The sequence below is a fragment of the Papaver somniferum genome, chromosome 5 (assembly GCF_003573695.1).
Source record: "Papaver somniferum cultivar HN1 chromosome 5, ASM357369v1, whole genome shotgun sequence".
Lineage (NCBI taxonomy): Eukaryota > Viridiplantae > Streptophyta > Magnoliopsida > Ranunculales > Papaveraceae > Papaver > Papaver somniferum.
This window is the reverse complement of record NC_039362.1, coordinates 90,456,115-90,528,203: the sequence shown is the minus strand read 5'-3', so window position 1 is coordinate 90,528,203 and position 72,089 is coordinate 90,456,115. Positions and strand designations below refer to the sequence as shown.

At 35.9% G+C, this 72,089-nt stretch overlaps 2 protein-coding genes and 1 pseudogene across 2 annotated transcripts; 2 read left to right on the top strand and 1 right to left on the bottom strand.

Annotated features, from left to right (window-relative positions):
- The first annotated feature begins 26,849 nt into the window (after positions 1-26,849).
- On the top strand, positions 26,850-27,401 carry LOC113279295. The gene has a single exon (XM_026527994.1). The coding sequence runs from the start codon at positions 26,850-26,852 to the stop codon at positions 27,399-27,401; it is 552 nt and encodes a 183-aa protein (XP_026383779.1).
- A 96-nt stretch (positions 27,402-27,497) lies between these two features.
- On the top strand, positions 27,498-43,178 carry LOC113279294 (annotated as a pseudogene).
- A 196-nt stretch (positions 43,179-43,374) lies between these two features.
- LOC113279293 lies at positions 43,375-50,829 on the bottom strand. Its single transcript, XM_026527993.1, has 4 exons — positions 49,823-50,829; positions 48,899-49,594; positions 48,614-48,788; positions 43,375-43,605 (listed from the first exon to the last, which is right to left on the bottom strand). Exons 1-4 carry the CDS (start codon positions 50,827-50,829, stop codon positions 43,375-43,377), a joined length of 2,109 nt encoding a protein of 702 aa, XP_026383778.1.
- Between the last annotated feature and the right edge of the window lie 21,260 nt (positions 50,830-72,089).

Below are 72,089 nucleotides of genomic sequence, written 5' to 3'. Positions count from 1 at the left end.
CAGTTCCTCTTAAAAATGAAGTTTTTCTCCTTTGCATAAACATTTCATTTATCTCTTCTATCATGTCCTCTTCAAGTCTTTCAAGCAAAGAAAGTGATGTTTGGACTATTCTATTTCCATCTAAGAAGATATGGTTTGATTCTTCTGATAATGCGATGAGCCCTGACATTCACGGCTCTTCTCTGGACGGGAACATCTCTGTTTTTCATTTTGATAAGATCTCTTTAACCATGAATCTCATTTTGGAACAAGTTCGTGCCCTAAAAAGTGAACTTGAAACCTCTTCCAAGAAACTTGAAGAAAAGATGGATCATCTGGAGTCTAGAATTGATCTGATCGAAGATGAGCTTGATGAATACAGAGAATATGAGAAGAGTATTCAAAGTAAGTGAAATGCTTTATAGGATTTTTTTTTGTCTAGTAAATCTTCTATTTTCTTGTTTTGTTTAGAAGAATAACTAGAGTTTGGAATAGCCATTATTGTGACTACACATAACTATGTCCAACGTTTTCATCTTCATGTGTTAGATTTATTGGATTAAATTCTAAAATTGTTTGGAAGATGATTTTTGCAGTATTAATCTTTATGATTTTATATATTGCAATTTGTTATGGGATATGTGTGTTTGCGTCCATGAACTGTGATTGTCCCATACCTTGTCGAAAGTTAAGTCCTTTATATGTCAATATGCATGTGTTGATAAATGAATGAATGAAATTTTGACAAATATAAAAGTTAAGCCTATTATGTCAATTATTGATGGAAGATGGGTTAAAATCTTTTATTTTCAAGGATTATGTCTATTGTATGTCATTGTGCAAATGGTGATGGAAAATGGAATGAATCCTTGCTTATTCCACAGTATAAGGTCGATCTCCGATCCACAATTTTTGTATACATACTGTGTTGTTCCATAAGGTGTCTTATGTTGAGCACTATCGACTGAGTTATTCTTAGCTTAGTTGTTGCTCCGTGAGGTACTTTATGTCGAGCATGTTCAACTAAATTAATCATTCTCGTTTGGTTATTTAGTTGTTTCTCCGTAAGTTCTCTTATGTCGAGCATGACCAATTAAATTGATTACGTTTTGTGGTTAATTTGGTTGTGTATTCCGATTAGATTAATTATGGGTTATCTTGTGATTAATCTAATTGTTTATTTTTTAGTCTCCATAAGTTCACTTATGTTGAGCATTTCCAATTAAATTAATCATGGGTTCTCTTGTGGTTAATTTAATTGAGTATTTTGGATTCAAATTCACACTTGTATGTGATTTGTTATGTCCAAAGAAATCCTTCTTTTATTTTGAAATTAAGGTCGCTCTTGTTGTTCCTTCGGGAATGACATATTATGGGGGAGAGTTCTTAATTGCCAAATCTTTGTGGGGAGTGCGACTCTGGAATACTATAGGGGTTATCTTGTATCTTTATAAAATCCTTGATGAATGCATTTAGCTTCGGCTATATGATTGCATCTAAATAAGATGATATGTGCTTTCTTTTGGTCATGAAATGTCTCTTTCGGAAATTTCATTAGGATCCCGTTTTCGTACCTTTGCCAATTTTATTGACAAAAAGGGGGAGAATTAATATGTAGTTCACACTACAAATACATATGGTTTTCGGATCATTATGTAAGGGGGAGTGGTTTCCATGTGAGATGGAGTATTGACTAAGGGGGAGTGATACATATCACCATAGTATTGTTATTGAAGTTGTGATGCAATTGAACTTTGATACTATATAATGATACTATGACACTGTACAATGATTGAGAATTATTGTTTTCTCGTTGCTATAGCTACGGATTTTCAACAACGATGATGCTCAACTTACAACCTTTGGGATCATTGGAGTACTTGGAAGTGACGAAGATTTCGAGTAATGTTGAAGATTAGGCATGTGGAATAGGAGATACAAAAGTTAATTCATTTATTTTTGTATTCCATATGTATTGATAGTTTTTTCACTAAAATTGACAAAGGGGGAGATTGTTAAAGAATTGCTCGGTCGAACTCGCATGTGTTGCTATCTCACGCATGTTTGTCAATGTTAGTGATCAAAAGTATAAGTCTTGATTTCTAGTCTACTATAGCTGAGTCTAGGACTAGGATAGAAAGTGTAGTTGAGCTCAAGAACTCCATGACAATCATCATACAAGACGAAGGACTACTCAAGGAACTGGTGGATCTTCATCGACTAAAAATTATGTGGAGACTTGAACTTATCTATCACTCAAAAGTCTATCTACTCTATCTCCTATTTTGAGACAAAAGTCGTTTTGCTATATAGACTTTGATTATACACATTTGCTATTTCGAGCCGAGTTTATCTCGCCTATCTATTTTTCGAAATATGTGTTGGTAAGCTTTTGCTTTCGCCAAGTTCATCTTTACCTAGTGACAAAAGTCATGACACGTTTCAATCACTTTGAAAATTGCTTACTTTGACGAAATTTCCTCTAAGAATGTTTCAATGGTTGAAATGAGAGTTTAGATTAAATAACCAATGTTGGATATAAGCATTGTGTGGCAACACATATATGTATAAGTCATTTTTCCTTGAACCGAAGTTTGTGAACTTTGTTGATCAAGAGAACCGGAACAAGAGCCGTGAACTCAGTCCGCGAACTCAGTCCGCGAACTGGCGGAAGTTCTCGACCCGAGAAAATCTGCTGGAGTTTGAGAACTCCTTCCGGGAACTTAAGTTCGTGCACTAAGTCTGCGAGCTTAAGCTGGTTATATCTAAAGACGATTGTTTATGAACTTATTTATATTAACTAAGGAATGCTAAATGCAAACCGTGGCTATATAATTCATGAACCGATTCGAGTGAATCAAATCGTTTTTGCTTCGATTGTATCTTGTGTAGTTACATAAGATTTCCTTGCAATTGAACAACTCTCTAACTAGTTCATTTGAGTCATTTGATATGGTGAAGAAGAACATGGTTGATATGAAAGTGCTCATATGGCTAACCATTTGGTTAACTATTGTTGAACCAACAAATATTCATGTTTGGGCACGGTTACATAAACCCAAAATAGTACATTTCATTTGTGTGTAACAAGCTAAGTTTTCGATCCAACGGTTGAAAGATATTAGCTTGAATCTAATCAGGTTTTCATCTAACGGTGAATATTGAATGCTTTTTTACCAAGCTAACATTGATTGCAAACCCTGATTTGAAAGACTATATAAGGGAGAACTCTAGCAACTGGGAAACGTAATCCCCACACCTTCTGTGTGATACTAGTTGTATTAGCTAGAGTCGATTCTCCTTTAACCTTAGGTTTCTTCTTGAAAACCAGGTTAACGACTTAAAGACTTCATTGGGATTGTGAAGCCAGACCGATACTACTTTCTCGTGGTTGTGTGATCTGATCTTGCTGATTCTATCATTTTGAGTACAATCGTAAAGATTGGCTTCATATTTATATCTCCGATAGGCAAGATAGAAAAGTAATCACAAACATCTTCGTCTCATTGTTTGTGATTCCACAATATCTTCTTTCGCCGCGTCGATTAAGATTATTGTGAGGTGATTGATAATACTAAGTTGTTCTTCGGGAATATAAGTCTGGGTTATCAATTGGATCATGTTCACCTTGATTTATCAAAAGACGGAACAAAACTTGTAGGTATTTTTGTGGGAGACAGATTTATATATTCTGTAGATTTTTCTGTGTGATACAGATTTTCTTATTAAAGTCTTCGACTTTGGGTCGTAGCAACTCTTAGTTGTGGGTGAGATCAGCTAAGGGAATCAAGCGCGTAGTATCATGCTGGGATCAGAGACGTAAGGAGCGCAACTGTACCTTGAATCAGTGTGAGATTGATTGGGTTTCAACTACAGTCCAGACCGAAGTTAGTTTGTAGTAGGCTAGTGTTTGTAGCGGCTTAATACAGTGTGGTGTTCAATCTGGACTAGGCCCCGAGGTTATTCCGCATTTGCGGTTCCTCGTTAACAAAATTCTGGTGTCTGTGTTATTTCTATTCCGCATTATATTTTGTTATATAATTGAAATATCACAGGTTGTGCGTTTGAATCAATCAATTGGAAATCCGACCATTGGTTATTGATTGAAATTGATTGATCCTTGAACATTGGTCTTTGGTACCGTTCAAGTGATTTCTCTTGTATTCAATTAGACTCGAAGATTTCTATTTTCTAGAGTAAGAATTGAATCGAGAAAGAGAGATATAACTCTTTGATATACTTTATTAAGATTGAGTCTAGTTGATTCTCTTGAAAGTATATTGGAGTTTGTCCATACAGATTGTTAAGCGAAATATTGGGTGTGGTTGTTGTACCCCCGCTTTTTCACAGTGTCATAGTATTATTACACACCATCGAAGTTCAATTGTATCACAACTTTGACAATAATGCTATGGTGATATGTATCACCCCCCAGTCAATATTTCATCTCACAATGAAAACCACTCCCCCTTACATAATGATCCGTAAACCATATATATGTAGTGTGAACTACAAAATAATTCTCCCCTTTTTTGTCAATATAAATTGGAAAAGGTACGGAAACTAGCAGGATCATAATGAAATTCTCAAAGAGATTATTCATGACTAAAATATCACATATCAACTTGGTTTCGATAATTTCACATAGTCGAAACTTAGTGTATTCATCTAGGAGTTTATAAAGATACAAGATAAGTCCAACAATATTCCACAGCCGCACTCCCCACAAAGATTTAGCAATTAAGCACAAGTTCAATTAAGAACTCTCACACATAAAATGTCATTCCCGAGAGAACAACAAGAGCGACCTTACGTTTGCAAGAAAACAAGGATTTCTTTGAACATTATGATACTAAACAAAAACAAATTACTAATACTAGAAACAAATGTGGAATTGAAACAACACTTCACTGAAAATCCAAGCTTTAATTGCCCAAAGACATTGATAGATCCAGGGGCAAGGAAAAAGATAGAAATATAATGAACCAAAACAACACCAATAGACTGCCGTAAGTGTTTAGTACAACATGAACCCACAACAATATATTCTGCTTCACATGTTGAAAGGGATTGTGATCTTTGTTTCTTTCTATGCCAAGCCACAAGATTCAATCCTACATAGTAGAAACCCCCATATGTACTCTTTCTGGCTTTCACACATCCTGCCCAATCAACATATGAATAGGCAGTAAGATCAGTGTTCAAAAGTATAAGATAGACCATACCTGATAGTATGTTGCAAGATTAGATTCCTTTGGATTAGTCTGAAACCTAGCACAACAACCAACACTAAAATCAATATCAGGTCTAGTAGCTGTGAGATACAAAAGACTTCCAATGATATATTGATAAAGTTTTTGATCTACATTGTCTCCTTTCTCATCTCGATGTGGTTTACCAGTGGTGGGCATAGGAGTCAGCTTTGGAGTCGACTTATCAAGACCGAACCTTGTAACCAGGTCCTTAGCATATTTTTCTTGAGATAAGTAAATTCCATCCTTTTGTTGTTGAATTTGTAATCTTAAAAAGAATTTTAATTCACCAACATTGCTCATTTCAAATTCCTTTCCAAGAGAGACTTGAAAATCTTTAGCAAGTTTCTCGGAAGATGATCCATATATGATATCATCTACATAAACTTGAGTAATGATCATATCTTTCCCACTCCATTTGGTAAACATTGTTTTATCAGCTCCACCTCTCAAAAAACCTTTCCTAAGAAGAGAAGTAGTTAGTTTTTCGAACCAGGCACGAGGTGCTTGTTTTAATCCATATAATGTGTTTTGAGCTTAAGGCCATGATCTGGAAAGTCTGGACTTTCAAATCCTTTAGGTTGAGCATCATAGATCTCTTCCTTTAAATTTCCGTTTAAGAATGCGAATTTTAGGTCCATTTGAAATAGCATATGCTAATAACAAATGAATGGACTCAAGGCGTGCCACATGAGCAAAGGTTTCGTCAAAGTCGATACCTTCAATCTGTGAATATCCCTGAGCGACAACTCTGGCTTTGTTTCTGACAATGATGCCAAATTCGTCTGACTTGTTCTTGAATATCCATTTGGTACCAACAATATTGATATTGGGAGGACAAGGTACAAGCTCCCATACATCTTGTCTTTGAAATTGATTTAACTCTTCATGCATTGCATTCACCCAAAAGAGATCTCTAAGAGCCTCAGCAATATTTTTCGGCTCTGCTTGCGATATGTAACAACCAAAATTACAAATATTTTGAAGTTGTCCTCTCGTCTTGATGTAGAATATTTTCCTCCAAAAATACTGTTAGTATCATGATCCCTTTGAACCCAGAGACATCGTGGAGGAGCACGTTCTTGTTCAACAGGAATATCCTGACTAGGGATTTTCTCCTCGTCACTAGAATCGTCAGGATCAACAACTATTTGGAACAATTTAAACTGATTCTCGGATTTCTTTGACTTTCTCAATTGTCTCTATTGGAGGCAGTTCAACATGAGAGCCATCATGAAGAAAATTGCTCAAATCATTGATAGGATTCTGGGAATACCTATATGTAATAATCGCAATTGCATGGTGTCTAACTAGTAGACAGAGTCAAGTACGGGTCGAACCCCCAGGGAACGGTGGAAATACCGTAACCAATATCTCTAATAAACTAACCAGGAACAATATTTTTGGATTTTTGTAATTGAAAACACAATAATAAAGTTAAACTAATAAAATAGATTCAATAGGAAAGACGATAACCAGGGTTTTATCGTATCCACCACTATTTCTCTTCAATTACTGAAATGAAACATAACTTATGAATAATTATTTATCGTATGTTCTATCGACATCACCTATTATATGTATTAGAGTCGCAAATATCACTGGGACACCTAAGCATAACACATCAAAAGACTAAATCCAAGTATGCACCATCAAATTAAATTATACGAAACTAAATATAGGTTCACAAATAATACCTGGCTATTCTAAGCATACCCCATCAAAGGAATTAACCCAAGTATGAAATATCAGATAATGAGACAAATATATTTGTTATCCTAACAATTATGCACAAAGGTTCTACAAAACCGGTGAAGCGACAACTCATTTCATCATTAAATCAATATATAAAATCATGGACTTAATTTATTCAAATCACAATAGTCTTTTGCTAAATATTTGAGAAAGCCATAAAAAAATCAAAAAGAATCACTAGCAAATCAAAAAGGAAACGAAATCACAAGAATGGCAAACCCTTCTTTTCACCTTTTCGCCTCCTCTTCTTTCTGGTTTTCGGCTCTTTAGTCGCGACCTCCCCTTTCCTCACGTCCATGGTTTTAAAAATCGTACGAGTCACGATTTGACTCGAACGATTCGCTTCAAATTGTTTCATTTCGCTTCAGATCGTACGATTCGCTTCAAATTGTTTCATTTCGCTTCAGATCGTTACTATGAAACACATCTTCCTAAAATCGTGTAAGATGCTATTTTTGATACGATTCTTGACTTTGACTGAGAATTTTGCCCAGTCAGTTTCTACAAATTTCGATAACCTCGCCCACAAAAGCCAAACTCTAACTATTGTGCTATGTCCTGTTTTTGTGAAATATACAAGTTTATAATATATTTGTATATTTCTCACTATACACGTTTACATCTCCATTATATATTTCATTTTATTTATTCATATCAATTTCTGTGTTTAATTTATTAAGCAAATATAATGATTCAACAATCGACCATGAATCTTCGATCACGATTCAATATACGATTCGATTCTTAAAATATGAAAAACGATTTACGTTATGATTTAGGATTTCACAACCTTGCTCTAGTCTCTGTTTTGTCTTTATCCCGGAGAAATCCAACTAAGACCTAGCGGGTTGCTTAGGCCCAGTCCAATAACAGAATGCAACTTCTAAATTTCAACTCCTTTCCAAACTCCGGTCAGAGCATCAACCGAGCGTATAACAACTGCCAAATACGCCCCATGCACATCCATTGAACCCACGGCTAACCAATTCAGCCAACAACAACCACCAACTCCGTTTCACCGCCAGCTTCCAAATTCAAAGCTATTTCCATTCTTTCAGACAAACTCAATCATCCACAACACCTTCTAGTTCAGTAACCCAACTGAGCATCACCTCCTGACTGGATCGACCGCAAAAGTCCCATACAAAGCCAGCCAACCAGAACAACCAACACAATACCTTTCTTCTCCTTGTTGCTCTGATCCATCACCAACTGCACAGCATAAAACCCATCTAAACATCACCTGCAATTGCGAGATTCTCAGCTGTCTTTGAACCAGCACCAAACCTCCACGACTCCAAACATCTCCTTGTTTCGCTGCCATCTCAGCCAACCCATCTCTTACAGCCATGAATCGATGGCAGCACATACCCATCTTCACTAATTAGCCAAGGCACCTTCCTCCTTGATTCCACCAATTTTCTCGGCCTCAAAACCCACTGCAGTCGCTGCAAAAATCACAACAAACAAGACTCCACAGTACAGCTCCATAACCCATAGCTTTGCCGCCAATTTCACCACCAATTTGAGAATTCTACCACAGCAACCCCAATGTAATCACCATGTTAACATACCCCAATCCGTTGTTGTTGTTGATTACTTCTCAATCGGGAGTTGTCATTCAACAACACCATGACATCCTTCAACTCACCGTTTCCCAGAATCACCACCATTCATTAATCTGTCACAACACCAGTTCGAGCTCGAAACCAAATTAAGTGAGCACCCACTTCTCAATTCTCTGACCATCATAGTTCTTCTCACAGGCGTAATTCTTCTCACAGGAAATTCTACAGACAGTTTGTAGGCAGTTTTAGGTGCGTGGGAGGGTGCTTCTGTGCTTAATTCGAACTCCTCTGAGCTTCCTTGACCTGCAAATCCCAGGTTCATACACACCCAATGTGCCCTATTTCCATTCGAACTCTCAATCATTCACAATCTCAGTTGTACATCACCACAACACCACCAGCAAAGTGAGTAATAAGCGCTGTTTTCTCGGCACAAAATCAGTTCAAAAACCTTACCGGACTCAGCCAATGTCCCATCCAATCTACTGATGGTATTAGAGAGAACTATCACTGCCATATGCAATTCACGACCAACATCTGTACACAGCCATCAAAACCAATTGTTTCCATTACATTTCTCAGCACCGGACAGACCACTCACGGCGACGACTTATCCAGCTCAAGCTTGGTCACGGCAACAACCTCCATCCATGAATAACAGATGGAAGCTACGTCTTCAAAATCTCTCCTAAGTCCATGTGTTCAATCACATGACCAACACCACCATCTCTTCTTCGTCTTCTAATGATTACAGAACCAACTTAGCCATTTCATTGGAACTTGGAAGGCTGTTTTTAGGCATACAAAATATTTTAAAGGCATACAAAATAGTTTTCCCATCCTAGGTGATCTTATAAGGGGTGTCTATTGGGTGGTTCAATTACCTATATACCTTGAACCTAAAATCAAAAAATAAACTATCCTAAACATCTTTTCTTCTTCCTCCAGCCAAACCACCTTCCTTTTCTCTCAGATTTTTTTTTCATCACCGTAATTAGTTATCGATTCGTGAAAATTCGATCATCGGTTAAATTGAACTACATAATGGATCGTACAAAGAAAAAAAGCAAACGTCAGGTGTTCTAAATCCTCTTCCAATCCATGAATTAAAGAAGAAGAACCAATTGAAGATGAAGGTGTAAAAACTATAATTGAACCAGAAATTGAATCGGAAATTCAACCATTTGAAGCTCCAAATACTGAAATAAGGATAAGAAGGTATTCCCTACAAACCCAATCTTTTATTTGTTGTTTTTCATGGATTGAATGGGTTAAATTGCTAAAAACTTAGGGTTTTTGACGGTTACAGTAGCGGGTTCGGCTGATAATTGAGTTGAGTTTTGAGTCGAACTGTTCTTGAAATTTCACCCTGAAAGTGTCTATGAACAGTTCGGCTTAACCGTAAATGTCAATTTTTAGCCGAACCCCAAAATGTTTATTAAATACGTCCCAGAACAGTGTCAGTTTCGGCTAATACCTTGCAAACCTTCCCGGCCGAACCTGAGAAGTGAAATTTACCCCAGGTGGTTGTCAGGTTCGGCTGTCTCGATTAGATCACTTTCAAGCCGAACCTCTCTCTGTAAACACTTCAAAAATATTGATTTGCAGGCTCTAGGTTCGACTAGCTCGTGTTGTTGAGTTATCAGCCGAACCTTCTCTTTGCACACTCAAGTTTTTCGATCTTGTTTTGGCCATAACTTTTTCGTCCGATGTCGGAATGACCTCATTCTTTTTGCGTTGTGTTTGTCTTTTCATTCTATTGAAGTTGAAGATAAGATCTCATTGATTTTAATGAGTTTAATATGAACCTTGGTATTCTCCATCATTAGACTTCACTTTCTTAACACTTTTAGTAATTTCCACTTTTTGTTTGGTTCATCCTATGAAAAGGCTGCACAATAGAAAACATATGTAATAAAAATCCTAACCCCTAAATGTGTATGAATTTAAGTGTTTCATGGAAAATCAGTATCATGTTCGGCTGATGTGATTTTTTGAATATGAGTCGAACTTGGGAAAATATATAGTTCGGCTGATACGATATTTAGAGTGAAAACCAAACCTAACTCTCAGGAATAGGTTCGACTTGTTATTAGACTTTAATATAAGCCGAACTAGGATCTTGCAAATAGGTTGGAAGTTGGAAAATGAAGGTTCGGCATATAACGTTAACAAATTCAGCTAGCCGAACTGTTCATCAATTTAGTGGGTTCGGCTTATATTTTCAAGCCGAACATAGTCCTGGTTCGCTGAACCATGATAAAAAAATACATTTTTTTGATGATTTCAAGCTACAAAAGTGATATTAAACATAAAATAGAAGTGTACATGTGTGTTAGAAGCATTGGGTTCCTCATCTATGTATTCATCATCTGGATTTGCCTCATAAAAATCATCATCTTGAGTTTGAGTTTGTGTAAAATCATTCTCATAATCTAAGAAATCAGTCATTTCTGGATCATTGTTATAGTTGATATGTATTTTCCTAGGTTTTTTAGATGAAGAATGACCCTCCTCATCCTCCATTGAATCAATAAAATTTTTTTCTCACTTTCTCCTTTTCCTTCTCTCCTTCTCAATAAAAACTTATTTTTTTCCCCAAATTTTTTCATCTACCCAAAACTTTATCATTCTGAATTATCTTAATCACTAAACAAAAATTTTAATCACTAATCTAGATTACTAACACTAATACAGAAAGGGCAGATTTTCCATTATAAAAAAATTTGGTTAAGGGGGTTTCTGATTTTGTTATTTGACATCCTTTTTTTTGTCTTTATTCAGTATGCCTAGAAAGATTTAGGTATGCCTAAAAACAACCTTCTTTCATTGAGTGACCACTTCCATTTAAATTTTAAACCCAATTGCGAACCTCATGGAGCTAAAACCAATTTAAAGCCCAACTTGTGTGTTGCTATCGAATCCTAACATTCATCTACCGTACCCATGTGAACCATGGCATTACCACTTCTGCTACTTGCACCCCCTTTGTGCAGCATGCATCTCAATTTCATGTTTCGTCACATGCAGCTCAATTCCATGTTTCGTCCTGTGGCCGTGAAATGACATCCATGCTGCTGATATATAGAAATACCAGGCCATACACATTTTATCGTTTTGGTCGCAAACACCATTTAAGCTGTAACTTAGCCGTTTATTCTCCAGACGGTTGAATTCACTTGTACTTTCTATGAAAGTAGTCAAATGGTGTTATTAGCTAAAAATTCCTAGCTAATATAAATATGGGCATAAAATGTAGCACTTACGTGCTTATCAATCATCAATGATGACATTTGCTGATTCCATCATAACTTGGGTTCTGAGATTAAATACTCGAAAACCACGAGAGTCCGATGCATAACCAAGAAAGATACCTTCATCGCTTTTAGAATTAAATTTCCCTTTTGGCTCTCGATCTTTCAGAATGTAGCACTTACTTCCAAACACTCTGAGATAATGTAAGTTGGGCTTCTTACCGTACCACAACTCATAAGAAGTATATAGGGTCTTAGACCGTGGATAGACACGGTTGATCAAGTAGCATGATGTAAAAACAATTTCTCTCCAAAACTTTAACGATAAGTTTTTGTTATGGAGCATTACCCTTGCCATTTCCTGAATATTCCTATTCTTCCTTTCTGCAACTCCATTTGCTTGTGGAGTAATGAGTGGTGAGTATTGTTGAATAATCTCCAGTATGTCACAAAATTCAAACACCTTAGTGTCTTTGAATTCAGTTCCACGATCGCTTAACTTCAATTTAGGTTTGGGTGACCCTATTTTGTCTTATTAATGACCCCCAATTCCTTTTGAGTGGCCCCTCAAATGCTCAGTTATTTTATTTCATTTACCCATCAAATTACAAAAGGCTAAAACAAGCAATCTAAAGTGTAACTCTCCCTCCATATCCATAACTCTAATATAACTCCAAATTCGTGTCTTGGATTTATTATGTTATTGAGACAGGGAGATCCACTCTTCCCGTATATCTTCATCCTCTGTGCTGAGATCTTATCTTCCAATTTGGCAAGACTAGAATCCCAAGGCAAAGTGAAAGGCTTAAAAATCTCAAGGAAGGCGCCTCCAATTCTGCACTTAATGTATGTTGATGATCTACTCTTCTCCTGCTCAGCGGATCAAGTGACTTGCAACCATTTAAATGCAGTTTTGAACTCCTACTCCAACTCAGCTGGTCAAAAAATCAACACCCAAAAGTCGACCATCATTCACCACCCAAAAACAACAACACAACAACATGAATGGTTATCCAACACCTTCAATATTAAAACCACTGACAATCCACCAAAATATTTGACAGTGTTTTTTAAGAAAGGAAGAAACTCAGCACAACTGCATACTCAACTACTCGAAAGGATGGAAGGAAAAGCGAAAGGATGGATGTCCATGTGCCTCAACCAAACTGGTAGAAGACTACTCATCAACACATCCCTAATGCCGACGGAAAACCACATTATGCATTCACAGCTTCTCCCAATCCATGTACACCAAAAAATCAACAGGATTGCAAGAAATTTCTTTTGGGGGCATGTCAATGACACAAGAAAACATACATTCGGATGGGATAAGGCTAACACTCCAATTGAGAATGGTGGACTAGGCATAAGGGAGTCGAAGAAACACAACTATGCTCTGCTTCGGAAGAGAGTCTGGCAACTCCATACCTCACCAACAACGATGTGAAATGTTTTGTACACATCTAAATATCTCCCCAACAGGGCCGTCTTCCCGACTATTCCAAACCCCCAGACTCAGCCAGCACGGCATGGAAAAACATTTGCAAAGTGGCAGTTTTCATACAGGAAAATTACTCTATGCAAATTGGGGATGGAAGAACCACAAGAATCAATGACAAATGGATACCAGGACAACGGAATCCCTCTGCTACAGGTAATGCAGGAAATATTTGGGTTAGTACACTTATTGAGCCTCATGCCTTCCATTGGAATGTCAATTTACTCATGCAACTTTTTCCACCAACCATTGCTAACTCGATCAGAAGCATACACATACCCAATCCATCGATCCCAGATGAACCGGTTTGGCCACATTCAAAATCAGGGCGCTACACTGTCAAAAGTGGCTATGCCATTTTACTCAACATCCAATACTCAAACATTGATCCAATTCTGGTTGATCAGTGCAAGAAAATTCGGAAAGCAGACTGCCCACCAAAAATTAAACTATTCATCTGGAAAGTAGGACACAATGGTATTTCAACTTTCGAAACACTCCATGTTCGAAACATCACAAACACCAATTTGTGCCCAATCTGCAACACCACCACAGAATCCACCCAACATGCTTGTTTGAATGCCAAAGGGCGAAAGAAACCTGGAAAATTATGTGCCAGCATTTGAGAAATAGTAATGGACATAACCCATACAATAATCATCAATTACCACCACACCCAGTTCCAATGGTCATAAGCAGCATAAACCGCAACCATCAAAATGGCAACATAAATCAGCAAAACAGTGCAAGGAATTCGCGTTATGCTTTGAAGGGTTACCAGTTTCTGGCACCAAAAACCTTTGCAGATTTTGTGCAACTAGCAGAACAAATCAAGGATTTCACACTATGTTGTCATACAATCCGGATGATCTGGCTGGCAAGGAATGAAACTGTCTATAAGAGAAAACACCATACGACACAACAAATTTTCCAAATAGCTTTGGTGTTGGATCAAGAATACAAATGGGCACACAAGCACAACTTTCATACTCAAGGCCAACATCAGAATCATCAAAGAGGACAAAACAACCCAAATAACAGAACAACAGTTTGGGTAAAATGGAATCCACGGCCAACAAATTGGACAAAAATAAACACAAACGGTGCAAGCAGAGGCCAACCATGTGGAGGACAGGAAATGGCGGGTGCAGGATGGATCTGCAGGAACTCACATGGCTCAACAATCACGGCAATGGCGGCACCAATTAGAAGTACAACGACAATAGTGGCAGAGACATGGGAAATGCTATTGGCTGTTAAAACATCGGTCAGCAAGGTTGGAATCACATCCAATTTGAGACAGATTCAACCGCGCTAGAAAGATTAATCAAGCATGGCGACACACAATCTCCGTGGATCATTCGAAAAATGATTAAGAAAATCAATCAACATCTGAAGCAGATACCTGAATACACAATCACACACATATATAAGGAATCGAACCAAACGGCAGATGGATTGGCCAACTATGCAAGCGACAAACAACTACAATTAGGAGGTAACACAAACACTTTCATTTGGGACAATTCTTGCCCAACCTTCCTAAATTTAATTGTACTGAATGATTCATCGGGGCAACTGTACCCAGAGAAGTTCCTTGTCAATATTAATAAAAGTTACTTCTCTCTCTCAAAAAAAAAAAAAATTATTGGTCATAGTAATTAGCGATTATAGCTTGTATAGATCAAACTGTGCCATGACATTCGGGAATCTGGACCCTATTATTTGTTAATTGATAAGTTAAACAGACTTTGTCCATAGTTTAAAGACTAGTTTGTTCCGATATCCCAAATTTACAATCCTTCATATAGAATCCCATCATCAAATGTGAATTTGATAATGTCAGAAAAATAATTCATCACAGTGTATCATGTGAATCGCAAATTTATAGTCACATTTTCCCCAGGTGTGGCATGGACTACATTTTCATCAAATTTCGGATATTTAACTTCGTTAGCGTGCACAGTACATCTGACTTGATAGATAATGAAACGTGACAACAAAGCATTCTCATACAGTAAGTAAATTCAGTTTTCACAGGCATGTGCAAGTGATAAACTACGTACTTGTTCAGGATAACCACACACCAACAGCTCATGTATTAATTTAACATTAAATTCAAAGGAAGGCAATAAAGATTCTCTAGCACCTACGCTTGTTTACTTCACTAACTGGTTCCCAAGACTTAACAGTACTCAAGTGGATGGAACTTAAGGCACCGCAGAGTGGTAGATGGTGATTAAGTTAAATAGTAGTTAAGGCGCTATGATGTCATAGATCTTGAAGCTATTCAGTTCATCACAGAAGAAAGAAAGAAACTCGCTAGGTCTAGAAGCAAGATACAACCATGTTGACTCTATCCAAATGGTATTCACACTCAAGTGCATGTGATGAGACGGCATTTGGAAACCATTTTTTTTCGACGCAGAAAACCATGGTAAACCACTAACCAGTACCATTCTTGTGTTGTTAACGGGGCGGAACTACAGCGGAGCATGGGCTGGCTTAAGCGACCCCGAAACAAAATGGGGAAATGATGTATTGTGGATGTCCCATATCGATATCGAAGCACCATTTGTAGTCCATCCTAAAATTACTTTGAATATGTCAAGTATGCCCTTGGTGCTAGTATAAATTAGAAGAGATAAGGCTAAAGGAAGAAGTTTTAGGGTTTTAGAATATTGTGTGAAGAATGAGAGTTTCTCTTCTTTCAAACTTAATTGTTATCTTTAGGGGGAATTAGATCATCTAACTCTAGAGTATCAACTAGATGCCTCTCATAGTCTTATAGTTTCCAATTTAATTGGGTAGAAATTGTAAGTTATTTGAGAAGAATCTCCATTATTAGGTTCTTCCTTTATTCAAAGGGTAGAAGAAATTAAATTGGTTGATTATTTATCCTTTTCAAGTTATCAATTTCAATTTATTTCAATTATAAGCTTCCGCTTTTCATCATTTGGTATCAGAGCTTTGGTTTGATTCTCAAGGGGAAAAGGTGTGATTGGTGAAGATATTTGTTCTTGAGGTGAACACTACTAATCTCTTTCTCAAGTATTTTGGGTTGATTTTTATGTTCTTTGATAGTATTTTCAAATTGGATTTTCCAATCATATATTGATTTCACTATGGTTTACAAAAGAGAAGTTAATTTGGGTAGGATTCATTCAAAGGATGTGTTAATGAATATTGTACATGAAGTGTTTGATGATATGTATCTAAGAATGGGAGAAATTTGTGAAGAATATTATTGGAAACTTGTAAGTCTCCATAACCAAGAAAGTATTCTACCTAATGATTGTGATGATGTAAGTGAACTAGATGTATCAATTTTGGTTGGTGGATATGAGGATAAACAAAGTGCCCACAAGGTGTTTGATGAAATGTCTCCACCAAAATTTGATAGTTATTTGAGTCATGGGGAAAGTGAAATAGTGGGTGATCTTCCAATCTATCAAGATGGCATGAATGTGGATCAAATATTTGATTATTTTACTATCATGGACCAAGTGCTATCATGTAAGAATCAAGAGAAAGAAGAATACAATCCTTTGTGTTCAATTTTTGATGAGGTATTTAATGGTAATGAAGTAAAAGATTTTGGTGTACCAAGGTATGATATTGAATTGGAAAATGCTATATTAGATGCATCTCGAGAACAATTTCAAGTATGTGAACCGACAATTACCGGAAGCAAGCCTTCACTCAAGCTACAACAAAATGGAAAGTCAATATATATTAATCCAATTTGGGCTTTCGTTAAAGACAAGTTCCATGGATTTCGTTACCGTGCAAGGTTGAGAGAAATGCTTGGTGTTTCTTTACTACTTGGAGATGCTTTTAACCATGACCTCAAAATGCTACATTTGGTGAGTAACTATAATGGAAGGTATAGAGGTAGAATTGTCTTCAACCAAGGAAGAAATTCAAGCACTAATGGAGAATATGCTTTGAAGAATTCGTGGACGAATTTGTTCAAACAAGGGGAGGATGATGTATTTACAAACGAAGAAATACTTGGTGTGTCATTACTACTTGGGGATGCTCTCTACTATGACCACAAAGTTCTACATTTGGTGAGTAAATACAATGGAAGGTGTAGATGTAGAATTGTCTTCGAAAAAAGAAGAAGTTCAAGCACTAATGGAGAATATGCTTTGGAGAATTCGTGGACGAATTTATGCAAACAAGGGGAGGATGATGTATTTACAAATGAAGAAATACTTGGTGTGTCTTCACTACTTGGGGATGCTCTCAACGATAACCACAAAGTGCTACATTTGGTGAGTAACTACAATGGAAGGTGGAGAGGTACAATTGTCTTCAAGCAAGGAAGAAGTTCAAGCACAAATGGAGAATACGCTTTGAAGAATTTGAGGACGAATTTGTTTAAAGAAGGGGAGGATGATGTATTGTGGGTGTCCCATATCGATATCGAAGCACCATTTATAGTCCATCCTAGAATTACTTTGAATATGCCAAGTATGCCCTTGGTGCTAGTATAAATTAGAAGAGATAAGGCTAAAGGAAGAAGTTTTAGGGTTTTAGAATATTGTGTGAAGAATGAGAGTTTCTCTTCTTTCAAACCTAATTGTTATCTATAGGGGGAATTAGATCATCTAATTCTAGAGTATCAACTAGATGCCTCTCGTAGTCTTGTAGTTTCCAATTTAATTGGGTAGAAATTGTAAGTTATTTGAGAAGAATCTCCATTATTAGGTTCTTCCTTTATTCAAAGGGTAGAAGAAATTAAATTGGTTGATTATTTATCCTTTTCAAGTTATCAATTTCAATTTATTTCAATTATAAGCTTCCGCTTTTCATCAGGAAATTAGGCTAAGATCAAAATATATATTATTCTTCTTATCAGGTTTAAGATATCTTTCAGTTCTGTGATATCCAAAATTATCGCTACATAACACGTTATGGATCTTATTTTTTCAGGGTATAATTGGTAAGAAAACTTAAATATAACATATCTAAAAAAAACCGTCCCTTGGAATTTTACAAGTTTTATCTCGTTGGAAAGTTTTTAGAGAGATCTACACAACGAGTACAAACACCAATATCAAATTTTAGTTTTTCATGAAAAAGTTGGAGGTTATCATCATTTTAGGTAAAAAATTCGAAAACTGACTTCAAAATCGTTATGCAGCCTTAAAAAAAGATGCATCACAAAATATGCATACACCACAAAAGAGGCATACCACATTATGCAACCATATTATTGTTCATGCATCTATTATTTTGGTTATGCAGCCACTAAAACGTTGTATATGTCTGAATCCAACAGAAAAAACAGACGCATAACGAATTGTGCAACCATTTTCTCGACTGCATAACAAGTTATGCATCTATAACAAGTTATGTAGCCATTGTTTTGGTTGATTTTAGTGCATACAGAAAAAATTGATGCATAAGCATTATGCAACCATATTTTCGGACGCATATCAGGTTATGCATTCATTTTCTCGATGCATAAAAGATTATGCAACAATTTTCTATTTCAAATCTGAAAAAAAGATGTCGGATAATGCATTGTACGTGCATCCATTTTCTCGACTGCATAATAGGTTATGCAAACGTTTTCTTGATTGCATGACAGAATATGCAGTCATAGCAACATCATTTTCTTTTCTTCGTTTTCTTCTCCTTGAACTCCTCTTGGCCATAACAACATCATCTTCTTGTTACTTACCATCTTCCCTGTAACTCAAATCAAAAATTCAGGACACCATGCATACATGCATACACCCATCACCATCATTACCTTTCTTCAAACCTAACCTTAATTTCTCACAAACCCTAGTTCTCCAGATCATAATTATTGTATCAAACAAGTAGGGTTTATTCCCAATAACCTCGGGAAAACCAAATCGAAACGCAACAAAATCATAATAACTTCACGCAAAAAAATGGAATTAGACTTAGAAAATCATTAATTCAACTTTATTCATTCAAAATTGAAATAACATCACAAATTTAAAACCTAAAAGTAGAATCACTTTGAATCTTCTTCCAAAAATCTTATCAATTAACAACAACAACATGATTATTCTCGATTAGTTTCACCATGTTTTCTCGGCAAAAAAAGGTAATCATAAGAAAGAGAAGACGAAGGAAAAAAGGAAGTCATAAAGAAAAAAAACGATTTTAACTCAAGTCCAGTTAAATCTGTGGTGAAGCCAGCCCATATATTTATAGGTATGCATTTTGTTTCTTGAAGCCCCTCCTAGATTCAAATCCCAGTTCCTCTGCTGGTTGTAAATAGCATGAAAGAAGATTATCTCTCGTCAAAAAGACATTTATCAAGTGTATCTTTAGGCATATATAAGGCTGAGTCTACTGGAGAAGAAGAGTGGGACGATTGAGACAGAAAACTGTGGTTTAAAGTCTCGTCCTGTCTCTCTCTGCTTGAAAATTGGGAACGTTGGAGAGGGTTTAGACATAGACAAGGATTTAATCCTCGCTAGAAAAAGTAAAAAAGAGAGAATCTAATCCTCTCATTAATTTTTTATTAAAAATATTTTAATGAAATATATTATTAGCCAATTTTGGGCCACTTTAAATAAAATCCAAACACCACTCGAGATTGTTTTTGAATATATTATTAGCCAATCCTCCTTCACGGGAGATTGTTTTTGAAATATAAAGATATATCTAAATTTTATGTGAGCCCTAATAATAAAATCTGATTTTAGTTAATCTCCACCTAGGATAATATCCAAACACCATTGGAGATGCTCTTATTGATGATAAAGTAATCTGAATCATATACGATGAATCAGCTATGCAATCAAGCAATGGATAATAAATCTTCACTCGTATTACATTTAATATGTTTTTCTATATTGTGTGATCGGGGAGATTACTTTGAAAAAATCAAAGAATGATCATGTAGAAATAAACATTGATCTAGGCATCAGGCTAATTTCATGATGGGTACTTTGTTATTGTTAATCTCTTCTTCCCGTAAATTTAAATCGTGCAGCACAAGGCTTCTAAAAGATCAACGACAGGATAAAATTAGACTTAAAGCCCGACCATTAAGAAAAATTAAGAATTAGAAAAACCTTGTGTAATGTTTAAATTGTATGCAATTTTAATGCTTTTGCAATTTTAATGTTTAAATTGTTTTTGAGATTTATGCTCCTCCCTTTATCATATTTGTAAATATCTTTTCTTTTAATACATATCCTTTTTCCTCAAAAAAAAAGAAATGCTGATGACCAACTTGGGAATCCCTGCAAACATGGAACATGAGCCATGATCTATGCTCCGCAATATCTACTAGTTAGTTATGAATAATATGGAAACAATGGAAGGAACAAGATGCTAGTTATGTAAACCAAGATCAGACGATGTTAGACTGGGTCTTATGGCTCTTCCCAAACCATTCCCAAATGTCTTTACATGTTAGCTTGGGAAGAGCCTAGGCCCTGCGGTAATTCCTAAAATAAGTAGACGACCGCTAATGGTTAGTCGATCCTAGCAAAAATAACGGTTAGTCATCGATCGTTCTTCACAAAACGGATTCTCATCAACCGTTTTCGTTGGAACGAATATTCATTAGCCGTTTTGTATGTCTTCACCAGTCAACATGAATTGAACCAGATAACTATTACCCGTTTCACTATTTCTTCTTAAAAGACACAAAGAACTCGACCACTGTTCAGTTCATGCTTCTGTTTTCATGGTTTAAGAATTAATGTGTGGTGATTTTTTTTTTATTTTGAAAATTATTAATTTGTGATGAATAGCTCATACCCTGTTAGGCAGAATCTAGTGGAGGAAGGAACGGGGTAGTTCAATAGTGTCGCCAGGTCAGGTAGGAGGAAGGTCTGAGTGTAGTGGTGAAGGATATGTATTAGGTTATCCTATTTTTCTAAAGATATTTAATAGAAAAATAGTTTTAAACCCTTGAAATATATATATGTATATCATGTGGGTATGCTTGATTGCATAGATGATTAGTCGTATATGATTCAGATTACTTTATCATCAATAAGAGCATCTCCAATAGTGTTTGGATATTATCCTAGGTAGAGATTAACTAAAATCAGATTTTATTATTAGGGCCCACATAAAATTTAGATACATTTTTATATTTCAAAAACAATCTCCCATGGAGTATGGATATGTATTAGGTCATCCTATTTTTCTAAAGATATTTAACAGAAAAACAGTTTTAAACCCTTGAAATATATATATTATGTCGGTATGGATGAGAGTCTCTGAAAATAGATACTCTCATCCAAACTCAAATTGTCAAATCAAAAAAAATAAATTAACCATCCAACTATCATTGGAGATTTTTTTTTTAAAAAGAGTCTCTAAAATTCTTGGTGGCGTCAGTTTTTTTAGAGACCCAAACTCCATAGGAGATGCTCTAAGTTTTGCCAATTAGACATATTAGAATTACTATGTATCAGTTAGCAAATTACACGGAAGGCCCACTATAATTTAGAGACAATTAAATATAATTTCCTTTTTTTGATTTAAATGAAATTGAAACGTAACACAAAATCTAATTTAATGAAATAAGATAACCATTTGTTAAAACGGACCAATCACATTAATTTGTTAGGTGCACAGTGTGCACAAAATTGGGCTCATACATGTGACTCTGTCTCATTTTTCCTCGTTTCTTTTGCCTTCACCATTTCTTCACAAAACCATTAACACATCTTTTCCACATCATAAAATATTTTCGATGATAAGAACAAGTCTTATGGTGGAATCCAACCTATTCCAAGTGTGGAAAAACTGTGGAATGTCAAGTCTAATAACTTCCAAGTTGGTGTTTTCCACACTTTTTCCAAGCCATGTTTTATGGTATCGTGAAATGATGGGTGGAATCCAGGAAAACGATAATCAGATTAGCGTCCAACGCTATTCAGAATAGCCTCCTAAACAACGAAATACGCTAATCAAAATAACGTTGAATGTTGTTTTAAATCGCGTTCATCGTCTACTTATTTAGTTAATGATTTTGGTTCATACTTTTCTAAAAATTGAAATAAATATACAACTAAAGAAATTCATATTTTGGTTCATATTTTCTAAATATACAACTTAAAGAAAAAAAAATTAAGAAATTCAAAATAAAATTATAGACCTGGAATTAAATATTTAAATTAAACTAATTTGAACCAACAACATAAAAACATGATCCGTTTTTCATTTCATAAATTAAAATTACATGGATTGAAATAACTAAAATTTAGAATTAAATTACATTTAAATAATTAGAATTAAGTTAAACAATATTTGAACCAATAAACTTATAAAGCATGATTTAAATCAATCTAAGAGCAATTTTCATTCTCAAGCTTCATCATCGGTATGATCGCGGGATTTATGATCCCTGAAGGTTCTTAAGAATTCGGTAGACTTGATCATGTGTGAATTCTCTTCTCTTAAGTTCAAAATATAGAGTTTTGGCGTGCGCCCTCCTACAAAATAAATAAATATAATCTCTCATATTTAGATGATCAATGATTTAAAATATTACGTAATTTAAAATAAGAGGTCTCATTGAATAATACTTACAACTTCTTCTAACGTCCATCCTCCCATAAGCATATTTTTATAAATTGTGTTTCCTTTTTCATTGTTGCAAACCTATTTTGTATATGATGCCTTGTTCATCCGTTTTCATTTCCAAAATCTTGTACGCACAAAGGCTTGAAACACCCTCTTCTAGAAGTTGTTGATTGTATCATGTCCAACAATTGGATGAAGGCTAACTCTCGACCAAGATCTTGTGATTGCCAAATCTTCATTTGTATTGTATGCCATACTTGCAATGAATTGAAAGAAGGTTTGAATTAAAAAAAAATGGAAGAGATAAAAGAACAAAGAAAATTTTGAGATTTTGGGATGGTTTGGTTTGAGCTGAAGAAGCCAATTTATAGAAAAGATTTAAAAAACTAGTCGTTGAAACGCTATTTTGATTATCGTTTTTTTATTATTCATTGATCAAAAGGAGTCATTGGAAATTAAATGGATGAGAAGAAAATGCTATTCAAAATAACATCAAACGCTAATCAGAATGGCGCTCAACGCTATTCTGAATAGCGTTTTCGCCTAAACTTATAGAAAAGCTACTTGAGTTTTCCAAATCTATACTTGTTTTTTTTCTAGTGTTTCTCATTTTTTTCCTCTTCAACAAATAATTTTTTGGATTCATCTCAAAATTGAAATCAAATCGAAAGAAAGATATAATGAATTCATCTCAAAATTAAAAGAAAGATAAATGATATTAAAACATGATTGATTCAAATACTTCAACCACTTCAAACTAAAAAAAAAACATAATTGAAACTACATAATTCAATAACGACGAACATTAGGATTACTAGGATAGCAAAAGTTTACACCAAGTGTTCTAGGAGGATAACCATGTTTTTCCAAAATCATATTTTTCTTATCCAATATAAATTGCTTCTTCCCTTCCGGCAAGGTCTCAACCTCCACATCCAATAATTCGAGTTAGTGTTTCTCCAAATCCAAATGCACGTATTTCTTGTTTGTCTCTGCAAGAGTTTGTAAATATTATTCTTGTGTATCCAATCTTGCCAACTTCCTTGCATTCTCGTCACTAAAATGTTTCAATATACGGTCAATCCCATCGTTGATAGCCGATATCTCAGAAGCTTACCTTTGTTGAGGTTTTTTCCCCGGTGGTCGACGAAGGCCCTCCTCTTCAAACCATCTTGGGTTGCTCCTTGCCGGAACACTACTTGAGGCATCACCACTAGGATCTTCTGATTCCGATTCTTGATGTTCGGTAGGATCAATTTCTTCGGGATCGAATCCGGGAACATGCTCTTTGAAAATTCGGTACACCTCTTCATTTTTAAAAGGTTTTCCGCTATGAGTACTACTATATTATAATCTAGCATTTCTCTTCTACAAAAAAAAAAAACAAAAACAAAAATTGAAGTTAGAAATCCAACAATATTCTATATTGATATACATGTAATTTATAAGAAATTTTACACTTGCGATATCCTCAATTCAGCATCCGCTTGCATTGTTTCCGTGCATATTTCTTAAGATACCAACAAAAACTTTGACATCTTTTTTCAAGGTACCAAATCTATTTTGCAATTTATGAACAGTGTTGTCATTCTTATTTCCGAAACTGCTTACATAAACTTTGAATACCCTCTCCCAAAACTGGTTGGATTTTTGATCAACTCCGGCAGCACCATCAAGTGTAATGCTTATCCAAGCTTTGGAGATGGCAACATCTTCAGTTGTTAAATATTTTCCCATAGTGAAAAAAAAAATTTGAATTGAAAGAAGGTATGCAATGAAATTTTTGAGAAGATGGTGAAAAAAATCTTGAGATTGAGAGGTTTTGTGATGGTTTGGTTTGAGCTGAAGAAGCCAATATATATCGAAAATTCGAAAAACTAGCCGTTGAAACGCTATTTTGATTAGTGTTTTTTTTTTATCCGTTGATTAGAAGGATCCGTTGGAAATAAAATGGCTTAGAAAGAAACGCTATTCTGAATAGCGTTTAACGGTATTCTGAATATCGTTTAGTGTTATTCTTAATAACGTTTTCCTCAAAACTCATACAGAAAAAGAGATAAGTCTTTCAGTTCCATACTTAAAAAAAAAATTCTAGTCTTTTTCTCTTTTAAAAATAATAAAAACCATAACCATAAAAATCCAAAGGAAATAATAATATTTCATAAATTTAAAGTTTAGAAATCATTGTATTGCAACCAAGTTACAAACATATAGAAAGTTCATTCGAAATCTTAGTAGAATAAAAAATGATTAAAGCTATTCTTGTGGGTAAACATCGTTTGGATCGGTTTCACCATCCAGTCCGTCAAGATTATCTGTCGGAGAGGAGATTCCGGCGGCATTTCACCATCTCTGAGACCTAGTCCATGTCGTGTCCAAATGTGTTTTACTAGATCTTCGCGAGTTGGAGATATGCCTCATCATTCCCGCACGATACATGAAAATCAGGGATACATATTATACGCCAAGAAATAACCCATGTTGTAGTTGTGGTCATTGATGCGGTAATTACAAGGAACTTCTAAACCATTAATCATCTTATCAAAAAGTAGTGACTGAGCCAAAATGTCAAGTCGTTCTTCGACCCTGGCATTCCAAAGAAACCATGAAAAAACCACCGATCATATGATTCCACGACTTCTAAGATCATGGTGTTTTTTTTTTCATGTCCTCGAAACGTATGTGTTCATGCTGTTGAACAATTCTTCCATGGAAAATTCATACAATCAACACTCCCAAGCATCCCAGGAAATCCTCTAGCCGCATTTCCTGCCAATAATATTTCGGTGTCTTCTCTTGTAGGAAGTCGCATATACCTTGGTCCAAAGTTCCGAACAATTACCCTAGTAAACCTCTTCACATACATATAGACGGTCGGCGATCCCATACAGACATAATCAGTTATGCTATCAACGACTATACCTTTACAAAAATATTTTATCACGACATACATCTTCATATGGGGATGTTGGCCAAGTTTTTTGGTGCAATCAACTTGAAAATCAAAAGCAGGATCCGCAACAACAATCTCACTTAGAATACGTAAGAAAAGAGGCCGATACATACCCAAATGTTGATGGAACTTCTTAGGGCCCCAAGTACTATTAGGTCCAAATTAGTCATGCATCATTTTGCATCTCCATCCTCTCAGAGCCTTTCCGCCATTTGTCGTGTTAATACTTCTTGAGACACCGGTTGGAAGAGCCTATGCATTCTTTGAGTCGTATATGTACACCATAATTGCTCTCTCATTGCTATCATCGTCAATGTTAAGATCGATACTACACGTCATTAGTACATACCTCTGTAGCGGACTGTCATCGTCCATTTTGTACATGTAAACAAAATTCAAACAAAAGTCAAGAGCAATGTCTTCCAAATAAGAGCTTGGTCAACACCAGGGCCAGATGGTTTTCAAGCAGGTTTTTACCAGCAAAATTGGGAAGTGGTGGGAGGAGATGTGATAAAAATGGTGAAGGAATTTTTCAAGAATGGTAAACTACTAAAAGAGCTCAATCATACTTTTCAAACCCTCATACCAAAAAACAATTGTGTTCAAAACCCTTATGACTTCAGGCCAATAAGCCTATGCAACATATCTTACAAAATTATATCCAAGATCATGACAAACAGATTGAAACCCATGCTACACAAAATTATCTCCCCTTGGCAAGCAGCATATGTCCCTGGAAGAAATATTATTGACAACACTGTCATTGCTCATGAAATAGTTCATTACATGAAAACCACAAAAAATAGCAATGGAGCTGTTGCAATAAAGCTGGATATGTCAAAGGCTTTTGACAGAATGGAGTGGAATTTCATCATCAACATCTTCAGAAAACTAGGCTTCTCTGAGAAATGGTGTCAACTGGTCAATCAATGCATATCTACCACAAAAATATCAATTCTTCTCAATGGTTCTCCAATTGAAACTATTCATCCCACAAGAGGATTAAGACAGGGTGATAGCCTATCTCCCTATACCTTTATCACTTGCATGGAAGGTCTAAGTAGAATGATTCAAGCTTCAGTGGATAGAAAAAACATTATTCCAATATATCCTGCTAAAGGAAGTCCTCCAATATCTCACTTGTTCTTTGCAGATGACTGCATTCTGTTTTCCTCTGCCAAAATGAGCTCCATAAACAATATTAAGGACATCATCAACAAGTTCTGCAAAGCCTCTGGTCAAATGGTGAATCTCAGTAAATCAAGAATACACTTTAATAGAAGGATTGAGGAGGGAAAAAAGCAACAAATTTGCAATACTATGAATATGAATGTTATGCCCTTGGAAGAAAAATATTTGGGAATAAATCTGTTCATAGAAAGAAAGAAATCCAACTCTTTCAAAAGCATAAAGGAGAAAATGCAGAGAAGACTGATTCAGTGGCAGGCTGACATCACTAATCAAGCTGGAAGAAACACACAAATCCAAGCTGTTACAAACTCTATGGCTCAATTTCAGATGAGCTGCTTCATATTACCCAAGAAGAATATAAATGATCTTGAAGCAATGCAGAGAAGATATTTGTGGAATAGAAAATAAGGAAAAGGAGGATTCTTAAAGTCTTGGGAGAGTGTGAATATACCTAAAAGATGGGGAGGGCTGGGTTTTAAGAATTTGCAAGCTTTCAATGAAGCAATGGTTACTAAACTGGCTTGGAGGATGATTCAAGAAAAGAACAAGAAATTGGTGGAAGTTCTTAAAGAAAAACATTTTGAAAATGAAGATATTCTTCAAGAAGAGGTTTCAATTAAAGGGAATGATATCTGGAGAAGTATAAGCACTGGAATCAAATGGGTGAAACAATTTCATATTTGGCAGATTGGGAATGGGAAGATAGTTTATGCTTTCAAAGATAATTGGATTGAAGGATACACTGTAGCTCAAGTGCAACAAAATTTCTCTAACTATGAGGAATATCCTTACTATATGAAAGTCAATGAGTTAATTGATAGTCATACTCAGAGCTGGAATTTGAATCTTCTTCAACATTACTTTACTCAAGATCAGATAGAGAAAATCAGTCACATAAAACCTTCAATGCAGCAAGAAGATGAAATGGTTTGGTCTCTAACTAGAAATGGCGAATTTACAGTTAACTCCACATACAAGGCAATTCTCTGTCAGCAAAATCAAAGTCTGGTTAACAAAGAGGAGGAAGCTAAGTTTTGGTTGAGTTTATGGCATTTGCAGATTCCACATAAATGCCAACTTTTTATATGGAAAGTGGCTCATGATATAATTCATGTGAATGAAAGACTTGGCAGATATAATCAAAATCAGCAAATCAACTTCCAAAGATGTAATGAGGAAGAAGAAAATATCACCCACATGCTGCTCAAATGCAATTATGCCAGAGATGTTTGGAATACTGTTGATCCTCAGATTGGCCAACAAGTTGATAGCATCAATGATATACAACAATGGCTAAGAAGCTGGAGCAACTCGAACAATAATATTTGTTTCAAAAGGAAAACAACAGTTAATCTAATTACTGTTACTATATGGTTCATCTGGAAATCCATATGTGAGCTCATTTTTAATAACAGTAGATGTCCCAGCTCAAGCCTAAAACACAGGATTTTAACTTACTGCACTGAGAACAAAATCCACATAAATCAGTCAGAAAGTACAATCCAAGTTGACAGAAGCATGATAGGCATAAATGAAGCTAGTAGAGACTATAATAGATGGTGTCCCCCTCCTAGAGGAAAATTAAAAATCAACATTGATGCTTATATTTTACCTAACCATAATATTGCTGGTATTTCTCTAATCATAAGAGATTTTAGAGGGAGGATGGTGGAAGCCTGGACGCTGGTAGAAAGAGCCAGAGATATCACCCAAGCTGAAGCAGTGGCAGTGCTTAAAGCTCTTCAGTGGATTGTTCAGTTGCAGATTCAGCAGGTCATAGTGGAAGGAGACAACAAAGAAGTCATGGAAAGTGTCAAGGGGCCTCAAATTACTATAAGATGGGAGGATGCCAATATTATCAGAGATTGTCAACATCTAGTTAATTGTCTAGGAATGTCCAAGTTTGTTTTAGAAATAGGAAGTGTAACCAAGTAGCTGATCTTCTTTCTAAGTTTGCCAGAAACAATAATTGTACTAGGAAATGGAAATCTGAGCTCCCCCAGTGTGTCGAGTCTAGATTAGAAAGTGAAAGAATAGTGATGTAATGTCTTTGGTCGGCTTTTGTGCTTAATGAAATTATTTCCTGTTTTTCTTTCAAAAAAAAAGAATTCACACATTTTATAGGCACATGCAACACCTCACATTCATTCAAGAAAAGACATTTATTAAAGAAAAGGCATTGGAATAACTATTTTATAGATTTACGCATAACATAACATTCTAATAAGTAATAGGAACCACCACTACTATCTATTATTAACATTTGTATTCACAAGATACCATAGTAAACTCACTACCCATGTTAATCAAATCCCAAAATCCTATTCATATCAGCTTTAGTAAAACCCTCTCTAGTTAAAGATTTGGTGAATTGTGTATCTTGAACTATTTCATCTGTTGCAACATAATGACCATGTGCATCTTCTAGTGCAGCATCATGACTTGTGGCTAGCCTTTTACGGCTTAACTGTTTGGAATTTTCTCCAAGATCATAACATGATTAGGTTGACGTTCCCTCCGTAGTGTGATTGTCCAAGAACATGTGCACGATCTCGATTCATACCAAAACTTATCCTCTTTAATATTTAAAATAGCAAGCTTTTGCGCAGGATCTTTCCATTGCTCCTGAAAACAAACAACAATCAATATTGGTGAAAACTTTTAATGTGTAAAGAAAATCATAAAAATATGGAAAACAAATTAATTGAAGGAGTTAAAACAAAAAATTACCAACCCTTGTTCCCCAAATAACATCAAACATAATTGGAGGAATTATGAGTGGTTGTAAAGGCACATGAACAAGGTTGCCATCACTGTATGAACATTCTGCATGCCACTGAATTTTTGGAAATTCTAGTGAAACTCGTGAGATGTTGTCATTCGTATACCTTGATGGTTACATATGGGACCTGATTCACAACAAATGTTGGATCTTGAGTACTTCCGGCTCCAATTTCATCTCTGTTATCTTGACGTTGGATGTCTGGAAGTAAAAAACCAATAGATTTTCTCTTCCACCACACCTCATAAGCGGTCTCATCAACAATTGTATATTGTTGTCCTTCTACCACATCAATAGGATCCGGGATGTTACTAAGGTTTTCTAAACAATCCCGTGGACTTCTTGGAATTGCTACATCTCCCTTCATTTGCCTTAAAAACCATTCACCAAGATATAATATACTAGTATCGGCTTCCAGATCATAAAAAGCCACTCTTTGCATGGAGAGCTCACGAGCATGTCTTATATCAGGATGTTGACGAAACATACTATTTGACCATGGTTGCCATTTCGCTCCAACAATTGTTCCCAACTCTATTGTTTGATCGCTGACAAGGTCAAACGCTATTCACACTAGCGCTTGGTATACGCTATTCTCATTAGCATCCAACACTACTTTTATCACCATTTCTATGGTTCCACCACTACACTGGACCTTCCATGAACGATTCCAAATGCTGAGGTGGCGTGGAAGATGAAAGATGGAATTCTTCCATCATAAGACTTGCTTTAACATACTATGCATTATCGTCTTCTTGTTTCACATATTTCCAACTTTAATCTTTCCACTGAACTAAGCAAAAAACCCACATTTTCATCAATTTATTTTTTTCTTTTTGCCAGAATAAATAATGAACATCTCAAAGTTAGGTTAGTTTTTTTGAAATCAATTTGTTGGGACGACTGACTGGAAGGCCCGAAGGGAGGGAGTCCCTTTTATGACCATTTTTTTGTAAAATGAAACCTAACGTAAATGTGCAATTTGATAAAAAAGATTGGAAATGGTTTGGTGGTAGTCTTTGGGACCTGAAAATCCCGAAATACCCCTCCTTTTTAGTCTAATTATTATAACATGTATCATATTTTTTCAAGGGTATAATTAGCAAGCAAACTAGAATATAACATATCCAAAATCCTTACCTTGGAATTTTACAAATTTTATTTCGTTGGAAAGATTTTAAAGAAATATACACAGTGAGTACAAACAACAATATCAAATTTAGAGTTTTTACGGAAAAAATCAGAGGTGTTTATCCTTTTAGGCACAATTTTCGAAAATTGAATGCATAGCCATTATGCAAACCACCGCAAAGGATACATAACACAATATGCATCTATATTTTGGTTTATGCATAACAAAATGATGTACTCTAATGATATTTTTACTTTAGGCACAATTTTCGAAAATTGAATGCATAGCCATTACTGGAATATTAGAGCTTCGGTCGGCCCTCTTCACCGTGACAACGGCGGTGTAGTGTGATGATTCGTTATTCTTGTTACATCAAACTTTTGCCATCAGATTTTTGCCGTCAGATCAATGCCTCCAAGAAAAATCCATCATTTTGCCATCAAACTTTTTTATTTCCCGGCAAAAAGTAGCACTTTTAAATGATTTCCGATTCTTGAACCAACCTAACTACCCAAGTTCCGAATAACGAAAATCAAAAGAATTTTTCCAAATAAAAAGAAATACATTTTTTCCTAATCTATCGAATACGTGTTTGATCAGGTAAGCATCACATTGATAATTTATTTCTCTCCAAATTGATAGATGGGTTTCTTTCTATGGTTGAATTATTTGGATTGATGAAAATATTTAATGTTTTTAAATAAAAATCTAACAATATAGTGAGACTAAGGAAAGAGAATCATGAATGTAATAATTCCAAATGAATTGCAAGATCTGCTACTGGAGTTCATTAGATGATCATCATCATCATGAATGTAAAAATTGATTAATCAAAGAATTAATACCAGTCTCCACCGTTATCATTAGATTCATTAACATAAATCGTCTTGCATAAGTTCAATGAGAAACATAGAATGAGAAAGAGAGGGAAAGTGTTTAGCCTAAAAATAAATAAATATAAACTGTGTGGTTTGTACTTTGTATGTAACCTTGTAATACTACTGCACCAAGAAATCAAGAAATTAAAGACATCAATATATTTAAGAATTTTTCTTTTCTTTTCTTTTTTTTTCTTTTGACAACAATACAAATACTCAAGAGTTGTCTTTTATTTTCTGCACTACTGCACTAGTCAGCTAGTTAAAGAGTTGTCTTTAAACTTAAATAGCGATTCTTTCTTTACCAAGAAATCAACAAAGACACATACAAATATTCAACGGGAAAAGGAAAAAACCCAAATAATCAAACTTATTTCCTGTAAAGGAAAATGTTGGTTTTAGTACCCGTAGTCTTCTAAAAATGTTTGAATAAAATGTTTTCTCTGAAAGCTTTTAACTTCCTCTCATAAACATTGTAAGGCTCACTTAGTTGCTGTTGAGTGCCATTTTCTTACCAAAAAAGAAAAAACCTCCTCTCATAAGCATAATGGAAAACAAGAAGAACAAGAACCCCAACTTCATATGGGAAAACAAGAAGAACAAGAACCCCAACATTTTGGTAAAATTCCTTGTTTCTGATTCCAACTACTTTAGGTTAATAGGTTTTTGAGTTTCCTTCTTCTTTTTTTTTTCCTTTCTTTTTCTTGTTCTGTTTATTTTGAAGCTCTCACACTCGTTTTCTAGGGTTTAAGATTTGTAACTTGTTTTTTTTTTTATTTTACTTTCTAGTACTTCTTTTCTTTTTTATCCTGATGTTCTTCATTTTTATTTTTATTTCCTTTCTTGTTCTGTTTATTTTGAAGCTCTCACACTAGTTTTTCTAGGGTTTAAGATTTAAGTTCTTCTTTAAAAGAAAAAAGAAATTATGTAACCAAATAAACCTTTTCCTGATAGCTTTTGAGAATGGTTAATTGATTTTTTATTTTACTCTCTCCTTCTTTTCTTTTTATCATGATGTAAGTTGTTCTTAAAAAGAAAAGAAGAGAAACTGATAAATCATTGTTTGTCTTGTGTAGATTTTCATGAAGGATGGCTCACTTATTGTGGGTCTTCTTTTGAAAGACATCAATGTCATTGTCCTGGTTGCAGATACGAGGGTCTTGCATCAAGGTGGTGTTACACCGTTGAATGCATCAGGAGGTAATAATTTTTTAACAAAAACTTTGTTTGTTTTTTGATTCTCACATTTAAACGTGATTAATCAAAACGTAGGGTCAATGTATAACAATTTATCAATTATAACATTAATATTCAGAAAAGTTGAATGAGATCATGAAATCATCTGTCCGGTTTTGTTAACCCATTAGAGCTTATATTTAGAGTTCTATCAAATGAAGAAATTGACTGTTAGTTTTTCTTCTTACTGAAATTCATCATCTTATTATTTCGTTCCATAATTATTTATTTATTTCGTGCATACAGGGGAACTAGTGTCGGATAAAATCTTGGCCGGACCCTATTGGGTTCGGGCCAAATGTGGTAGACAATTGTTCGGTCAGAACGTCTACACCAGAATGAATGAAAAAGAGGATATCAAGGATTGTATAGGTCTTTTCCAGGAATTTGTCACTGAGATGGATGAGGAGGGCACTTCATGGCCAGAAGATCGAAACCGCATAAGAGTGGTATGTGGTTTAATTGTAGCATTATTTGAAGGCGATATTCCCCAAATGTTTTTCGCGCAATTCTCGTTGGATGAGGGGCTTCTTGAGAATCGATTTGCTGGTGATCTTACTGAGTGTAAATTTGATGGTGATTATACTGATGACTTGGAACAATTTCTGGAAGAAAATTACAGAGATAATTTGACTCTTGAAGAGGGTAAAGACCTCGCCAAGAGGTGTGTTAACAAAGCAGCAGGAAGGGCTAGAAGATCAGGATCGCAAGCTGTAGCTGGGAAACTCCGTCAGGCAGTTGTAAGACCTCTCGGCACAAAGAGCTGCAGGAATTGGGATCAATGTCGAAATAACCGAAGTAGGAGATGTGGTACCTGAGTGAATAGATTCTTATTATGTATCAACTTTTATAATACTTCATATGGGTTTATTGTTATGGATGATTAGTAAAACTTGATCTTGATCATAAGTAAAACTTTAACTTAAGCATGAACTTTTATTATATTTGTCTTGCAATTGTTTTCGTGAAATTTTAGGGGTTTATGTTTATGTTATCATGGTTTGTTTTGGATTGTTTGGGTACTTTGGCTTATGGTGATGAAACCTAATGACTGGTCTTCTATTGGTTAGCCCTTCTACTGGTTAAAAATCGTATGCATTAATATTTAATATCATACTACTAGCTTCGTTTCAGTTTTACTCTTCGGTGTTAGCCTAGCTCAGATGAGCAAACATGGCATGACATTCAGTGGGAAACTGGTAGTCACACATAATTGTTCCAGTATACCTACTTCACCTTGGAGTGCAGTGTTCTTGTCACATGGTTTACTATCCTGGAAGATGCAACGTCCAGAGTCTAATCAATATTTTAAAGCATCTGTGTCTGCTCCTCTCAATTAGGGTGACATGATATCTATAATAATCAGTGGCCGGTTACTTCTGTTTGCAGTTAAAACTGACACCGGAGATTAGAATCAAACTGAGGTCTTCAACTACTTTCTGTTGATTGTGCTGGTATGTTAGAGAGACTTATGCTTGCTCACGCACAGGAATGCTGAAAGTTACTTCTGAAGGTAGAGGTCCTGGTCATTGAGCTAAGGTCTCAAGCAGGGCAGTTCTTACATTTCTCTCTCGTATTGTAATGTAGTCATAGAAAAAGTCTCCTGTAATGCAGTTCTTACCCTTGAAAAAGTCCCATTTTTTGGTATTTAGATTGATTTTGGATGGATCAGATAAAACTCTATGGTGGTGGCTGTTGAGTTGTAGTCGTCAAGATTTCAGGGGTTCGAGTATGCACAATAGTTAGTCATAGAAAACAAACTTTTATGTGAACTTAGCTTAGTGATAAACTTAAAATCATTTATTTACTCTGTGCGAGTTCTAAGCTAGGTGCACTGGAATATATGACACGTCGGTACGTACTACGAAGAATCTTTTTCAGCGTTAAATGTTGCTCCTCTCAACCAGCATTTCGACCGGTCAATCATAGGTATATCATATAGAGCTAAAGGAAGCTCAGTTTCATGTGGAGGCTTGCTACACATATGGTTTGGAACTGCATGCCAAAGAGGAGATTGCGGAAGAAATCGCAAGATTGATGAGTGGAATTAGTACTTCGATGGAGGCAAAGAAATATACAAAAGCGGTTACCCAACAGGTTGTTGATTCAATTAATTAATTAGAAGTTAGTCTGAATCGCAATATAGAGACAGCTGTTAAAGAGAATAATAAAGTTTATCCCATGAGGGTTCCTGCATCTGATTCGTTACCCCCTCTTCCAGCACATTCGCTGGTCAAGCCCACGCCTATGGGTGAAGTTTCGGATGCAAGCAAGGAGAAGATGTTTGCAGTCTTGTCACTGACAGTTCCTTCAAGGCCCTTTCTAGGTACACTGAATTGTTCTAAATGCGGAACTGGGAGAAAGCTGAATGATTTGGTCGTACTTGGTACAGTAAGCGCCTAGTATATATACCATTAAAATACCATGGCTTCTTTCTGGTAAAATCTCTGTTGATTTATTCATTCTTTTTGGATCGATGAATAAGAGTAAAACAGTTGCTTTGCTTTTGAAAAATGAATGGAGACTAATTTTTATGGACTCAATCAACACTAACAGAAGCTCAATCGTGAAAACAAGGACTATATAAACCATAAACCAACAATAAAAAAAGAATCACATCTACTTGTTCTGATTTCTGAAAAACCAGTATTTTCATCTCAATACTTGCATTTGCCAACGCTATGTCACTATCTATAAGGTTGATTTTTATAATAATTTCATGCATATTTCAGTAAGGCACGACAAGGGACTACACATAATTTTGTAAGAGGCGCATTTGGCACTTGCTTTCTGGTCGATCCCAGCAGCACTAAACTCTCCTGTGAGTTCGTAAGCTCTTTAATTCTTTACTACTATGATGTGTTCCAATCTATTTAGTCATCTTGCATTTTATTTCGATCAACAATTTACACATATTCTTATTTTATAGATTAACAAAAAATTTCTTTCTTTGTTGGGAAAAAAACGAAAGAATTCTTAATACCCGAAAACAGTGTAAATAGAGTGTAAGTATAAAGCTTGCCAAAGCTTTGGTGAGGTTCCGGGTTCCCTATTCCCGCGTTTCGAGACTTTTGACAATCCTATAACCTAAAAGAGAGAGAGAGAGCAACGGAGATCTTACAAATCCCTGAATAACTCTGCTATTGGGAAACATTACCATGTCAACTGAGCCAATGGAAGACGACGAAGACGAGTCATGGTGGTGGGTTTGCCCCCGGAGGAGGAGGAGATTCACTGAGTTAGCAACCCGAGTCAGGGCTTGCTTCAGCACTTACTAATTGTTACCTTTCATTCTCTAACTCCAGCTTTTCTCTCTAAATTTCAACCACCTCATCGTCATGGGTAAATTGAAACTCCCTGATCCTTAGAATTGTCAGTATATTCGGAATAACTTTGCTTTTTATTCTTTGTTGTTGCTTCATGGAACAAAATTAAAAATAGGCTAATAATAGCAAACTTGTTAATAAGGTCAGAACTATTGGCTTCCAAACCCTTGATCATGAGTAGCATTTTTGATTTTGATATTGGATGGAAATTAGTTTAAAAACTAGGTTACAAGGGGTTTGAGAGTCCTATGCATGGCCTCAGTGAGGTTTGATAAAAAAAACTTTGTATCCAATCCAGTGTCTGGGATAGGATTTACTTTCATTAGCATATACTGCGGACCTGTGGTGGCAATTAACCCTCTTTGTAGATTTGGGAAAGAAGAACAAAAAATTGTTGTTTAGACTAGATTAGTCTTGTACCTGATGTGATGCTCTAGTTAGATACCAAATAACATTAATTTAGTGTTACTAGGCTTGAAAACCGGCTTACATATACATGGATGTATTCATTCCAATTCGTTTTGGGATATCTGGGGTGTTTACACTGGAATTATAATAAATCTGCTACTGACTAAGAAGGTTACAGAATGTCAAGTTGAATGATAGATGGAATCTACCTACAATAGCATTGTATAAATAGAGTCTAATACATTGATGGCTCACAACACATTAATGCACTTCAAACAACTGTCAGACCAATCTAAGAGTAAGAAGCTGCTGATGGATTTAGTGCGGAGAAGGAAAAGGTATTTGAATGGGTGCTAAAAGAAAAAGATAAGTTGAAGTATTGAAAAGTGGTTTCACCATCCACTCTTTGAACATTGACAAAACAATAAATATCTTCAATCTTTAGTTAGTAGCTACATTTCTGGATTGACTGAAACATATCTTAAACAGCCGTTTTCATTTTCACGTTATACATTGGAACTGGGGTATGTTTAAAAATTGTGTTATTTTTGGAACATGAAGTGCCATATGCAGTTAGGCTGTCTAAGATTGACTACAATCGCATACCTTTCGTCAATGATTCTCTTAAATCAACATATACTCTTTGCTTGCTTGATGTAGTTTAGGATCCAGGTGACCCATGCTGCAAATGTTAGAATGCTATTGATGATTTGAACACTCTGATTTAGCGTTTCTTATATGCGGTCTCAATTTAACAAATGCATAATGTTATGTTCTTCCAAGGTTCTCAAGACCTTCCAAGGTATCCTTGCTTTTATCTTTTTGGTATTCCGCTACTGATGAATTTGTAAGTATGTTGTTTACTTCCATTTGTGGATGTCATGTTGGACCAAAGTTTTCTGTTGGTTGAAATTCTTTTTTGTGCTTAATAAAAGATTATGTCAGTAGTTGATGTACGTAAGCTGGAAATTGTCTTCATAAATCTTAACTTGGGCTAATAGAGAGGAGGATGGGAAAGACAATTCAAGTTTACGGGTTCCCTTCTTATGTGAATGCAGAAATGGTAAAAGAATTCCTGGAGAACTATACTGGCAAGGGAACTGTATATGCACTAGATATTCCAAAGTCCAAAATTAAGGGGCCAAATCCTAGAGTTTTTGCAAATGTGCAATTCATAAGCAAACAAGATGCTGAGTTTATATCTACTTCGATAAATCAATGGCTCTATTATGGCAAGTCATATTTAAAAGTTAGGGATTTGGCGCGTGATGTTGTACCAAAGCCAAGGGTTTCAATGTTTCATTTACAGGCTCCTGCTCTGCATTTTGGGTGCCAGGTTTCTGATGATTGTTTCCATGTAATTTGGAAGGGGCTCAATGTGACTGTGGATTTCGAGTTTGGGTTTCGTAAATTAAGCTTTCTTTCATCTTATTGTGATGTGAACTATAAGCTTGAACTTTCTTATGATAGCATTTGGCGGATTCATTTACATCGCCCCAAGAACCGAAGTACGCAGATACTCCTAATTCAGGTATGCTGTCTCTAAAGAATTCCTACAGTTTCAGATTTCATTTTGGTTTCTTTCTTTCCTTCTTATAGCTCCGACAAGTAGTTATATGTGTCGCGTGGTAGTAATCAACGTCAGGACACAAGCCGAGAAGCTGCAGCAAGGGAGCGAGTTAACCCGAGTGAGGCTTAAAGAATGGATCTCCCTGAATCAATTCTTGCTTTGGAAGGGAACAGCTCTCTTCCAATTGATATTAAAGAAGATGTGGAGGCAGTTTAGATCAGTGGTGGTCCATCTGGTTCTGAAGCTGAATTACAAGTGGTGAAAACTCATTTCATGAGGTATGTATTTTACATCGAATTTCCATTTGTATTAGTTACACCTTTACCTTCTCGAACTGTGGTGCTTCAGTTTCATATATGTTGATTGTGCTGACTAAGTGTTTGAAGAATTAACCTTAATAACGACCATTCAACTTGTTGGTGTTGCAGGTTAAGTTAATGTGCTCATATACTGCAAGAAACATAATGAGAAAGATATATGCTACATGAATAATTGTTAGAGGAACACCATTATCATTCTTTTAGAGAAAAACAACTTTGATTCTGATTTTGAACTTATTTCCAATTGGGGACCCAAACCCCCAATTTCAGTTCTTCTCCTCAAATTAAACTTGAGGAGGTATGTATGTTACAAACTTGAAGAGTATGTATTTTACATTAAATTTGATATGTATTACTTACACCTTTACCTTCTCGGAATGTTGCGCTTTAGTTTCATATAGATCTTGGTTAGATTAATTAACTTTAACGACCTTTTTCTTAACTATTAAAATCACTTAGATGGCATAGAATTGGGTACTTTATTAGGGCTGGTACCCTGTCAGATTCTTTCAGTTAGATTGCTGATCGATGTTAATAGTTTCCTTTGGATATCTGTTTGTTTATGTTTTTGGTAAAAAAATTTAGTTCGATATGTCGCTAGAAGTAATTTATTTATGGAGTTGTTGCATACACTTTCTTAACTGAGTTATATTCTTTGTTTTGTGTGCAGTATAGGGTACTTCAGAGGTTGTAAATTTAGGCAAAACTAATGGTCTTATTTTCATTTGGGACAAACCATATAATTTGTCACAGCCTGAGAGGCCACATCGTTCTTCACACCATTTGGGATCTCAATCCGTATATCAGACTTCTCCCCAGTGCTGCATTCACCAGCCCACGGTTCTTCTCCACTCGATAAGTAAGTTCATTTCCCATGTATACTTGCATCAATACACAGTAGAGTTCTCATCAATCTCCTCTTTAACGAGCTTCTTTGATAATTCCGTCACCACCTCTTTAACGAGCATCTTTGAGAATTCCGTCACCACCTTCTTCTATAGCCATTTCCTTACTGGCCTAACACCATAAACCTGTTAAAAGAACAGAAAAGATTGTAAGAAATTGCAGGACTACTTTGACCAAGTACAGGTGCATCCTTAAAGAAACTCTTTCCATTTCCTTGACACGGGCTTATAATCCTAACCTGACATTATGTATCTGCAAGTATAAGTTTAAGAAGCATTGTCTACGCATACGCTAGATTTTAATAGTTTCCTTTCTGATATCTGTTTGTTTATGTTTTTGGTATAAAGTTTTTAGTTCGGTATTGTCGGTAGAAGTTATCTATATTATAGATTGTTTCATACATACATTATTTAACTTCAGAAAGGAAAATATTAACATCACTTAGATGGCGTAGAATTTGATTTGTATGACTTACACCTTTACCTTCTCGAACTGTTGTGCTTCAGTTTCATATAGATTTTGGTTAGATGAATTAACTGTAACGACCTTTTTCTCCGTAGCAGTTACATGAATTACAAGCTCAGATTCTAATACAAATGGAAGGTCGTCAAAGTTCTAAAAGAAAAAGCCTCAGCTTCACATGGAAGCTGAGACTGAACGATCAACCCTCTACCTAAAACTGTAATGAAGACGTCATGAGCAATACACTCCAGGTGTTATGCATTGTTTTTTGTTTCAGTTTAGGTCGTTTGATGTTTCTTCTTTTAGTTAGTCATGTCGAGCTAAACTCACCCTCAACCTATGTTGTAAAAGGCGAGCGCCAAAAGCGCACTAAGCGTGGGGCTAGCGCCTGGCAAAAAAAGGCTCCCAGGCGCCAAACCATGAACATTTTTTTTTTCTGGGTGCCTAGGGCGCCTTAGGAGCGCTTAAGCGCTAGGCGATGGGCTTGGCGCCTCGCCTCCCCCAGCGCCTTTTACAACATAGCCCTCAACCCTAAAGTTCAGGTTGGTCTCATTCAGTAGCAGGCTTAGCTTCACCTACTTGTCCTCCACATGGTGTGAGAACCTGGTATTTCTTAGGTGGAGGTTCAGACACCTTGGCTTGTGAAAGGTTTCACATGCTAGAAGTCTAAACCCAGGTTCCAGCAACTACTGATTGATTGTTGGTATAAAATTAGCTTTCAAACCTTAACTTGATGATCTAGTGGACCAAAATAAGAGAAGAAAGCTGATGCACTGTCAGCTGTAACTTTGATAAGTCAAGAGTATGGTAAATGATAAAATTCTAATCCATCTTATATGACTTTGATCTGGATCAGATAGAATCTGCACTTCCAACTCTTGCAAGGCCAATAATGTCACTAGATGCCGGTGAAGATGCAGTTGTGGGAGCTTTTTTATGGCATTGCCATGTTCTATAGAATTAGTAAATTGATCCAGTCAGTTTGTTCTTGTTTAGGCACATTCGTAAACCTACCAACTAATGCTTTCATTTATTACAGAGACATTTGAAGAATCTTGGTGCTCAACGTGCTGGTCTCTAAGGCATGCTCAAAGAGATGAAAAGGAAGGTACAATTTTATCCTGAATTTTTTTTGTTCGTTCTTGGTTTAGGGAAGGAGATTGCCGGATGATATATTACCAAGTTGATGAGTGTCCCGGGTCATATGATGTTCTTTTCAGGAAGGAGATTGCCAAAGTATGACCATGTCGGTGAAGAAATCGCACAAAATATCTATGCGCAAGAACACTTGATAGTAAAGATGCAGGTTATCTCTTTGCTCTAGCTTTGAAGTGATGATCCCATTTCTGTCAATCGGTTTCAAGTCTCTTGCTCTCTTCTTTGAACTAGAAGTATCCGCTCCTTATTCATCTCTTGAGGATTTGGTGTTACCAAACCCATCTATTACTGTAGATACATGTTGAATTGTCTACTTTTTCCTTCCTACAGGCTCAGAATGACAAATTTGCTGCTTTGTTTAGTTTTGAAGACTACAAAGGTGAGTGGACTATTTTCTTTCTGGTAATACTTTAAGAAACAAGAAACACTCTGTTGAGCGCATTTGACTCTTGAACAAACAATTGTCTCATGGAATCTTTCCAGCATCTCGCAAGAAGAGCTATAAACAAATTCAAGCTGATATAGCTAACTTTCGAGAACTCAAAGGAGAATATTAGAGAAGGATTGAAATTCTTATGTTACTCTTCAGGTGAAACTACTTCAATCCAGGCTATCTTCTTCTTCTTCTTCTTCTTCTTCTTCTTCTTTTTCACCACTTAGAGTTCTCTTTTTATTTGTGCTACTTAATATACTCCGTATTTTAATACTCTCTATGACTTTTGCATCTTCTGTTTAATTTGCACTATCTTCTACATTTTTTTTACTACCACTTATTCTATTTTGGTATAACTTGCTTTTGTTGATAAGAGCATCTAATTTGATTAAAAGTTGAGATTATACATAACAAGTTTACAACATATAAAATTGGAAGTATGTAATCTTACAGTTCTCATCTCAAGACCTTACTTTATGTACGAAGGCTGCGCAAATTTGAAGCTTAGCGTAGGTTCTAAAAACATTTAAGTGATCACTTCAAATTGCATATTTCTATTTTCACGAAAACTCACTTTGTATTAGTTGATTTGGTACACCCTTAGGAGAAAGATACCTTAGCTATTCTTAGCTTATAAATGTTTCGTCGGCACTGGAAACAGAGTTTCGAAAAACTTATAAGCTTATGTTTTTTTTCTTTTTGTATGAAGAGATGTGGTTTTTGTTAGTCATGCTGGGCTTATTTTCATTGAATCAGTTGATGCATATTAACTTTCTAATATTGAGAAATATGAATAAATCTTTTGGGGTACTGAGCAGGATGCAATAACCAACGTAAAGCAGCAGTGCTGGGAAATGATGGAAGAGGTCCGGACAAGTAGCAGGTCTTAGATTTCAGGATGGTAAGAACCAATCTTATCCTCCCGTTGGTAACCAGCAGCAGCAGGCTCCTAGAACATGATCTCTGCCACCAGGTCCTCAAATTCCACCAAATTCTCACCTTCAAGCACCTCATATGCTCGTCCTTCACCATCATATGGCAACTCACCGCAACCACCGCCTCCCTACCGTTTACAGACCTCTGGTAGCCCGTATCCACCACCTTCTCAGCCCCAACGACAACAACATGAATATGGGCAACCAACTTATCCTGGCTGGAGGGATCCCTACTATGATGTCCATACACAGCAACCTGCATCGCATGCTCCACCACCATATAGTGTTCCTCCTGGTCCTTACCCTCCTCATCAGCAAGGACCTGGTGGCTACTATAAACAACAGTAGAGTCGGATCCGGTAAGTTCAGAATGGCTAGGTGTGAAGCTTGCTTGATAATGTGGCAAGTTCCCTCTCATAGAAAAAGACTAAGTCTCTTGGATCCCAAAAATCAAATTGGGAAGAATGTGTACTGTTCTTAGTACGATTGAGAGTGAGATTTAACGGAAATTGACGGAATTCGAACGGAAAGAGAGCGGATAATGGTAACTTCTGCCGTAGCAGCCAAATTGTTCATTAATTCATTCTTACCCTTAAAACAGGGTTCATTACAACTTAAATACCTCAATGACTGGAAGGTAAACCCTAATAATGACTAATCTAAACCAAACGCGTGTCACTATCCTAACAGGCAACAAATACCAAATGATCAGTCGACACGTTACAATAATTAGGAAAATGATAAGGGCAGACGAACGTTTATTTGGGGCAGGCGAGAGTAACTTGAGAATTAGAAGGTATATGACAACGTCCTCCCCATCAGCAGATCCTTGTCCTCAAGGATGGAATTTAGGGAAATGATGAGCAATGTGCTTTGCATCCTCCCATGTAGCCTCTGTGGTGGAAGAGTTAGTCCACTGGATAAGTAGTTGAGGCACAGAAACACCATTGCGCATAATAGTTCTTGAGTCTAGAGCAGCTGCAGGAATGACAAGAAACTGTCTATCTGTATCTAAAACAGGTAGTGCAGGAGAAGGGATGTGAGTGGTACCAATGTGTTGCTTCAGCTGGGATACATGGAAGACATGATGGATGTAGTTGCAGGAAATCCTACAACACACCCCTTGTATTATCATGACTATGATTTCTAGATCTAAACTTATTTGGTATGAAAATAAAGATAAAAATAATGAAAATAGAAAATAAGACACAAGATTTACGTGGTTCGATCAATTTGATCTACATCCACGGGGTTAGGTTTCACTATGATCATTGAATTACATATGAATTACATTGAGACTCCATTAATGAGTATTTGGAGCTCTCTCTCTCTCTGGTTTTTGGGGAAGAATAAGAAGATAATAATAATACCAGTTACTTTTCTCTCTCCTACCTTTCTCTTTATATAGGATGCTACCTAGTGGATGACAGCTCATATACAACTAAGATTTCCCCTAATTTCGGATCTGGCTTGCGATGATATCGCAAGCTTACAAATGTTAATTTCGCAGATCTTCTAATCTTCGCAAAGTTATTACATTTTTCTTATGTTTAAGCTAATATCACCTATTGTGTCGTTTCTCAAAGTGCTCTGCGACATTTTTGTAATGCGTTGTTAAGAATTTCGCGAGCGTATCGTTGTCGCGAAATTCTGATCCTACATCTTGCCTCTTTTTTCTTGAATATTGCTTGAAGAGCGATCTTCAGGAAAAAATCCACCTTGTTGTAGTTGTTGGAGGAACGAGCGAAAGAATATTGGACTTGAAAAGTACGTACTTGCCTCTATTCTTTTGTGAAGTTTCGGAGCGTTGCGAAGTAAATAAGAAGTATTAACCCTTGAAGTATAAGAAGTATGAAGTATCCTTGAAGAAGTATGCGAAGTATGAAGTATCCTTTATGAAGTATGCGAAGCATGAAGTATCCTTGATGAAGTATAAGAAGTATTCAATCCTCGCAATATAAGAAGTATCCGTTCTTGAATGAGAATAATAAGTATTGCATCTATTCATGCGAAATTATTACTCCATGTTTGGTGATTCTTGCCGAGAAGATAAAGAACATAAAATGTTTTCTTGGTAATCCATAGTTGCCTCTGTTCTTTATCTATGAGGGTAGAATCCTTGAAAAAATGTTGAATGTGCGAATTGTTTCTTCATTCTTATCTTGCCTCTGTCTCATGTTTTGTGCGCATGCGATAGTATAATCTCTTCAAGTTGCTTATAATTGTGCGAAATAATTGAGCGAGATAATCACATCATTCGAAATAATCACATTCTGCGAAATTCTGACACATTCTACGAAATTTCGAATCATTCTGCGAAGTTCTGAATCATTCTACGAAGTTCTGAATAATCTTGCGAAATTCTGAATAATCCTGTGATTCTGAGTAATCCTGAATACTTCTGCTAAATTCTGCGATATTATTGCGAAATTCTGCAATATTATTCCGTACAGTTTTGTAAAGTACTTGTGCGAATATAATGCTTACGTGATGATTATGTTATGAAATGTGTATGCGATGTTTATGCTATGAAATGCTTATGCAATGCTTTTATGATGCGAGTATGATGAGAATGCTTATCTATTTCAATGTATAGCTAATGTTTGTGTTACTTAGCTCATTTTGCACGCTAAAATTGATGTAGCTTTAAATTGCCTCGATTCTCCATTTCTCTGGCTTTTTCTTTAGTGTATGCATTCCTCTTCGTGTAATTATTGTTCCTCACAAGTTCTTACTTGTGTTTCATCATTCCTCTTTCCTGCACTATTAGTATCTCATAACAGTATGATCATAGTATCAAGTCTGCGGCATTTTCACTGCCTCAGTTTCATTTCCATATACATATTCGCAAGCTTATTTGCTTACATATAGTCATTTTCGCAAGCTTATTTGCTTACTCATCTTTTTATGTGGTCTTATTTTGCCTTCCTAGTTAAAGGTCTTATTTTACCACCTCTTGTCATTGCGACAAAATCGCAGGACGTCTTTGCACTTTCATGCAAAAACCCATTGATCTTGCCTTAACTTTTTCTTTTGTATTATTGCCTCTTCAGGGTTGTTGCGGCAATATGACAGGCCTAAATATTCTTGCGAAAATAAAGCCCCATGACATTGTCGTCTTGCGACGAAATCGCAGGACGTCTTCACACTAATGACCCATTGATCTCGTTTTATCTTTTTCTCTAGTATTATTGCCTCTTCAGGATTGTCGCACAAATATGACAAGTCTTAATACCCTTGCGAGTAAAATACCTCATGACATTTGCGTCTTAAGACACTTATCAGCTCCCTAATGGAGGGTGCCGCCCTTATCTCCCCCTGGTTGCCCCTTCAAGGAGGCGTACTTCTACCATACAAGGTTAGCTCTTCCCATCCGGTCTTAACAACAACCAGTTGTTTTCGCAGCCTCTTGTCCCTTTTACCTATAGGGCTTATGGTTGCGAGACTGCACCCTAAGTGGGGTTTTCTTCGGGTCGAGTGCAGTATAAGCCAAGACTTGTCAAGAATGGAAAGGTACGCTCCATACGCCCCTGGAACTCTTGACTCAACCGTGTACCTTGGCGCCTTGATCAGATTCTGCACTCCTTGGGAGAGTCCTTATTACCTTAGTCGCCCAACCTAAGTCATAAGCTTAAGCTGAGAATCCAAGGTGCCTCTCCCGGATAGGCTTTATTGACCCCAAATCTCCATGACTCAGGTTCCGGGGCGGTGTAACCTTTCCCTGAGCCATGCAGCAGGTACCCCCTTATATGACGTACTTTAGGTCTTACATTTGCCTCTTGAGAAATTGTATTCGCGAACTAGGGTACGCCATAAAGGTTCGCCCCTATCTGCGAAATTTTATTCGCGTTTCTGCGAAATTTTCGCGTCTCTTTGTTTCTGCGAAATGTTCGCGTTTCTTTATTCTCTCATTCATCTTTTCATTTCTGTCATCTCTTTCATTCATTCTTTCATTTCTGTCATCTCTTTCATTCATTCTTTCATTCTCATAATATCATATCATTTGAATCAAAATAAATATTCAAGAGAAATTCTAATACATGGTAACTCTGAAATCTTTGTAGTTGTGAAATCTTTGTAATTTTGCTATTCTGTCGCGTTTTGTAAATCAAATCAAAAATCTTTTTATTCTCTGCAAAAGAAATATTCTAGAGAAACATATAAATTGAATTTTCTCAGTTTTCTGTAATTTTGAAATCTCGAAATCTCTGTAATTTTGAAGTCTTTGTAATCTTGAAATCTTAGTAATCTTTGAAATCTTGAAATCTTTGTAATCGTGCGATTGAATCGCTTTTTGTAAATCAAATCAAAAATCTTTTATTTTCTGTAAAAGTAAAATATTCAAGGAAAGTGGTACTTAGCTTTTATGTGATTCGCTGTTGTTGTCAATCTCGCGCGAAAAATACGTTGCATGAAGTATAAATGTCGCTTAGCAAAAATAGATGCGAGAGGCAAGAATTGAACCCGCGACCTGCTACTTGCATATTCTCACACCATACCAACTGTGCTAAGCATCTCTTGTGAAATAATCAGAGTTCTTGCGAAGTAATCAAATTCCAACTGTGTGAGAGGCAATTCTGTATAAATTTCGCGTAACAAAAATAATCATGCGAGAAGCAAGAATTGATCTCGCGACCTGCTGCTTGCATTCATGCCTCCTGACCAAATGTGCAAGCTTCTTCTTTGCGAAATATCTCTGCGAAATTATCATCAACTCTCTTCTGTGCGAAATAATCAAAGAAATATATGTGCGAAAAAATAAGCCTGTGTTGGGACTTGATCACACGACCATGAACTCATTAACTTCGCAGATGACCAATTGTGCTGCCTCTTGTTTGTGAAATAATGAAACAATATTGCGAAATTATTCATTTTTTCGCTATCTGTAAAAAGGAAAAAAAGCGAATTCGAACTTGCGACCACGAACGCACATACTGCTCTCTGGACCAATTTTGCAAGAACCTCTCTGCGAAATTAACGCATAACGTTTTTCCTTATTCTTTTATTCTCCCATGCAAATGAGAAGAAAATGAAAAAATGTTTCTCTACGAATTCGAACCCGTGACCTATTTGTTGTTCGCTCAACCTTAAACCATCTGTGCGAATTTCTGTTTGTGACAGAAATTACAGCGCCTGCCTCTTATCTTATCTTCGTCTTTCTCTTGTTTCTTCTCCTCAACATGAAAATCTTCCACTGAAACTTCCATTTTTTCCTTAAATTTCACCACAACAACTAATTTTTTTCTCTCACTCTTTTCATGTCTTTGAATTGTTGATGATGTTTACTCCCTGAAAGTGTGATTTCTTCCATAAAATTTCCATTTTTGAACCTAAACTTTGTAGATCTAGAAAAATATGAACAATAGCTAATCTTCATGGAAATTTCTTGAACCAACAAGCTACAGGAGGGATAAATCCTTTACTCCTCCCTGTTTCTAGCGCCAAAATGTAGTTGCAGGAAATCCTACAACACACCCCTTGTATTATCATGACTATGATTTCTAGATCTAAACTTATTTGGTATGAAAATAAAGATAATGAAAATAGAAAATAAGACACAAGATTTACGTGGTTCGATCAATATGATCTACATCCACGGGGTTAGGTTTCACTATGATCATTGAATTACATATGAATTACATTGAGACTCCATTAATGAGTATTTGGAGCTCCATCTCTCTCTCTGGTTTTTGGGGAAGAATAAGAAGATAATAATAATACCAGTTACTTTTTTCTCTCCTACCTTTCTCTTTATATAGGATGCTACCTAGTGGATGACAGCTCATATACAGCTAAGATTTCCCCTAATTTCGGATCTGGCTTGCGATGATATCGCAAGCTTACAAATGTTAATTTCGCAGATCTTCTAATCTTCGCAAAGTTATTACATTTTTCTTATATTTAAGCTAATATCACCTATTTTGTCGTTTCTCAAAGTGCTCTGTGACATTTTTGTAATGCGTTGTTAAAAATTTCGCGAGCTTATCGTTGTCGCGAATTCTGATCCTACAATGGATTCTTGATTCAGCTGGTAACTGTATCTTGTAAGCAGCCAAACCAATTTTTTGTATTACCTCAAATGGCCCATAGTATTTGGCAGCAAGTTTCAAGTTTCTTCTGAGAGCCACAAATGCTTGCCTGTAAGGTTGCAGCTTCAAGTAGACCTTGTCTCCTACAGAGAAAACTCTATCAGTCCTTTTTTGGTCAGCAGCAAAAACTTCATTTTCTCTTGAGATTTTTGTAGAGCATCTTTGAGTAAGGACAGCACATCATCCCTTTGTTTTAAATAAGATTCAACTTCAGCAACAGAAGTGGTGATAGTGGAAGGAAAAGCTAAGTGTGGTGGGAGATAGCCATACAAGTCTTGAAATGGGCACATCTTCAAGCTGGTGTGGTAGTTGGTGTTACACCACCATTCTGCAAGGGGAAGCCATAAATACCATTTCTTCGGCTGGTAACCACACACACATCTCAAATAACTCTCAAGGCAAGAGTTTACTCTTTCAGTTTGGCCATCAGTCTGGGGATGGTAAGCTGTATTGAGGTGCAGCTGAGTGCCAAGAGCACTAAATAGGTCTTTCCAAAAGTTGCTGGCGAAGATCTTGTCTCTGTCAGAAACAATGGAAGATGGCAGACCATGAAGCTTGAAAACATGTGAAATGAATTCTCTGGCAACAGAAGAAGCAGTGTATGGATGGTGGAGGCCAATGAAGTGGTTGTACTTTGTTAACCTGTCAACCACCACCAGGATAACTGATTTCCTTTCACTCATGGGTAAGCCTTCAATGAAATCCATGGATATGTGTTGCCAAACATGATCTGGAATTGGTAGTGGCTGAAGTAAGCCAGATGGGAATGTGTGTTCCCCTTTATTTCTTTGACATACATCACAAGTGGAGACATATAACAAGATATCCTTCTTCATACCAGGCCAAAAGAAATAAGATTTGGCTCTAATATAAGTAGCTTGCATACCAGAATGACCACCAACAGCTGAACAATGTAAAGAGTTAAGAATTTTGGATTTTGTTGTAGAAGAGCTGCCAACATAAAGCCTGTGTTTGTACCTCAAGGCTCCATTTGTGTAAGAATATGGAGTAGTTGTTTGAGGGGTAATTGTGAGCTGAGCAATAAGAAGTTATGCTTTAGGGTCATCAGCATAGCTGGCTATGATTTCTTGGGCCCAAGCAGGCTGAGATAGAGAAATGGAGTTGTCGGAAGCAGGCAAATGAGCTCTCCTAGATAGAGCATCAACCACTTTGTTCTCTAAACCCTTTTTTTACCTGACTTCATAATCAAAACCCAAAAGTTTTATAAGCCATTTCTGCACCAAAGTAGTAGAAATCCACTGCTCCAGAAAGTAGTTGATGCTTTGATGATATGTGTTTATAATGAAATGCTGGCCCTGTAAGTAATGTTTCCATTTAGTGACTGCTTGAACAATTGCTAAAAGCTCCTTCTCATAAGTGGATAAGGCAGCAGCTCTTGGGCCAAGTGGCTTACTGTAGAAGGCTATAGCTCTGCCTTCTTGCATAAGGACATCTCCAATTCCCAAGTCACAAGCATCAGTTTCAAGTATGAACTGTTTTCTAAAATCAGGCAGTGCCAAAACTGGAGTAGTTGTCATGGCCTGTTTGAGCTGCAAAAAAGCTGTATTTGTTGTTGTAGACCAACTGAAAGCATCCTTCTTCGATAGTTCAGTAAGTGGTCTGCTAATGAGGCCATAATTCTGCACAAATTTCCTATAGTATCCTGTAAATCCTAAGAAACCTCTCAAGGCTTTCAGGTTGGTGGGAGTGGGCCAATCCACCATTGCAGAAATCTTCTCAGGATCAGCCATAACCCCATTTCCTGTAATGATGTGTCCCAAGAACTCAATTTGAGATTGCCCAAAGGAGCATTTGGAGAAATTTGTTGTCAGCTGATGTAGTCTGAGTAACTCCAATGTTGTTTGTAAGTGTAATAAGTGAGCCTCTAAGGAAGGACTATATACCATAATGTCATCAAAAAAAACAAGTATGAACTTCCTAAGATGTTCTTGAAAAATGTTATTCATTAGAGATTGAAAAGTAGCTGGTGCATTAGTGAGACTAAATGGCATTACCTTGAATTCAAAATGCCCATGGTGAGTTCTGAAGGCTGTTTTGTAGATGTCAGAAGGAGAGACTCTGATTTGGTGGTAACAAGACTTCAAGTCAATCTTAGTAAAAAAAATTGAGCCATGCAATTCATCCAGTAGCTCATCAATAACTGGTATTGGAAATTTATCCTTAATGGTGATGCTATTCATCTTTCTGTAATCCACACAAAATCTCCAAGAGTTATCCTATTTCTTGACAAGTAAAATGGGAGAGGCAAATGGACTGTGACTTGGTTGTATGATTCCAGATTGGAGCATTTCTTTGACTAGATTCTCAACAAATGATTTTTGAATATAAGGACATCTATAAGGTCTAAGATTCACTGGTGCATAGTTTGGTTGGAGAGGTATTTGGTGGTCCAAACCTCTCTTATGTGGAAAGCTGGTATGCTCAGTGAAAACATCAGAGAACTCAGTGAGTAAGTTGGTAATTGGTGTTGGGGTGGTGAGTGGGGCAGGGGAGCTAGTAATGGAGAATAACTGGCCAACTATGCCATGAGAATGTTTCTGAAAAAAATTCTTGACAGCAGAGCCACTCATCATGCTGAGTGAAGACTTCTGTTGAATACCAATTAATGTTATCTTCTTACCTTTGTGTTTGAAAGTAATGCAGAGTTTTGATAAGTTGAATAGAACATCGCCCAAATTCCTTAACCAATCTGCTCCCAAAACTATGTCACACCCTCCTAGAGGAAGCAGTCTTAAATCACCACAAAACTTGTGACCTTGCATAGTCCATTCTAGCTGAGAACAAACACCAGAACTCATTGTTTTATCCCCATTTGCTATTGTGACCAATAAATTGCCAGTTTGTGCAATTGAACAATATAAGCTAGCAGCCAATCAGAATATATAAAACTGTGTGTGCTACCAGTATCAATTAAAATTGAGATAGCTTTTTTCTTCACAAAACCAGGAATTCTTATGGTATCCCTGAGATATTTCCAGTCAAGGCATGTAAGGATATTTCCATATCACTCTCAAGAGGAGGGTCTTCATCAGTTTCATGTTCAGTCTGTCCTCCCTGTTCATAAATTTCCTCAGCTTCCTCCCCTATAAGCACACATAAATAATGTTTTTTACAAATATGTCCCCTCTTGTAAGTTTCATCACAATTGAAGCATAAGCGTTGTGCTTTTCTAGCTTGTACCTGCTCTGGAGTAAGCCTCTTGAGTGGTAAAGTGGGGCTAGGTTTAGGTACAGGGTTTTCAGTGGATGAAGTTGAGGGAACAAAAGTAGATTTTTGTGAAGTAGTGGTAGGAGAATAGGTTTTTATGGTGGGATATGAAGGGGAGAATAATTTGTGTGCAGGCTTGGTTGTTTTCTGTTGCAGGATAAGAGTTTTTTCTTGCATTCTTGCAAGTGAAAAGGCATGAAGTAGTGTTTTAGGATCAAACATCAGGACTGAGCTTCTTAGTTCCTCTTTTAAACCACCAATAAAACTAGCAATGAAATATGTCTCAGGGAAATCCTTATGAACACTCAATAGTAAAGCCTTGTAATACTCAAATTCTTCAAAATAAGCATCGACAGTGCTCAATTGAGCCAATTTATTGAACAACCCAACTATGTTATCATGAGCAAGATTTTCAAATATGGAACAAACATTATCACAGAAATATTGCCATGGAATATCAACTTTATTGAGGAAAAAATTGTCATACCATTTATTGGCTTTACCATCAAGGTGGATGGCTGTCATTCTTGTCTTGTGTGATTCCTGTATATTGTTCATCTGGAAGTAGTAATCACATTTCTGGATCCAGATTTTTGGGTTGTCGCCATCAAATCTAGGAAAATCAAGCTTAAGAATTCGATGAAATTGAGTAGAATCTCGGCCACCAGAATGAAAATTAGAATGAAATCCACTTGAATCCGATCTTGAAACTCCATTTGGATCCTTGTGTAGATCTCGATTAGAAAAAAAATCCAACTGAGATTGAAAACTCTTTTCAATATCTGTCTTAAGTGACTGTATACTAGAATCCAACTTTATTTTCATCGATTGTAAATCATCTTTAGTCGACGTTGTACTGGGTTGCAGAGCTAGATTCTTTACCTTCAAGTGTAAAGAATCGATCTCCTGTTGTTGGTTTCCTGTAGCTCCTTGCAAGTTTGAGCCATCATGATGCTACGACTGGAACGACTCTGATGCCAGTTGTACTGTTCTTAGTACGATTGAGAGTGAGATTTAACGAAAATTCGAACGTAAAGAGATCGGATAATGGTAACTTCTGTCGCAGCAGCCAAATTGTTCATTAATTCATTTTTACCCTTAAAACGGGGTTCATACCTCAATGATTGGAAGGTAAACCCTAATAATGACTAATCTAAACCAAACGCGTGTCACTATCCTAATAGGCAACAAATACCAAATGATCATTCGACACCTTAAAATAATTAGGAAAATGATAAGGGCAGGCGAACGATTTATTTGGGACAGCCGAGAGTAACTTGAGAATTAGAAGGTATATGAAAGAATTTCCGTCAGGATCAGTTTTCTTGTTGCTTTTACGCACAAATGCTAAGCCTAGTGCGAAACTCATCCTCCCCACCCCTACTGATTCCTTGCATGTTTACTTTCTGTTTTTTTTTTGAAGCATGTAATTAAACAAAAGGAAATTAGTTTACAATTTATCGTGGGTATTTAGTGTTGGAAAACGATTAATAAAAAAATATATTTTTAAAATTTTAATAAAAAATTATAATTTATTGTTTTCTTTTGTGAATGAAACTTTTTAGTCCCACATTGTGGAGTTTTCAATTTTTAGTAGTTTTAAGAAACTATATAAACTTATTAGTCCCACATTGTGGAATTTCCACTTCTTAAATTGTTTTATTCCATTATATAAAGAAATTCACTACTTTTGTAAAATCTATGGGAAAGGGGTTGCTCTATATTTTAGAGGAGCCCCTAAGGGAAAATATTTTATAGCGTTTCTTAAGAGTTCGCAATTTTTCCTTAACGGTTTTTTCGGAGTTGCCAAGCTCAAGTTGAGCATCTACTACATATGCTAGTAGTAGGTGTAGTAGGGTGTTTTATCCTGGAGATATCCGTCCTGTGAGGGCTATAGCATCACTCTTGAGTGTAGCCGGGCGCTAATGTCTTAAGGGAAACGTGTTGAACACGTGACTCACTCTGTTTTTCCAAAATTTTGCCTTGTTGCTGTTGTGGAGATATGAGAAGCTCGTTCGTTTCGTCAATCGATCAATTCCATTATAAAGGAGATAAGTATCAATAACTTTTGCTTATTTTATTTTTTATTTATTTTAATTATTTCACCCAACAATCTTAAGACATTATAATTTTTAATAATCGAAAATGGTTGGTTGGTTTGTGAATCATGGATGTTAATTGTGGAGTGAAAAACAAAAACAATTTTTTGGTCAGCTGTAGAGTTTAGATATTATCTCTTAACCTAGAAGGAATTTAGATGAACCCTTTTGACACAACGTAGTAGATATCCTCATAGTTACCCACGTAAAATTTCAGAATTTTTGGAGTTGTAAAAGTATTTTTTTTTATATTTTACAAAACAGACAAATGTTCCTGAAAAATTCTGACGGGCAAACTTTTGCTGTTAACTAAAGTATTTTTTATGGGGTAATCATGAGTTTTTTGATATGGTGGTTCAAACGAAGTTTGTAAATCTAGATATTATCTTCAAAACTCAGATTTTATCTTCCGTTTCGGAACTAAGGTTTGTGAGATGTGGTGTATTAGGTGATTGGGAAATTACCGTGTCCGTGGTCAGAGTATAAACGAAGATTGTGACATGAAATTGAAAAGGAACATGGCTACCAGGCGCATGTGGATGAACACAAGTCTTCCAAAGCTGACAAAGGAGGGAATATCAAACACAACTCTAACCGTAGTCTTCATAAGAAAGGTATGTTTCGTAAAATTGAATCCGGCGTTACTTTAATTAAGGGTGATTGTTATGTTTGTAAAATTCCGGGCCATACGGTAGTAAAGTGTAGACAACATAAAACCTTAATAAGTAGAAAGTTAATGCTAATTTAGTTGAAACAAATTAGAATGAGTTCATTGACATGATGTCAGAAGTTATTTTAACAACCAATGTGAGAGACCAGATGGTGGACTCTGGAGCCACCAAGAATGTTTGTTGAAACAGAGACCTGTTCACCTCCTATCAGAGGATAGGGGATGTCGAGAAACTCTTTTTGAGTAACTCATCTGCAATAGAGGTTGCATAAAAGGAAAAGGTCGAGCAGAAGCTCATATCTGTAATACTCTCACATTGAATGAAGTTTTCATGTTCCAAGCATATGCAAGAATCTTGTATCTTGTTCTATTGTAGATGGAAAAAGATTAAGATCTTTTTCTGGAAAACTTGTTGTAACAAGGCAGTTATTTTTTAAGCAAGAGTTATAGGACTTGGGTCTATATAAGCTTAACGGAAAAATCTGATGATGTGAACATAGTTGATTCTTGTGCTTTCTTTATGTGATTGATTGTTTTATGTGGTAGCTTGTAACCGTAGTAAATTATAAGTCAATGCTTAACTGGATAGCATAGGCTGCGTACCCAAATTTAGTTTGGACTTTGAACACAAAAGTGAAATCTGTGAAGAATCAAATGCTTTAAAACCTTTTAGCACAAATGTTCAGAGTAATTCTAAGCCTTAGAATTAATTCAGTTAGGCCTAGATGACATGAGTTCAACCAAAATCACTGTGGTAAAAGATGGTTTATAACTTCCGTAGATGATTGTACGTGGTACTGTCTTGTATACTTTCTTAGGGATAAGGATGATGCCTTAGAAGCCTTAAGATGTATAAACTTGAAGTTCAAAACCAATTAGAAGCCTTGAACATAACAACTGTATCCTTAAGAAGATGATAATTGTCATGTTGATTAGTTCAGGATTACCTGCGGCCTTGTGGGGGGAGGCAGTCTCTTAACTAGTATATCCTGAATATAGTACCCTTAAGGATCAGATAAAACTCCATATGATTTATGGAAGGTAGATGACCTTCTTATGAATGTCAAAGTGGGGGGTGTTTGACTAAGTTTGCCATTCTCTTCCTAAAAGAAGAGATAGAAACCAAAAATGTTGATTGTGTCTTCATATAAGGTATGCTGAGTATACTTCTACATATAGATTTTTGGTTGTGTGTTCTGATTTTTCATACTTTGGTGTGATTTTTCTGACTTTGTTGTGAATACTATTACATAATCTAGGGATGCTGAGTTCTTTGAACATGTTTATTCTTAAACCTGTACCTCATTAGAGATGTGTTGTTGATCCCCTAGATTTATTTTCAAATAGTCAGAACTTATCTTAAAGGAAGATGAAGTTAAGGTTGAGCCTAAGAGAAGTAAAAAATTAGACTTGAGACTTCTTATGAAGCCGACTTCATAACATGCCTAGCTTAGTCTAAGCCCTGGACTTGTAAAGAAGCCTTGATATCTACTGAAACCCCATTCTGGTAAGAAGCTTCATTTAGTGAAATGGACTCAGTCCGTCGGAACCTGACTTGGGAGGTTTATAGTTTACCTCCAGAGAGTAAGACCATGAGATGTAAATGAGTCTTTAAGAGGAAACATTAGGTATATGGAACTGTAGAAAAATATTAGGCTAAGTTGGTAGCTAAAGGCTATAAACTAAAAGAAGGTGTATATTTCCTTGATTCTTATTCACATGTGACGAGATTTACTTACGTTGAGATGCTAATTGTTATTGCTGTCATAAACAAATTAGAGATACATCAGATGGATGTTAAGACAGCTTTTCTAAAATCGTGAATTAGATAAAGAAATTTACATAGACCAACCTGAGGACTTTGTAGTGAAAGGTTATGATGACAAAGTTTTTGTAAGTTGAACAAAATTTTGTATGGTTTATAAAATAAGCACGTAAACAGTGACATGGAAAATTTGATCATGTGATAATGTGTAGTGGATTTAAGTTAATGAATCTGACAAGTATATTTACAAGTAACTTGTTAAGGATGCCTGTGTGATTGTATGCTTGTATGTTGATGATATGCTTATACTTGATACAAACATAGATGTGATTAATTCCACTAAAAACATGCGCTGAATGAGAACGTTGACTTGAAAGACTTAGGCCTGTTGATGTAATCTTAGGGATGAGGATTAGAAAATAATCTAACATATGTAGTCTTAGTCATTCTCATTATGTTGAATTTTGTGCTTAAGAGATACAATCAGTGTGATTGTAAGCCTGCTTGTACTCCGTACGATTATTCTTGTAGACTCAAGAAAATTAAGGATAGTGGAGTATCTTAACTTGAATACTCAAGAGTTATAGGATGTCTGATGAATTTAATGAACTGTAAGTGTCCAGACATTGCCTATAATGTGAGTAAGTTAAGTAGATATACTTGTTGTCCAGAGAAAGAGCATTGGGATGCACTTAGTAGAGTATTACGGTACCTAAAATACTCTATTACCTTTTGTTTGGTTTATGAAAGTTATCTTGCTGTCCTTGAGAGACTTTGTGATGCAAACTGGATAGTTGACTCAGAGGATTCTTAAGTCTACGAGTGGATATGTTTTCACTCTAGCAGGAAGGTTTGTTTTGGAAGATTTCCAAACATACATATATTGCTCTATTTATTATGGAATCTGAGAATATTGCGATAGATAAAGCACGAGGGGGGGTTGAGTGCCTAAGATGCTTTTTAGAAGACATTCCTCTCTGGCATAGGCCTGTGCCAGCTATATCTATATACTGTGTTAGCCAAGCTATAATAGCTAAAGCTAAAAATAACTAATCTCAATTGGCGTTATTTCCATTGATTGGATAAAGTCCAAGGAGAATATCGCGCAACCTTTGACGAAAGGTTCATCCAAAGAGATTGTTAGAAACACATCGAAGGGGATGGGGCTTAAGCTCATAAATTAAACTTGCCATGAAGGATACTCAACCTTGCTGACTGGAGATCACAAGATCAAGGTTTCGAATGAGACAACTAATTTGTGGTGGATAAAGGTAAACACTATCAGAGAATTTTATTCTCTGTCCCTTCCCTATGGAGTAGACGTGATAGTGTTACTGCATGTGAAGGATGACTTTTAAGAAGTCTTAATGAGTTCTATAGTTTCAATTTAAGATTGAAGTGGGGTGTAGCAGTAACACTCTTTATGGAAACTCACCTATCTGAATGAGGAAGTGGGCCGCTTCCTATGAGAATATGAACTTTGATTCTCTAGAGCATTCTGAGAAACGAGATATGTCCAGGGCCAAATTGGACAAAACGGCACGAGCTTGACAACAATCTTAGAGATATCACCCGTGGTTGTTATCGCGAATTACATCAAATGCTAGAAGTTCAAGACATAGTTCACTGTCTCTAGCAAGTAATTCCGGTAATATCTCACTAAGCAAAGGTTCAAGACCTCATGGACACCTCTGCCTAAAATGGTATTTCCTGCGCTTTTTATGTGATTTTCGTTTTGATGGTTTTGGTATTACTGGAACTTAGGACCTAAAGGTCACTAAGGGTTCACTAGTTCATGTTTTTTCACTTTGGTGAAAGATACCTATAGTCTCACCATGTGAGAACTAAAGATGAAAGCTCTCAATATTATTATGATTTATGCAATCCATAGTATGACCCTGGGGTCAACACACTTTTATGTGAGGGAGAGGACGTCGAAATGACTAGTATGATTTCAACACTTGCACGATCAGTCTGTTTGGATCGTGAGGTTGGGATGTTGATTTACCAAGATCTATCTGTGTTTTCATGTTTTATTGAGTTTTCATTCATGTGGGGGATTGTTGGAAAACGATTAATAAAAATAATAATTTTTTAAAGTTTTAATAAAAAATTATAATTTATCGTTTTCTTTTGTGAATGAAACTTTTTAGTCCCACATTGTGGAGTTTCCAATTTTTAGTAGTTTTAAGAAACTATATAAACTTATTAGTCCCACATTGTGGAATTTCCACTTCTTAAATTGTTTTATTCCATTATATAAAGAAATTCTCTACTTTTGTAAAATCTATGGGAAAGGGATTGTTCTATATTTTAGAGGAACCCCTAAGGGAAAATATTTTATAGCGTTTCTTAAGAGTTCGCAATTTTTCCTTAACGGTTTTTTCGGAGTTGTCAAGCTCAAGTTGAGCATCTACTACATATGCTAGTAGTAGGTGTAGTAGGGTGTTTTATCCTGGAGATATCCGTCCTGTGAGGGCTATAGCATCACTCTTGAGTGTAGCCGGGCGCTAATGTCTTAAGGGAAACGTGTTGAACACGTGACTCACTCTGTTTTCCAAAATTTTGCCTTGTTGCTGTTGTGGAGATATGAGAAGCTCGTTCGTTTCGTCAATCGATCAATTCCATTATAAAGGAGATAAGTATCAATAACTTTTGCTTATTTGATTTTTTATTTATTTTAATTATTGCTCCCAACAATCTTAAGACATTATAATTTGTAATAATCGAAAATGGTTGGTTGGTTTGTGAATCATGGATGTTAATTGTGGAGTGAAAAACAAAAACAATTTTTTGGTCAGCTGTAGAGTTTCGAGATTATCTCTGAACCTAGAAGGAATTTCGATGAACCCTTTCGAAACAACGTAGTAGACATCCTGATAGTTACCCACGTAAAATTTCAGAATTTTCAGAGTTGTAAAAGTATTTTTTTGATATTTTACAAAACAGACAAATGTTCCTGAAAAATTCTGACGGGCAAACTTTTGTTGTTAACTAAAGTATTTTTTATGGGGTAATCATGAGTTTTTTGATATGGTGGTTCAAACGAAGTTTGTAAATCTAGATATTATCTTCAAAACTCATATTTTATCTTCCGTTTCGGAACTAAGGTTTGTGAGATGTGGTGTATTAGGTGATTGGGAAATTACCGTGTCCGTGGTCAGAGTATAAACGAAGATTGTGACATGAAATTGAAAAGGAACATGGCTACCAGGCGCATGTGGATGAACACAAGTCTTCCAAAGTTGAGCATCTACTACATATGCTAGTAGTAGGTGTAGTAGGGTGTTTTATCCTGGAGATATTCGTCCTGTGAGGGCTATAGTATCACTCTTGAGTGTAGCCGGGCGCTAATGTCTTAAGGGGAACGTGTTGAACACGTGACTCACTCTGTTTTCCAAAATTTTACCTTGTTACTGTTGTGGAGATATGAGAAGCTCGTTCGTTTCGTCAATCGATCAATTCCATTATAAAGGAGATAAGTATCAATAACTTTTGCTTATTTGATTTTTTCTTTATTTTAATTATTGGACCCAACATTTAGTACCCACGGAATCATTCTTGTTTTGCTATTAGTACTGCATTTCTCTTACCGAGGAAAATATGTGTGAAATATTGCTGGGTTCTTTTAACGGAGCAATGCGCTGCACCCCATCACGGTAGCTAGATCATTAAAGGGGCGACCTTAATAACTAATGTAATTTCAAACATTTTCTTGGTCTTGTGAACTACTCAAGTTTTTTTATGCGAGCTAATCAAGTTGTTTAATGCAATATTATTCTCCTAAATATTCATTATTACCCTTAATATTTGATGTATTATTAGTTCTCTAGAATGCAAATGAAATTCAGAATAATGTTGTGATCTCATGTTATAATCCGTGATTGCTTACAAGTTGTTGCTGGTTTCCTAGAAATAGGAGTACATTCTTTCTTTAATTAGTTCATTATTTAATGGCCTTAAATGATGCAAGCAGTCAATTAGTAAGAGCGAAAATTAGATTTTAGGATGATCAAATCAAGCCCAATGTATTATTGTGGTTAACGCATTTTGAACCACTCCATGAAAAGTTTGGGGTCACTGGTATGAAATGTGTATTCATTCTGGCAGTATAATCTCGTGTACTGCCAGAAACACAAACAATAATACACCTTTCTTTTGGAGTAGAATTATATGAATAGAGAAAGAGATAGAGGCATAGAATAGATTTCTATTGATAATGGACCAACCTTATTTCATAGCTATATTATCCTTTTAATACATGGAAAGGTAAACCTTAACTATATAGATGGGCCGCACATCTATGGGCTGCAGGCCCTACAACACTCTCCCGTGTGCGGTCCAATAGAACTTCATATGCAGTGCTTCACATATAGCGCTTCAAATGTAGTTCTTCAAATGTCTTCCTCTCCCTAATGAATTGAGCTGAAATCAATTGCCTCATTAAAACTTTGACCAGTAAAAACCCAGTGGGATAAAACCTTGGTACAATTCTTCGCATGTAGTACTTCACATGTTATCTCGTACTTTACATGTAGTTCATCACATGCAATACGATCTTCAAGGACCGACTAGTCTAAGTTAATTGTCTCGTTAAAACTTCGTCAGGAAAAACCTAGAGGGAAAAAACCTGAACTAAAGAAAAATGAGTACAATATTAAGCAAACTTAGAACATAGTTGGACTTGAATATGTTTCCTCATTAAAACCTTGATAAGAAAAACCCAGTGGGATAAAACCTTGACGAAGGGAAAAGAGTACAACGTGACAGATGCAAGTAAAGGTGATCTGTTGCAGATGATCACTTTGCTCCGTTGAAGTTGACTAGTTGTTTCACAATTCTTAAGGCAGAAAATCCTCGTGGGAAAGACAATAGCCTTAGCTGGGAAATTACATTCCCGGTGTTTGTTGTTGTCTCATTAAAAACCTTGCCGAGTAACAAAACCCTGTGGGAAAAAACAGCCTCGGTGAAGGAAAATAGTTCAACACACCATTAGATGCTCCCCCTGATGTCAGGCAGTTTTCATTAGTCTAATACAGTCAGAAGAAGTTTATCACACTTTACTTTGGTGATTTGAATGTTTATATGACCTTGTTGTTGATTCTGGAAGTTACGTTGCTTAACAGACTATCACGTTTCATTTCTTTGATTATGATATTTTCAGTAATATCAACGTGATTTTTATGTCTTCAACGTTCAACATACTTGATGCTTTTACTGTTGTCTCGCTAAAAACCTTGTCGAGTAACAAAACCCTTTGGGGAAAACTATTCTCGATCGAAGGGAAAAAGAGTACAACACATCTTCAATTTCGAAGTAAAATATGTCGACATCATATCCTTGGATCCTCCCCCTGATGTCGGCATCTCCCCCTGACTACTTTCAGAGTTGTTCCGGAAAGTTCCTTTAGTCATGTACTTTTCGAAACTGAATATCGGTAATGACCTAGAACATAGTCCACCATATCTCCCCCTGATTACTTTCCATGGAGAAGAGATTATTGTTCCTTCATAATCAACAACTTTTGAATTGCACTTTCATTAGCATTCCTTTTAATGTCTTTACAGGAATAAAACAAATTTATGTCAATAGTTACTTTTAAGTACATGATTACATTCACTATACCATTCCAATGACGTTGCGTTGGCGCTAAGCTATATCTAGATAACAAGTTCACTGAGGATGTAACATTTTTCCGAGTAAATTATGTTTAGTACAATAATGCGTCTATTATACTTAGACACAACTTCGCCATCTTCCTTTAGACGAATTGGTCGTTTATGTACATTTGAATCTCGACTAATCATGGGAGTGCTAGCAGGATGCATGTCCTTGTTAAATTGCCTGACAATGGACATATACAAACTGGTGGAATAATATACCACAAGCTCGGTCTTCTAGTTCAGAACATAGATAAGGTCGAGATTTCCCAGGATTTTCATCTCAAATTCAGATTTTATATATCTTGTAAGATCTCTTATTCCATTAAGAGTATTTATCATGTCCATATCGTTGACATAGATAGCTATAATTCTGAATCAGGAACTTATTTAATACGCATGGTACAAAACCGTACTTGTTTATCCCTTCCCAATCAAATAGTCACTTAGACGGGTATACCACATCCGCCTGATTGTTTAAATCAATAAGTGAGTGTTCCAGTGTAACTGCAAACACACTCCGTGGTTTGGAGTCATTCGACTTGGGAAGCAAAAGGCCATCATGCACTTTTGTAAATATCTTCTATCTCTTGATTCTTTGAGAGATACGTAACAACCACGTACATACGCTGCATTTCAAGTATTTTTGAAATTACCAAGCTAACTAAGTAGCGGAACACTATAAAGTTCATTACAAGAGAACAATATCCAGGTCTTTGTGAGAAACCTCGCGCCACAAGGCGAGTCTTTATACTTTAAGACTGCTTTCTTCTCATTATGCTTTGTGACAAATTAATCATGTATGTCCAACATGATTTATACGAGGTTGGTTAGTACTATCACACCAAATACCCGTATATTTGTCAAAGAACTAAGTTATACCTGGATTGCATAGGCCAAATATGCTATTTATTTGAAATTAATCAAAATAAAGCATGGTTCGATCTCATTGTGCTCTACTTATGAAGCAACTATTTATGGATTATATCATCATTGTGCACGCATGATCCATTGACTCATGTGCATTCTCATAATCCGTCAGGATTTCATTGTTCTCTAGAATCATTTAAAACTTCGGAGTGTCCTCCAGTATTGATTCATGGACATAGTCAGAGACAATCAAATGATATGATTTCATTAATGATACAAATTAGGTTGTGCCTTACTCATCCACTTCCTTTCTAGGTGAGCATTGATCAAACCTGGTGGTATCTCCATATTCCTTTATGGATCCACGGCCTCAACTACACTTCCACCAATTGTAGTTGCAACACCTTAGCATATGGTGTACCCCATACTGAGGATTTCTAACCTTGTAGGAATATTTGCAGCCGGTATGTGTGATCTTGTCATGTTGTCGATATCAGTGCACTTTCTGGCATCGATTATTTTTTGTCACTTCACATTTATATTTGTGGAGTACTACAATCAATATGAGACACAGTGGGAACACACCACTACAATTCCTGTCGTTCCCTTAGAAATACATGTTCTTATCTCCCCATGACGACGGGAAGACTGTCTCATAAAAATGACAAACCGCAAGTCCAACGGTAGAGATCTCATGCCAAAGGTTTTAAAATGTGGGTAATTGTTCAGAGTATATATCCAATAAAATTACTTAATTATATTCGTGACCCATCATAGTACGATGTGGACTCGTAATGGCACATATATAGTGCAACCAAAAATGTGTAAGAACACAAATGCCAGGCTTAAATTCAGTCACCAACTGGTACGCATAAAAGGTTGACTAATATTGGGTTCTAAAATGAATTAAGTAAAGATGCGCGAAATATTGCATATCCCCAAAGCAATAAAAGGTAGGTTGGTATGCATAACCTATTCTTTAGAGATCATATGTAACCTTTGATGATAGCCTTTGCGAGACCATGAGCTATACGATGCTCTGCATTGATCCTATTAAATATACAATAACCATCAAGTCCTTTTGATGTGAACTAGCTAGCATTTACAAAGGGTGATGAGCCCTTACATGTATAATATGTGCTAGTAGTTTTCTAAACGCAAAACTTCTTGGGAACTATAACTAGTTCAAAATGTCAAAACATTCACCAGACCCATAAGTCACTTTAATGGTTCGCATTCTGCATGAATATTTTTTTAAATTTCACCTCGTTTTCTTTGTAATATAGGTTGTTTACCATTTGCATCTTCGGACGGTCTCAATCCTTTTTACAATAGACTTTGTAAAAATGAGTGATGTTCTTCCTTACTTAAAAGCATAATGGGAAGGGGGGGTTGTGCATCTAGTTCTTTAGAGAACACTTATTGAGAGATATGCCGTCATTTCGCATTCTGTCAATCTTTTTCCCGTTTTCGTTCACTCAAATAAAATGATGTTTGTATGAGTTATTTCAAAACAATCATCATGACAAAACCAAAGTTGCTTTATGGTTATGCCCGAAGCCTGTATAAGTCAATTCCCAACATTTCATCGTCGGAGTTAATATGGATTCAATAATCCAAATACTATAGTGATTTACGTTTCACTAGATTGACTCATTAGTTTCTCTAAAATATATTTCCTTCCAAATATATTAGAGACTATATAAGATGCAATCAATTACATTCTCATCATTTTGAGGTTCCACATGATATCCATCTGCATGGGTTACTTTGGAATTTAACAAGGTGTGATTATCTCTCGGTACATGTAGAAATTTTGTGACTTATAATCTTTGTTCCATCTTGGAAACAAAGTTTTGAGCAGTGTTTCGCTCAATGATCCAATCATCGTAGTCAAATTATAAAGAATTAGTTCAAAAACTAGTGTATATTCCTTAAATTGGTGGGAGAAAAACCACAATCAGTTAGACATTGAGTCTTAAGAGATTTAATAAGTGGTGTGGCCTTATTACGTAACAAAAGTCGGATTCACCTCAATTACTTTAGAGTAAATATATGTTACGTTTCATCCAGAGATATCTCTAGTGCTTTAGAGAATATATGTGTCGTGGAAATGATGTACTTTGCATTCCATAAGCGCAGACATATGATCTAGTTCAATTGAATACGATAGTTAATTGGCCAGGCAAAGTTCTTGTTGCCATTAAAGTTGATGTAAAAATTGGTTGCTACTAAGATACACACATTACATTGTATATATCAACACCTATAACCAGGTAAATTTCCAACTCTTTCATTTATGATAGGAGATAGAATCACATCTTAGATTCATATCATATTCAGCTGATACCTGTACTTTGGTGTCATTACTACTGGAGAAAAATACATCTTTGTCTCATAATATATATCCCTTTTCACATGCTTTATGTGAGTCATTACGTCCAACCCTCATTACTTCGGGGTTCTTTCCATTTTTAATTTTGCTACATTTAGCTTAATTTGAGAAATTTCTTTATCCCAATAGGCCAATAGAATCTCACTACACATCTCAACCACTTACTTTAGGTTGAGTAGAAAAGGTGGTTCTCTTGTTGTCATACTTCAACATATATTGTTTCGTTAGTATCATCGATGAAGTAGAGAAATGGAAATTTTCTGACTCATATCACCTTTTGTGAGTTCTTCCACAAAAATATTGGAATACATGTGATTTTATTTGCAACGTATCTTTTGAAAACTACCGACTCGTTAACAGTCGAGAATTCAAATTTGGGGAGAAAATATCAAGTATGCAATAACGGTGTTGTATACTTCTAAACCTCAAATGAATACATTGGAATAGAGCTGGAACAACCAATTGAATAAAAGACATCACTTAACTATAACCAATATCATATTCAAGGGAACAACATAATATTAAGACCAAAATTCTTAATGATCAAAATTAACAGTCATAATTTAAATTGACGTTTCACATAACAAAAATATAACTAGTCATGTTCTAAAATCAATAAACACGTCCAACAAGCAATCACCCTTAAAGCACGTATTAATTTCATACCTCATTTGGTTCTCACCGCACATATACAACCGGAACGACTCTGGTCACGCACATTCCGAAACAGGACATAAGACGGATCAGGACGGGACAGGATAGCTAGAATCGGATCAGAAAAGGACCCAATCGGGATGATGGATCGGAGCAGGACCCAATCGGGTTGATGAATCAGAATAGAATCCAGTCGGGTTGATGGATCGGAACAGAAATCTCCTCCGCAGCAGTGTTGAGAAAAAAAAAACGCCCAGAGAAGAAAAATGACCATCATCAGTTGGTCCAAGGGGAAATTGAAATCAACATATCATCATCAATCAGTCTAATAATAAATATGGGGGTTTATTCTATATACCCATAACAAATCAGTCTTTGACACAGAGATTCATACAATATACCTTCATGATTTAATAATAATAAGATTTGAAAAGTGATGACTAATCAATAATTTGATAATCCTACTATGCGGATTAAGAAACATAGGGGATATAAAAATCAAAAACAGATCATACCCAATGCATCGGATTAACCAATCCATTTAATTTCCTTTTTTTCTTTTTTTTTTTTAAATCAAAACAAGTTAAACAATAATCATAACATGGCAGACGACATTGTTGCTTTGAAGTTTGTCGGCGTACCTTCAACTATTCATTTCAGGAACAGAAGCACAAATCCAATGGGATGGAGATTTTCGAAACAGCTGATTTGGATTCTCGAGACGAAATCAGTGATTTCCCCGTAATAACAGCAGCGGCGGATTCAGTGATTTCATGATAACAAATCTTTTCCCTTTAAACGGTGTAATAAGCTTCTTTTAATAATTCTCAATTTCTAAGTACAGATCCAATGAGGATCGATATTTTCCAAACTTTATCCGGTGATTGATTGGAAGAAAAAAAATGATTTATGTGAGCTCATGCGTGATAACGTTTTGGAGTAGAATTATATGAAAAGAGAAAGAGATAGAGGCATAGAATAGATTTCTATTGATAATGGACCAACCTCATTACATAGCTATATTATTCTTTTAATACATGGAAAGGTAAACCCTAACTATATAGATGGGCCGCACATCTATGGACTGCAGGCCCTACAACACTTTCTTTATTATTGGGGGTATTTTTTTTTGTTATCCCCCAATTTGTGCTGGTATCCCCCAATTGGGGGTTCTTTATTATCCGCAAAATAAAATTTATTTAATCAGTCTTAGATCTTCTCAAATAGAATGTATGTGAAGATATGTCTAAGTCCAGATAGGATAGATATTCATTTTCCCCAAAATTCTTCTCCAACCCCGACGTCTTAAATCAATGTGAAGATGACTTGGCTTCATTTTTGTTAGACATTGTCAAGGTGAATGTCAAGTTTTAGACATTCACCTTGACAATGTCAAACTATCCTAGTAAGCTTTTGCGTAACTAATTTAATTCCAATATATTAAATAACCATTTTAGCTCTAATAAATTCTAAAAACTATTAAAAATAAAATTTACATTTAATCCATAGAAATTGACAAATAACACCATTGGAGATGAACTATTTTTCCTCCCTAAACTTAAGGAAAAATTGGAATGAGAATGTCTTCTTTATGTTTCCACCTAGAAAACACACACAACCACCATTGGAGAAGCTCTTAGTTTACAGAAACAAAAACCAAATTACTCTCCCCCGCAAGGTACAACCAATAACATAAACAACCTGCCACGTGGCCTATAGAACATTAAGAGCATCTCCAGTAGTAGGTCAAAAAAATCCTACGTGGATGTCATTGTTAGACCCCCATTTATTTGGATTTTATCCCTGGATCTTAATAACACCTTTTATACCAAAACTCATCTCCAGTAGTTAAGGTTATACAATGTATTTTAGATTTAGATAAACATTAAAAAATAATATTTAACTTGATTCCATATTAAAAATTATTTTTTAAAAATAAAATTGATGATATGGAATTAGTTAAGGGTCATCCCGAAGGTGGTTAAGACTTTCTTTAACACCTTGGTATTTAGTATTTGATCCCTCCTAGTTTATAGGACCTAACCATTGGAGATGCTTTTATACTAAACGGGGTCTAAAATCCTATGTGTCATTCAAAAAAATATTTTCACCCTTTGTTGGAGATGTTCTAAGCGGGTCATTGCTAACATACAATAGGAGTTATTTTTACAATATCTTATAAATTTCGAAATCAAAATGAAGTGTATTTAAAATCATTATTTTCTATAAGAATCCTATTATTGGGATTTCACTTTCATCCAAGATGGTTTTGTAGGGGCTTCACTAACTCATTAGTAGTAATTCTTATACCTCCTTATCATCCTATTTTACATAATATCTAATATACTCTCGAATTGATTAGTGATAATTATGATAATCACGATTAGCAAATGAATTTGACTAATCAATGATTAATTTCTTGATAACAAAAGAAAAAGATATTCTTTTGTTTTTTATTTAAAAGAAGAAGAAGGATGATTCTGATGAATTTTTTTGAAAACTTTTGAAAAAAATCTGATGAAATCCTGAAACTAGTTTAGAAAACCTTGTAATCAACCCCCATTAGAAATTTTGATTGATTCAAATCCGTTAGGAATTGGAAAAAAATCTGAGATTTTTTTACAGGTTATCGTTGGGAAAATGTTATCGTCCCGTTAATAATAAGCGATAACGGCCCGAAAAAGATCATTTCCAAGCCGTTATCAGGATTCATGGTTCGACATTTAAGAACTCCTAGTCGTAATCTAGATTTACGGCTGGGTTAAGATGAACTCCTGGCCAAATACTTATCCAGAGTCACATGTGTCTCAATCCCAGCTGCAAACCCAACAGTAAAACTAGTACACAGCTGGGATACCCATCCGTTTTTTTTTGGCCTGAACATTCTCAACCAATGCATTTAAACTATACGACGAGTTAAAAAAAAACGTTATGCCACTAAACCCTATAAAAAGGAGACCATTCTATCACCTCTTTCTCAACCAAATTCTAGTTATAATCTCTTATATTCATTCTCATATATTTCTCATCCAAAAAAAGAAAAAATACACTATGGTGACTCCCTACACCAATGAAGAAGTTTCTGTGATTCCAAGTTTCCGCGATTGTTAGAGCATGGGCGACGGTCTGACAACATGATGAAGATCTAGACATTGACTGCAAAAGAACTGTCTTGGTAACCCATACCAACGATTACCCTATGAAAAAATAGGCTTTCAAAATAGTTAAATCCTCTTCTTCAGTAAACTTATGACCACGAATTCGAGCAGATATTTCTGCAGAGTGAGAGAGATTAAGAGTTTTAGAAAGAAAGAAAGAAGAATATGTGAATTTAGATATGGGAAGAATAGAATTTATAGGGCGAGAATGTAATAGAGTCGCTGGAAATGTAGACGTTGGAGGTCAAAGCAAAACCACGCGGCTTTACTTTGACCGCCCATTTGAATTACCAACTACTATTTTTTTTTGTTATAAATACAACACTAGGTTTGATTCTCAATCAAACTAACAGATTTTTTTTCTTATCCAACAACATCCACCACGTTTTCTAAAGGCAAAGCAAAGCAAATATTATGTGTCGAAGCAAAAGAAGTTTGTCCATTATGTTTCAAGGATAACCACAGTCTTATGTGATGCCCTTGGATGTAATCAAAGTGTCCGCAGAAAGGTTGTTTGCGAATCAGAATGGTGATTAAATTACAACCGTAAAAGCTCAGGTATTGCAACGTCAAGATCTCAACTGTCTAGATAAACCACATATGCTAGATGATGCTATGAAGGTTAAAGAAGAAGAAGAAAAGTTTGCAACACTCTACAAAAACTTCAAACTTAAAAACATATTGAAGAAGAAGTTATTACATGAGATCATTGTGGAGATGGAGATCACGAATACAAACATTGTCCACAAAGAATTAAAGGATGCTCAAAGCCCGGTTGCAAGAACTTTATGCATTTGTGCACTTCTACTGAAGACGACACATATAAAAAGCATTTCTGGAAATGTCCTAGGTGTTATTTTGGTGGAGTGGGCATATTATAGTTGAGGGATAAATCGATTCACTATGGTATTATGTTATTTAGTTTGGTGTTTATTTTTTGTTATGATTATCTAAACCAAACATGTGGATGTCTTCACATTCGCATCATCAATATCATAACTAATTTAAACCTTTCTTATAAATGAAAACATACTAAAATGGATTAAACAACTACATCATACATGAGAATAAATGAAATACATTTGATTAAAACAACTACTACATAGGCGTCAATTTTCTCCTCATTTAATGGCGGGGGTGGTGGAATTCCTAGGGCGATGTAAGGATCGAATTTGTTGAGCACCCAAAGAATGTTAAAACAAGCTTGGAAGTCGAAAGGTCCACCGTGAGATACTGCCCACATCGCTAGTGTTTTGGGTTCCACTTCATTTTCAGCTTCACCGTCGAGTTTATTTTTGTGATTGTGCACTAGTATAGCTACGAATTCCGATACATGACGACTAATTACACTAAAACGATGCGACAATCTGCCAGAATCACGCCCATAAATGTTCCCCGGTTCAGCGGTGAACATTCTACAAACTTTCTCCCGGAAACACACGCCAATTCGGCTACATTGATATCAATAATATCTTGTGTGTAAAAAACAAAGGCTCTAGAAATAGCTAAATCCTCTTGTTGATTGAATCTATTACCACGAACTTTGGGAGGCATTTTTGTAGATGATTTGCGAGTGAAAAGATTTAGATTGTATAGAATGTGTGAATTTGGAGTTGAAATGAGGAGTATTTATAGAAATCAAAATTCTAGCCGTTGAATGATAAGATTTTTCAGCCATCATGATTCTTCCGGTGACGGTTTTGGGTCACACGCTGGTGGATTTACTAGAGCCGTTGGCTTTTGTAGAAAAATCGCCAGGTTTTGGGTCACACCTTGGCGTGTTTACTAGAGTCGTTAGCGTCTGTAGAAAAACCGCCAGTTTGTTCATCAAGCGCGTCTATGACCGCACTCAACAAACCATCAAATTTACTGGTTTGCCCATCTGTTTTTCATGTTTGTTGAGTCATAGTGAGAGCAGAATGAACAAATCTTTAGGAACTGCCCTAAGTTATTCAATTCGAGAACTCCACCTAAGGTACAAATCGTTGTTGGGCGTCACTTCATCATTCGACTCCTACAAGGTGTGTGCTTATTGTTGAACGATTTTTTGGGGACCATGCTTTTTTTTGGGGGACCATGGTTTTATTTTGGGTAAAGGCATTAGAAGTAATTCTAGGTCACCCCATATCTAGTTATTATTTAATATCTAATCTACCCTCTTAATTAATTTTAGGTTATGATTAGTGAATGATTTAGTTAAAAATAATTAGTGAGATTAAATTAAAAGATGGGTTTATTATTAGTTGAGTAGAATTATTGAGATAGTAGAGTTAGAGAAGATGAAGGAGAAAAACATGAAAAATAGATTTTTTTTTCCAATTCACTAAGTTTGAGTATTCAAATGATGAAAACTCATCTGATTCTTCATCTCCATCCTCTCCTAGAATATTTGTTAATCTTCAAAATGATCCGGATTTGAACTGGATTTTGTACAGTTCGGTTACTTTATATGAAGAACAAGTAACCGAACTCATTTGAAGCTGTAGTTCGGTTACTTTATATGAAGAACAAGTAACCGAACTCATCTGAAGTTGTAGTTCGGTTACCCCGTGAGATGAACAAGTAACCGAACTCATCTGAAAGTGTAGTTCGGATACTTGTTCCAAACACGCAGGTTACCGAACTCTCTAATAATAGAATTTCTAGGAGTTACATCGTTATGTTCGGTTGGTTCGCAAACTGCATGCACTTTTGATCTAACCTAACTTTACGTAATATAGGAGTATACAAGTTTACAAAGTTCGGTTCTTTCGCAAACTTGAACCTAATAGCTAACCAACCGAACTTTGAGTTCGGTTTCTGCGATAAAATTGTGAAGTTACCGAACTTAACAAACAAAAAAAAAGTGAAGTTCCAGCGTCTATTGGCTAAGTTCGGTTACTTTGTAGTTTTAAAATTTTTTGCGAAAAAACCGAACTCTATTGGCTAAGTTCGGTTATTTTGGAACTCAACATAGTGGACA

Excerpts from the sequence above, each read along its gene's own strand:
- LOC113279295 (XM_026527994.1), top strand. The coding sequence starts at position 26,850 with ATGGAAGGTCTAAGTAGAATGATTCAAGCTTCAGTGGATAGAAAAAAC.
- LOC113279293 (XM_026527993.1), bottom strand. The coding sequence starts at position 50,829 with ATGAATAGCATCACCATTAAGGATAAATTTCCAATACCAGTTATTGAT. Across the intron at positions 49,595-49,822 it reads GGTTTTGATTATGAAGTCAG|GCTTTATGTTGGCAGCTCTT; the intron begins GTAAAAAAAGGG and ends GTACAAACACAG. Across the intron at positions 48,789-48,898 it reads ATGTGCCCATTTCAAGACTT|ATGCTCTACAAAAATCTCAA; the intron begins GTATGGCTATCT and ends CCTTACTCAAAG.